The sequence below is a fragment of the Leiobunum rupestre genome, chromosome 9, assembly GCF_980474605.1.
Source record: "Leiobunum rupestre chromosome 9, qqLeiRupe1.1.hap1, whole genome shotgun sequence".
NCBI lineage: Eukaryota > Metazoa > Arthropoda > Arachnida > Opiliones > Sclerosomatidae > Leiobunum > Leiobunum rupestre.
This window is the reverse complement of record NC_143392.1, coordinates 48,447,702-48,519,790: the sequence shown is the minus strand read 5'-3', so window position 1 is coordinate 48,519,790 and position 72,089 is coordinate 48,447,702. Positions and strand designations below refer to the sequence as shown.

The window sequence follows — 72,089 nt, the reverse complement described above, 5'->3', positions numbered from 1 at the left end:
CTTTGATTTTCTAATCGTGTGTTAAACGATGTAGTGAGTACCTTTCGAGTGTCTAGAACGAACTAAACTTTGATTATCTAATCGTGTGTCAAACGACGTGGTTAGTACCTTACGAGGGTCTTGAACTAACTAAAAATATGAGGTCCTTAAGTTTGATTCCAAATAGTGTGTAATATTGGATTTTAATCGACGTTGTGAGTACCTTTCCAGTGTCTAGAAATAACTATACATATGAGGTCCTAAACTTTGATTTTCGTATAGTGTGTGATATTAGTCTTTAATCGACGTTGTGAGTACCTTTCGAGTGTTTAGAATGAACTATACATATGAGGTCCTAAACTTTGATTTTCTAATCGTGTGTCAAACGACGTTGTGAGTACCTTACGAGGGTCTTCAACTAACTACACATATAAGGTCCTTAACTTTTAGTTTCGTATAGTGTGTTTTATTAGACATTAATCGGCATTGTGAGTACCTTTCGACTGTCTTGAATGAAATATACGTATGAGGTCCTACACTTAAATTTACCTATATTGTGTAATATTGGTCTTTAATCGACGTTGTGAGTACCTTTCGAGTGTCTAGAACGAATAATACATATGAGGTCCTAAACTTTGATTTTGTAATCTTGTGTCAAACAACGTTGTGAGTACCTTACGAGGGTCTTGAACTTACTACACATATGAGTTAATTAAGTTTGATTTCATATAGTGTGTGAAATTGGTCTATAATCGACGTTAGTAGGATGTGCCCCCATCTTTGGCACTTTTCAATGTACAGCTAGAAAGGGGGTCGGCAACGGAAATCCCCGCTTCCTTCCCCCATGTGGCAGGTGGCGCGGGGGGGTCGGCATTGACCTCCGCCAGGTGACGCGGCATACTTAGCGCTGATTGGCGTGCGCGCTTACTACGTGACGCGTGTACTGCGCGCTAATTGGTTGGGGCGAAATTGTTCAAAATGGCGCTAATTAGTTGGTGGCGAAAAGGGGTCAGTGCTCCTTTAAAGGAATTCCCAGGCTCGCTATACTTGGGCTTTTACCCGTTTTCCTTTGTTAAAGTGGTGACAGGTTTGATTGATTGAGCAGGTAAAGAAATAACTTAGCGACGCAAATACCTTTAGTGACAATACCGAGAGAATCTCATACACATATTAAATATGTCATATTTCTCGAATTATTACGTCGAAAATTCACGGGATTTGGCCGCCATCTTTAATGTTGCATATTCAAACGGGTTCTGTAGGGTGGTCGTCTTTGTTATTTTTAGGAAATTTACCATATTTACGTCAATTTTTTAAACAAGTTGTTCCTAACGGAATTTTTATATCGTTACGTACCTAGATGACTTGGACTTGGTTATTATTATGACATATGCATCATATATTAACGTCACTTAACCTTTTAAAACGACGCGCGGGAAAGTTTGTGAAGAAATTAGGGAGTGGATATTTCAAGTTTTTTAAATATAGTCAATACGTTATAAACGGGGAAAAGATTGTATTACCTGTCATCCGTTGGGGTCATCTCGCGTAAACATTTGTTAAAAAGGGGAATTACATATCAAGACATTACAAGAACTCGCGTTTCGGCGTGTGTAACAAGGCCGGTTCGCGCTCATGATATTTAAATAAACGTTAAAAATGCAGTAAAAAGCTAGGCCTAACAAATTTAAGAAATACTTTGTCGTCAAAACTACTGTTGAAAACATTTGCTGTTATAATCTCCCGAGTATTGACTTACTAATAATGGTATTTTATAGCGTCATATGAAATAACGGGCGGAAATAACTTAGTTACGAGTTTAAGGTGAATCCTACGAAGCAAGAATTACATTTGTAAAATAACCAACAAAACATTTACTAATAAAAAAAATATATATATAAACTGAAAATGTTTTTGAAATATATTACGTCATTTAAACAATGATCAATCAAATCCCTTACGTCAAATAGACAATGTAATAGTATTATGTAAATTTATAACGCTACCAAGTAAAAACGGGTTTAAATGTGCGGTAGATGGCCAAGTCAAACAGCGATTTATAGTCCTCCTGTATTCATCCATATTATAAATATAACTCTTAAAATATAACTTAACATTCTTAAATACAAAAGTAAATTAATAAAAATTTAAATTATGCAGCCGATACATTTAGGCGATCATACAAAATAGTAAGAAATCAATTTCATTACACGAAACATTTGTTTGATTTATAAAACATTTTTAACTGTCTGCTACGTTTTACATTCTGCGATGTTAATATGTTAATTTTTGGGTTTTAGTTCTTTAAGAAAAAATTTAGTTTACATCTAAAAAAACCCACTTATTTCGTCAATGTGATTCTTATTTGAATAAAATTGATATTAAAACTTTTTTACAAAACTCAAAAATGAATAATACAATGTTTTAAAATATTTTCAACTCTGAACCTGAAATTAAATATGTTTGTCAAATTGTTATCACTTTTTTTAAATTATCTTACATCCTTCTATGTTAAAAATAAAAAGCTCTGATTTAAAATTTAAAACTTTATTAATATTTTACAACATTTGTTGTTGACACAAAGGAACTATCGTTAATAACATTTAACACGCTATCAATAAAAACTACTAACTCGACTATCACCTTTAAGAATCCTGTTTTTGGGGCTCGTTCCAAAAGCATTTCGTGAGAATTATGCTCTTTTTGAAAATATCTCATTCTTTGTGCAATCAAATCCATTTCAAGTTGACGATTCATTTTTTTCAATTCTTTATTTATGTTTAATCAGTTCATAGTCCATGTTTTCTTTATAAGTCATTATTCCACAACAAAAACAAAGCGAAACTAGTTTGTATAAAACGCGATGTGGTTGGTTTTTCTCTTACAGGTCGGACACAAAGGAATCTGATTACCGCGAACTATCTCTCTCCACGCCGTTAGCGCTCCTCTGATTACCGCGAACTATCTCTCTCTCTCTCCACGTTTATCTCCATTGTTAACAGGTTTTGAATTATTAAGAGCAGGTGTTGAGCGGAGAATCCTCCGTTGCTATGGTGACTTCGGCGCGACGTTTCTTTTAGTATCAACAAACTTAGCAAATACCTTTAGATTGTTTCAATGTTAAATTCGTTAACCTGGCAGTTTGAAACAAGTTGTCCCTATATTAAGAATCAGCTTGGTATACAATTTGCAGCTTTGGCCTTATAAATGTTTCACTGTATACAATGTCTTTACCCACATAGTGTACATTTTCTTCAAAAATATTAGTTTACGTATAACCGTAACCTTTAAGTTATACCAATCGACCATGGTTAGGTAAATATAATGCATTTATTAGTTCGCGTATTGAACACATAATAGTAATAAAAACTTTCTAAGTAATTTGAATACATTGCCACTATACGAAATATTTACATACATTAAACAAGGTTGGTTCGCGCTCATGAAATTTATATAATAGTAAACTTTGCAGGGTAAATTACTTGACTTTGTAATATTTCAATAACCGTTCATCATTTTAATAGATCAATGACGGTTTGAATTAATACTGCGGTACCTTCCATAAAAACTTGTTGAGGTTAACGGTAATAGTTAGTGTTGGGAGCAGTTGGCTCGATCTCGTGGCATGCAGGGCTTGCCACCACCCTCCTACGCATTGTAACCCGGCCACCTGAATTAAAGGCTTCAAAAGTTGCTTGACGACTTAGGCCTAAGGTGGTGCCTTGGGTATTAGCCAAGCTGATTATTAATTAGCAACGTCTGAATTTTCGTCGCTAAAAGATATGTCCATAAAGATTGATTATAAAAAGTTTAAAACGCTGGCATCTATGGATTCGGATTACCTAAACAAGTCACCCCTATATGAACTTTTAAACGGTTATTCGTGTTTAACGTGTACATTGCTTAACATTTACTATAACTTTTTCAAAAAGCAGCAGTCGAACATGTCTGCATTTTCTCCGTTGCGTAATATTTAAATTTTATTCTATATTATCTTATATTTAAATAAATATTTATAAATTAAATTAATCTTATATTTAAATGTTTCAATTTTTAAAAAGTGTCTTTTTTTACCCGAGAAGTAATGGAAATGGTTGAAAGGAAATATTTAAGTTGCGGAACGTCGATAAGTATGATACTCTAATTACCATCAAATACAGAGCTAGAAGTTACTTGGTTAACCATATTTAGGTTATTTTTATGGTTAGTTATTGAGCGTTTCACTCCTATACGGTTCAATGGGAATTATTATTGATCGCTATCGTCAGTTATAATAAGAATGAAAATAGAGTTTTAATCTATTCCGGCCATATGTACTTTTAAATTTTAATAGATTTGACATACATTATAAAGTCTAGCACCTCATATCCTATGAACAATATTCTTGGAAAAAGTACAGCTAGATAAATGGCCAATTTTTTTTTACATAACCGAAATACTACATTATTATAGATAATAAATTACACTATAAATAATAGAACTCAGTTAATCAAGTTAATTTTTAACGAAACATGCAAAAAATTACCAACCTATCAATTTGATATTTTAATTATTGTTGTTGGCAATTAAACTTTAGGGACAGTTCACCGAAAATCATGTTTTGTTATCACAACAACTTGAACAAAAGTTTTTTAACTAATGTTTGATACCTATTTAATGTAAAAGTAGCTTCATGATTTGTGGCGCTTTGGGTTTAATTTAATAGACTAGTTTATTAATCTTTCAGGACTTTTTTGTTAGTAGATAGTTATTTGTCAAAAATATCTCGGTAAAGAATATGTTTCTCAGTATAAAAAGCGAATAAGAAAAAAATCGTTGTGTTTTACGACTACCTATCTATCATAATATTTTAATCTATGTGTCTGTAATCAAATTATTACAACGAAATTTAATAGCACATTGAATATTTTTAATGGCAATGGAAAGTGATCGAAATGTCGGACTAAACTGAAAAAGCTGTTATAACAACTGCATCTGCTGGATAATTAAAAGTAGAGTCACCGAGCGTGCTATGATATTAATTTCTGAATTTTGGTCTGATAACCGGACGATTAGGTCTAATAAAATACAAAGCGTATTAAAATCAAGGAGTTCGCACTTTACCTGCAATAAATAAATTTCATCTCCAATAATTGCCCATTCCATGTCCAAATTGTTCTTCTATCTACGGATAAACGTTCATAAATAATTCTGCGATCTTTTTAAACATGTTATATTGATTAGCTAATAGGAAATGTTATATGGTTTCCAAAAATAACATTTTTTAAACTTAAAATGCAAAAACTGTGCAAAATGTTACGTTTTATTTCTTTACCGTGGTATTTAACAAATTTCCAATACCTTGATATCATTTCGCCTTGTAATGAAAATGTAAATAATAATAATAACTTATCACACAAAAAACATTTAAAACAATAGAAAAAGCGGACTAAAGGAGTGGAATCTACAAAGTATAGCAACCTTGTAAATTAATCCTATAATTCTTCTCTCCTACTTCAGTCTTCTGAATTGAAACGTCTTTCTCCTGTTTCTCCAACAGATAGTTATCGGGATCGGCCAGACCAGACACGACCGACTTCGAAGAACGATAAAGAAAACCATTTGTAAATAATGTAAAAAACTTGAAATATTCCCTAGGCTGGTTTATTTTTCCAAGACACAAAGGGCTCTAAATAGAGTTTATATGAAACTTAAGGAAAATTTATTAACACTCAACATAAATAAAACTAATTACATTTGTTTCTCCTCGAGAAAAATTCACGAAAATAATAATTGTAGAAACTGCACTGCAAAATGTTTAAAATTAGAAAGAGTTAATAAACTAAAATATCTGGGGGTAATAATAGACAGTAATCTAAAGTGGAATGAACATGTGACCTATATCACTAATAAAATTCGACTATGTATGTATAAATTCCGTGAAAATAAAAACTTTCTAGAAATGCCGTTGTTAAAAACGGTATATTACGCCCTAATTCAATCAATTATATCATACGGAATAATCGGCTGGGGTGGTACTTATGAAACTACAATCGTACCATTAGAAATATTACAAAGAAAAATTCTACGCATATGTCTGAAACGAAATAATTATTACCCAAATCAACTACTATATGATGAATGTAAAGCTTTTTTCTGTTAAACATTTATATGTTAAAGAAATTTTATTATACACTTTCAAACACAAACAACTTATCGACTTGACTAAAACTTACGACAACAGATATGTAGAAGTAGGAAATTTATTTACGCCAAGATCCTATAAAACGATCGGTCAAAAACCTGCTCGCTATCTAGGCCCTAAAATATATAACTTATTAGATCAAGATATAACAAATTCTTACATGGCTAAAGAAAACTGATCTTTTAAAATTAAATAATATGTTATATACTTTGTGAAATTAAAACTAATTTTTTGTAACGCGAAGTTCGGTTTTGCTAATTGGTTTTGTTAATTAAGTTAAAGAGAATACTATGAATGTTTCTGTATAATTTTAAAATAGTCCCAGCCACGCACGAGTATTATACTTATATGGAAAAGGGACGATGCAATACATGTTGTACACAAATGTAAAAAATAAAATAGCATCAATAAATTAATAATAATAATAATAATAATAATAATAAAAAGCCGGGTGGGAAGCTAAACTATTCTTCCATTTTTGGGTAACCCTTACTGTGCTGTTGAAAGCACTTTACTGGTTTAAAAGTAAGCCTTTCATATACTGGCAGAAAACCTTTACTATAAAGTTGAAAACACCATAATGGTTTATAAAAAGGTTAGTTTCCGACTCAAAATTAGTACACTTAGACTTGAAATTTGTTTCGACAATGACATTTTTTTAAAGAGAACGACCAGGGCATTCATTCGTTTTTTATCGCTAAAGATTTTTCGTGCAACCAACACCTTAACATTTTAACAAACTGCAACCATTTAACATCTTATTTTCTTAAACAAAACCAGAGAAGGTAACCATGAAAATTGAAAAATGTTGAAATAGCAATCAATTGAATACAGCCCGTTTATTCAATAGTCAAATTTATCATCTTTTGTTCAAAACGTTTTGCCTTATATATTTTTGGGCCAAGATAGCGAGCATGTTTTGACCGATCGTTTTATAGGATCTTGGCGTAAATAAATTTCCTACTTCTACATATCTGTTGTCGTAAGTTTTAGTCAAGTCGATAAGTTGTTTGTGTTTGAAAGTGTATAATAAAATTTCTTTAACATATAAATGGTTAACAGACAAAACTTTAAATTCATCTTATAGTAATTAATTTGGGTAATAATAATTTCAGACATATGCGTAGAATTTTCTTTGTAATGGTACGATTGTAGTTTAATAAGTACCACCCCAGCCGATTATTCCTTTTGATATAATTGATTGAATTAGGGCGTAATATACTGTTTTCAACCACGGTATTTCAAGAAAGTTTTTAATTTCACGGAATTTATACATACATAGTCGAATTTTATTTTTGATATAGGTCACATGTTCATTCCACTTTAGATTACTGTCTATTATTACCCCAGATATTTAGTTTATTTACTCTTTCAAACTTTAAGCATTTTGCAGTGCAGTTTCTACAATTATTATTTTCGTTAATATTTTATTCATGTAACAAATCTATAGTCGTTCTCGAAGAAAAACAAATGTAATTAGTTTTATTTTTGATGAGTGTTAATAAATTTTCCTTATGTTTCATATAAACTCTATTTAGAACCCTTAATTTTGTGTCTTGGAAAAATAAACCAGCCTAGGGAATATTTCAAGTTTTTTACATTATTTACAGATGGTTTTCTTTATCGTTCTTCGAAGTCGGTCGTGTCTGGTCTAGCCGATCCCGATAACTATCTGTTGGAGAAACAGGACAACGACGTTTAATTCAGAAGACTGAAGTAGGAGAGAAGAATTATAGGATTAATTTACAAGGCTGCTATACTTTGTAGATTCCACTCCTTTAGTTCGCGATAGGTAGTCGTAAAACACAACGATTTTTTTTCTTATTCGCTTTAAATACTGATAAACGTATTCTTTACCGCGATATTAGGACAAATAACTACAGAAATCTACTAAAAAAATTCCTGAAAGATTAAGAAACTAGTCTATTAAATTACACCCAAAGATCCACAAATCATGAAGCTACTTTTACATTAAATAGGTATCAAACATTAGTTAAAAAAACTTGTGTTCAAGTTGTTGTGATAACAAAACATGATTTTCGGTGAAATGACCCCAAAGTTTAATTGCCAACAACAATAATTAAAATATCAAATTGATAGGCTGGTAATTGTTTGCATGTTTCGTTAAATATTAACTTGATTAACTGAGTTCTAAATTTATAGTATTATTTATTACCTATAATGTAAAAATGTTTTTGGCCATTTATCTAGCTGTACTTTTTCCAATATATAAGGTGCTAGACTTTATAAAGTATGTCAAATCTGTTAAAATTTAAAAGAACATATGGCCGGAATAAATTGCAACTCTATTTTCATTCTTATTATAACTGACAATAGCGATCAATAATAATTCCCATTGAACCGTATAGGAATGAAACGCTCAATAACTAACCATAAAAATAACCTAAAAATGGTTAACCAAGTAACTTCTAGCTCTGTATTTGACGGTAATTAGAAGGTAATACTTATCGACTGCAGATTTTTGAAAAAGTTATAGTAGCAATATACACGTTTAACACGAATAACCGTTTAAAAGTTCATATAGGGGTGCCTTGTTTAGGTAATCCGAATCCATAGATACCTGCGTATTAAACTTTTTATAACCAATCTTTATGGACATATCTTTTAGCGACGAAAATTCAGACGTTGTTAATTATAACGTCATTGATCTATTAAAATGATGAACGGTTATTGAAATATTCATTACATAGTCAAATCATTTACCCTACAAAGTTTACTATTATATAAATTTCATGAGAGCGAACCGACCTTGTTTAATTTATGTAAATATAGCGTATAGTGGCAATGTATTCAATTTAATTAGATAGTTCTTAATACTATTATGGGTTCAATACACGAACTTATAAAGGCATTATATTTACCTAAACGGGTATATGTAAACTAAAATTTTTGAAGAAAATGTACACTATGTGGGTAAAGACATTGTATACAGTGAAACATTTATAAGGCCAAAGCTGCAAATTGTATACCAAGCTGATTCTTAATATAGGGACAACTTGTTTCAAACTGCCAGGTTAACGAATTTAACATTGAAACAATCTAAAGGTATTTGCTAAGTTTGTTGATACTAAAAGAAACGTCGCGCCGAAGTCACCATAGCAACGGAGGATTCTCCGCTCAACACCTGCTCTTAATAATTCAAAACCTGTTAACAATGGAGATAAACGTGGAGAGAGAGAGAGATAGTTCGCGGTAATCAGAGGAGCGCTAACGGCGTGGAGAGAGATAGTTCGCGGTAATCAGATTCCTTTGTGTCCGACCTGTAAGAGAAAAACCAACCACATCGCGTTTTATACAAACTAGTTTTGCTTTGTTTTTGTTGTGGAATAATGACTTATAAAGAAAACAAGGACTATGAACTGATTAAACATATAAATAAAGAATTGCAAAAAATGAATCTTCAACTTGAAATGGATTTGATTGCACAAAGAATGAGATATTTTCAAAAAGAGCATAATTCTCACGAAATGCTTTTGGAACGAGCCCCAAAAACTGGATTCTTAAAGGTGATAGACGAGTTAGTGGTTTTTATTAATAGCGTGTTAAATGTTATTAACGATAGTTCCTTTGTGTCAACAACAAATGTTGTAAAATATTAATAAAGTTTTAAATTTTAAATCAGACCTTTTTATTTTAAACATAGAAGGATGTAAGATAATTTAAAAAAGTGATAACAATTTGACAAACATATTTAATTTCAGGTTCAGAGTTGAAAATATTTTAAAACATTGTATTATTCATTTTTGAGTTTTGTAAAAAAGTTTTAATATCAATTTTATTCAAATAAGAATCACATTGACGAAATAAGTGGGTTTTTTTAGATGTAAACTAGATTTTTTCTTAAAGAACTAAAACCCAAAAATTAACATATTAACATCGCAGAATGTAAAACGTAGCAGACAGTTAAAAATGTTTTATAAATCAAACAAATGTTTCGTGTAATGAAATTGATTTCTTACTATTTTGTATGATCGCCTAAATGTATCGGCTGCATTTTTTAAATTTTAATTAATTTACTTTTGTATTTAAAAATGTTAAGTTATATTTTAAGAGTTATATTTATAATATGGATGAATACAGGAGGACTATAAATCGCTGTTTGACTTGGCCATCTACCGCACATTTAAAACCGTTTTTACTTGGTAGCGTTATAAATTTACATAATACTATTACATTGTCTATTTGACGTAAGGGATTTGATTGATCATTGTTTAAATGACGTAATATATTTCAAAAACTTTTCAGTTTATAAATATTTTTTTTATTAGTAAATGTTTTGTTGGTTATTTTACAAATGTAATTCTTGCTTCGTAGGATTCACCTTAAACCGTAAGTAAGTTATTTCCGCCCGTTATTTCATATGACGCTATAAAATACCATTATTAGTAAGTCAATACGCGGGAGATTATAACAGCAAATGTTTTCAACAGTAGTTTTGACGACAACGTATTTCTTAAATTTGTTAGGCTAAGCTTTTTACTGCATTATTAACGTTTATTTAAATTTCATGAGCGCGAACCGGCCTTGTTACACACGCCGAAACGCGAGTTCTTGTAATGTCTTGATATGTAATTCCCCTTTTTAACAAATGTTTACGCGAGATGACCCCAACGGATGACAGGTAATACAATCTTTTCCCCGTTTATAACGTATTGACTATATTTAAAAAACTTGAAATATCCACTCCCTTATTTCTTCACAAACTTTCCCGCGCGTCGTTTTAAGAGGTTAAGTGACGTTATGCATATGTCATAATAATAACCAAGTCCAAGTCATCTAGGTACGTAACGATATAAAAATTCCGTTAGGAACAACTTGTTTAAAAAATTGACGTAAATATGATAAATTTCCTAAAAATAACAAAGACGGCCACCCCACAGAACCCGTTTGAATATGCAACATTAAAGATGGCGGCCAAATCACGTGAATTTTCGACGTAATAATTCGAGAAATATGACATAATTAATATGTGTATGAGATTCTCTCGGTATTGCCGCTAAGTTATTTCTTCACCTGCTCGTAATCAATCAAAACCTGTCACCGCATTAACAATGGAAAACGGGCACGAGTATAGCGAGCCTGGGAATTCCTTTAAAGGAGCACGACCCATTTTCGCACCAAAACACCAACCAATCAGCGCCATTTAGAATAATTTTGAGTCAGCCAATTAGCGCGCAGTACACGCGTCGCGTATTAAGCGCGTGCGCCAATCAGCGCGAAGTACGCGCGCCACTCTGCGGAGGTCAATGAACCCGAGGGGGAGGAAAATGTCGACCCCCGTGACCACCTGCCGGAAGGGGGAAGGAAGCGGGGACTTCCGGTGCCGACCCCCCCGTGTACCTCTACATGGAAAACTGGCAAAGATTGTGGACTCACCTACTCTCTTTCTTTTAGTAGCTTCGATTACCATTAAATAGTATAACTTTGTTTTTAATTTTTTTGCAGAACCTCTCGTACCTTTGAAGCAACAGCATATCAGCCCAGAAGGAACTTAAACAATGTCAACGCGCGGAAATCAGCGTTTTTGCTTTGATGGATTTCTGGTTTCTTCTCCCGGTTTTCAAAATCTGGATAATTGGAATTGCTCTATCGGTCTTTATTTCCTTCTTTGAGATTTGTTTCCATTGTTTTTTATATTAGAAAAATATCACAGCAGAAATTTAGATATAAAATCTGTAATACATTGTTTAGTTCGCGACGTCAACCGTTTTATAAACTAATTTTACATTGCACTTATCTTCTTCAATTTTCATAGTGGATGCCGAGAGAGAAAAAATATCACTTGACCCCGTACACCAAACTGAAATTGCAAACACAATCTAACAGGTAGAAGTTTAAGTTTGAAAAGCTAAACAAAAAACAGCGCAGAAAAGATCAAATTCACGATGATGATAAAACGTTAATATTTACTATCTAGTTTCTTAATTTTATTTCAAACAAACAAATACATATATATAGTTAGTGAAGATAAAAATTAACTGATTTACCACTTTTTAACAAATAATTTTAACTTTATTGGTTTAGATTTAATGGAAAACCTGTTACTTCATTGTTTAAATATTTTACAAATTTCGGATCATTCAGTGTGTTTCACTTCAAAAGTAAATGTAAATTATATCAACTTTAATTTCATTTTAAATAGTTAGTTTAGGGAGCTGTTGGCTCGCATAGCATGCAGGGCTTACCACCACCCTCCTACACATTGTAACCCGGCCACCTAAGATAATGGCTACAAAAGTCGCTGGATGGCTTAGGCCTAAGGTGGTGCCCTGGCGATTGGCCTAGCTGTTTATTATTATTATAATTATAATTACTATTAAAAGAACCCAACCCTTAAACTCCAATTAGGCCCCCGTCTATGTTTTTAAACCTAATTATATCCTAACCAACACCAACATAACCAAACCTGAAATAAAGTAAAAAGACATCCTAACCTAATCTTACCTTATCTAACGCAATGGAACCTAAGCTTTCCTTACCTAACATTAGCTCTGTGTTTTTCCCTCAAAACGATGGTCTTTTAAGTCGCTAGTTCACTTGGGCCTAAGGTGGTGCCTTAGTCTTAGAAAAACAACATTGATTTTGAACTGATATAATACCACTTTTACTTTAGAAATTTCAAATGAAAATTAAATAATAACAATATATTTTATAATATATTAAAACAAACTTTCGTCTCGGGCAGGACATAAACCTCTGTCTGCATGGTTTGTTTCCACGATGCACCGATGTTAGCTCAAATGGAAATCGCAAGAAAGGGATTCGGTCTAATAGAATTTGTAAGAATGAGATTTGGTAAAATGGGAACGATACCAATAATTTAAGAGCAAAAGACTTTTGAAATATTTCCAACCAGATTTGTTGTAATTTGTTTTAAAATTTAATCAGTTCATGACCGATCCGATTTTTTATCTAATTGATTAAATTCAAATTCAAATTGATCAGAACGACTCTGTTCTTAAACTCAATACTGACTTAATATTTTAGGAAGATATGTTTACTCTCTTTGTGGGAAACATTTGAAAACGTAAACGGAAAATCTTTAAATTAAAAAAATATATTCCGAAATAGCAATTACACGAGTATCTATGGTCGATATTTGGTAATTCCGGTGTATTACACGTGTTTGCTCAGTAAATCAAAACACTAAATTCACTTTGTGTCATAGTACATGTTGTACTCACGTGTCTCTATTTTACACGAAGATACTAAGCTTAATCGCTGTAAACTCGTAGGTAGGATCAACGTGTTACGTTTGTATTCAAGAATTGTCAGAACGCTTGGATAATAAGACACTATGCGTAATTTCTAAATATGAACATAGGGTATTTTAAAAGGTTATGTAAATTTTTTACGAAGTTGTAGCGGTTGCGTTGAGAAGTATGCCGGTTTAATCCCAATTTTCCTACGATAAGTTAAAAGTGCGTCCGAGAGCTCCAAAGTATGGCCTACTAGCTCCTGTAAGTAGGTTGCCACAAGCACAAACAAGCAGTAAAGACTTTTTATAGTGTTTAAGTTTATTTCATCATGCTGGTTACCTCGGTTTGTTTACAAAGTTTTTTCACACAACACACGAACCCAAACCTTAATGTTCGCAGTTCCCTGTTGCTTGGTTTTTTAAATATATGTAACTGTATATGTAAAGGTATATATAAATGTAAATTTAAATGTATTAAACCATTTATTTAAATAAATGTATTTAATGTTTATTTAATATTTATATAAATGTACACTATATACTTATATATATGTACATATAAATGTATATATAAAAGTTAAAATACAGTTATACAGGGTGTAAGCTGAAAAACGATACAAAGACAGTAACACCAAATGTATTTTAGCTAGGAATTTCAAACTTTCAGGACACATAGAACGTGCAGGGGGTCACTTGACAACGGAAATTACCATGACCTTGAACCATGTCAGTAGTTTACCCTCGTATTCCTAGATACGCGGGGGTGTCCCCGTGCTTCCCCCAACATATCTACAGCTGCGTGACGGGGGGGGGGAATGAAGTCACGTGTTTTGAATAATTTATGAGATTAATAGGTGTTAATTAATTAGTTGACCTGTTAATCAAGTTAACTAGAGTTCACGTGTTCAAGGTCAATTTAAAAAGGGTGAATATTAATGAGCGTGCCGAGGTATTTAGCGGGAAATCTCATATGTTTTGAAGACGCCATATTTGGGAAAAGTTTGTATTGTTCTACTAGGCGGATTACCGTAAGGGGTCATTAACCTCTTTGAGTGGATGTTAAATTGTTGAACACTTAGCATTTTTAGCGGGAAAATTCTTTAACATGTGTTTTAGGAAAGCGTCGCGTGCATAAAACATAAACTCTTTGAAAAGGTTTATTTATGTACAATTATGTTTGACATGAATATTAATTTTTGGCGGTAAAATGTAAGCGTCGCGTGGCTCAAGTAACATGTGGTGTCTTGGTTGAACTCTTAAGAAGGAAATATTAATGAGTTTAATAAGCTGTGTTTTGGCCGCCATGTTTAATGATTCATATTACAGAACATAACGGGTTCAAGTTTGTAGGGCGTATTGAAATGGGTGGCCATCTTTGTTATTTTTAGGCAATTTGTTCGTTTTGGAAGCTCCATATTTACGTTAGATCATGTTCAAGCTAGTTTTTGACACTTTTAAAAAAGTTGTTGCTAACGGATTTTTACCTCTCCGAGGGGACTTTTTACCCTAGGAGGGGTTATACAACCACCGTGTCTGTCTGTCTGTCTGTGGGTCTGTCTGTCAGGCCTGCGAACGCGTTCGCATTTTCGGGGCAAAGGGTAATAACTGCGTACGCAGTCGAACAACCGTTTTAGCAGTTTAAAGGTTGGCAAAACCATCGTGAGACGGTAAGCGTTAACGGATTGATATGCGGTTGGGTTTGGTTTGGATGGTCTTTTTCGTCAACGCTCACCGTCGCGACAGTTTAAATTCAGTTTAATTGGATATTTCGTTTTTGTAATGTTTATGTGTAGGTTGTGAATGTTGAGTTCGTGTTGTGAATGTTGCGGGTGTGGAATTTGTTGTGAATGTTGGATTCTTGTTGTGAATGTTGTAGGTGTGGAGTTGGATGTGTTTGTGTTATGATGGTTGTGGATGTTGAGTCTGTTGAGTTTGTATGGGCGTTTTCTCTCCAACTTCTTCTTAATGACTTTGGGACGGACCGAGTGCTGAGTGTAATGCTACCTCTCAACGTCCAATGGCAGGGTTTCCACCAGTTGTACACGGTATTCGTCTTATTATCAATTTGGGATTTTTTGGCTCCGGCCGGGAATCGAACCCGGGTCTGCCTCGTGCAAGAGATGTACTCTAACCACTCAGCGGTGTTTTTCTCAAAAACAGGTTTGGCGAATGTCCTTTACAAAGTTATAACGTTAGGTACTATAATTTATTCTACATCATTTTAAATATTTATAAATAAAATTAATCTTATATTTAATTAAATATTTATAAATTACATTAATCTTATATTTAATTAAATATTTATAAATTACATTAATCTTATATTTAATTAAATATTTATAAATTACATTAATCTTATATTTAATTAAATATTTATAGATTATATTAATCTTATATTTAATTAAATATTTTAGTATTTTAATGTAAAATTTGATCGCGATCAGGAATTGAACTCGGGTCGCATTGTTACAATGCGGATAGTTCACCGCCGAGCCATTGACTTCCTTAGGGAAAATATTCAAGTAAAGGAACAATTATGATTATGAACTAAATGGATTAAAACAATATCTGTATATATGGTTTATTGAATGATAATTATTCAAAACTCCAGCGGAAACTAAATCAAAGTAATAATATAGCGGCACCATGAGGAGAACTATCAATCAGACCGGGTAAAAAAAATAACCTCTTCAATTTTTCGAAATTTCGTCTAATCTTGACGGGTCTAAAAAATGCTAAATACACGTATATAAAGCCGTTGCCGTCAATAAAGAAGATTAAAGCTGGTTTCACACTCGACGGAAAATAAGCAGCGTAAAGTTGAACGTTAGCGGTATATCGAATGGGAATCAATTTTCAGCTCGGCGTTTATTATCGTCTTTCCGGCATATTTTCCGTCGAGTGTGAAACCAGCTTTAGTCTTTCTTAGTTCTTGTCTGTCAGACGAACTACTACAGGACGGGGTCCTGGTGTCGGTCAAAAGTTATGAGGTAACTCTGCGGTTTTAATTAGTATGTTCGGTCTTCGGTCAAGAAAAGAGTTAAATTGTGTTTCGCGTTTGGAACGTGAGTGAATGGACTTAAGTGTATGAACAGTACGTGTTTAAGACTGAAAAAGTTAAATTAATTGTGAACTAACTCAAGTCAGCTGTAAGATAAAATTGATTGTTTTTATTTTTTGAATTGGAATAACCTAATTATACCCTTGAAATTATCAACTCAACCTGTGAGGCTAATTAAATAGATTGGAAGTAATTAGTAGCGAACAGCTCTCAGCTGTTAATTAAGACAAGAGTTTATAGTAAGGTAGTTTGAATTTAGTTAAAATAACTCAGTATAATTTATGATATTTACTTAAGTGTAAGTATGTTTTGGTTTATTTTTCAATCACGATGAACTAAGACAAATCTAGTCTTAGACACTTGAGTACCAGTTCGGTACAATTACGTAGGAGGGATATATATTGTTGGGTTATTGATGAAAGTTCAATCTAGAACGTTCCATAGACTGTTCTGAATAAAAATAAACATTTATAATTTTGCATAATTCTGGTTGCCATTTTATTTTCTAATCACTCGCCCACAACATTACAGTTCTGGCAATCCCGAATCAACTAAATTTTCGATAAAACGGCCACGGGAAATTATTATCGTAAATTTATCGCGCGGCCTGAGGGAATATTCTTTTAACAAAATTTCGATAAACTATAGTTTAATTAAAATCGACCCAATTCCGTTAAAATTATAAACCAAAAAGCGAACGGTCGTTATAACACCCTCTGTAGATATTTCTTTCATTAAAATTTGCTTTGTATTATATTCAACTGACAAACTTGTACTGTAAAAAGGGTTTAATTCAATTGTGCATTGTTATAGTACGTCTAACTCACTGTTGTAACTACTTAACTTATGATATTCTGAATAAATAAAAATTAATTTAATTATAATTAAACTTTTATACCGGGCGGGATAGAACTGGGATAACATTTTTAACAAATAACTCTAAATTGCGGAGATCAATCTGTAAGGGTTATCTCGGGAAATTAATATCATTAAGGACAATTCTTCCGAGGAGAGGTATATTTTGGCTTGCCAACTTGTTATATTAACACGTACCTAAAACGTCGCTAGATGACTTGGGCCTTTGGTATTAACCTAGCTGATTATTATTGACGGCTTTAAAATTCATTTTGCGCGTGAAAATAACTCTACATATTATAGTCAAAAAAGCACGCAAAGAAGGCTGTGTGCCCAAGACATGTAGTGTCGCGCGCTAAAACGTCATTTCAAATTTCATCAATTGTGACATTGCAAATGCATCATGTATTAATTTTATATTACCGTTACTTAACCTTGCCTCTTTAATAAGGACGTGCGGGAAACATTGTTTACACATAACGGGGAAAAGTTTGTATAAAATGTCAAGCGTGGCCATCCTGAATAATATATTTAATAAACCCTAGGAAACTAAAATTTATGAATTGTAAATGGATTAATGAACTGTGTATTCAAGGTTATTATTGGGGTAAAGTTTGTGAAGAAATTAAATAGATAGTTTAGTTTTTTAGTGGCCATCTTTATAATGGATATTTCAAGTTTTGGAAATATTGTTTAGCATAATCAATACGTAAATGACTTCTTACATAACGGGGTAAAGATAGTATATCCTGTCGTCCGTTAGGTAGCGTCATTGTGGTCATCTAACTAGAGTTCGTGCTTACGTTTACATGATCATCTGATTAACGGTAATCGTTTCTGTCTTCCCTAAGGATTACTGGTGATTATTAAAGGGTTAACATTATCAATCATGCAATGCATTTTTTAGGTAAAAACGTCGGTATCTATGGATATTTTCATTCGGATACATGAAAACTGTACAAGTTCCAATATTTGGTTAAGTTGCCCCAAACAATGGAAACATTCGTGTATATGTAAAGATCAATCGTTTACGTATACAATGTTTTATATTTTCGTACCGTACCTTTGGGCTGGTCTGATATATAAACAAGACGTACGAAGGCCAGAATACACACAATCCTTTTAATGTGTTAAGTTTGTTTGAGCTATTCACAGTAACCTACAACGCCGCTTTCACAACCAAAATATATCCACGGTCACACATATATACAAATTTACATTTATTTGTTACTTCTAGTTATACTTTGAAAGCATCGAAGATTCCTTCGATCAGTGTCAATCTTATTTTTTACTTCTGATAACACTTATTTGTTACTACTAGTCAGCCTTTGAGTGTCACACTTATTACTTCTTGTCATACGCCGAAGACTAGATAAATCCATGTCATACCTAATTGTTACTTCTGGTCATACGTTGAAAGCGCGGCCCACTCTGAACGGCCTTAAAAACGCCAGAGATAAATTCGCGTATAGTCTCTATAACCACGCGTAATTCTAATGTTGGAAGTGGAGGTGGGTACGTATACGCTATCCAAAAAAACTTACTAAGAATTAAAGTTAAGCAACGTTATTGCAATTCTAGGTTATTTGGAAACCTCAGCTATTCAAAAATATAACTTTCATGAAAATCGGACCCAAATTAAGGAACGATATGTCGACTTTCAGGCGGAAATATAAAACCACGAAAATTGGGGTCCCGTAAATCACCCTGAAAACTGTACTTAAATTTAATATTTACTGATATAACTTAAGTTGTGGTTCAACTGAATCCTAACCTATCCAATAATATTTTTTTACGTTATCGGACTTAATTTTAAATAAAATATCTACCATATAAAGCGAAACCACCGAAATTAGTAATATGGGCAAATGTCCAACTTCTAGGGCTGCGATTTGAAAACTTTTTGAAAGGCTATCAATGGCGATGTATGTACACTCGAACGAAATATCATTCACTTTTCTAGCCCTAACCGTTAAAGAGATATGCGCGACACGGTGGAATCGGCATCGGCATCGGCATCGGCTACACTGTACGTGAGACTAATACACACAAATCCTTAGGATTGTGTGTAAAAAGGAATAATATAAATTAAGTAGTTACAACAGCGAGTTAGACGTACTAAAACAATGCACAATTGAATTTAACCCTATTTACAGAACAAGTTTATCAGTTAAATATAATACGAAGCCAATTTTAATGAAAGAAATATCTAAAGAGGGTATTTGTATTTTTCTTGCTTACGAAATACTTGCCGCATCTTTACCGCTCATTTTATCTCAAAACTCGCCCTTGATGAAGATACCGTAGAATAGCTATATTCGATATCTGGTAGTGGATGACTCGTAGACTTCCTGTTGACGTTGTGACACATACCGCATGAAAAAGACCAATACCGACTAATTTCCAATATCATATAATGACTCGCACACCCAGGAAATCAATTAGGAATCGTAGATGTCCAAATATCCACACCAATAAAAAATTTATTAACAAGAAGCGAAAAACTTACCATCACAAAGCACAGAAAGCCACTTGACTAAACTACAGCTCGTAAATCAATAAATGACCGTAGAAGGAATAGTTAGTGCGACACCTTACCGTTATAATAATGAAACCGGAAGAGTAAAACATTACGACGTTCACACTATAAAGTCTCCTCCAAAACTGGACGTTTTCGTGGACAAAAAAATAAGCTCGAAATTCAAAATATAAAAATATAAGATCAAAGAATAGAAAAAAAAACAAGATTATCTCGATAATTAAAAATATCATACGACCTTTCCTTTGCCTAAAACCCAGATACATTTTATATTAAAAAAAATATCCAAAAAAACTAAACCTACTGTCAATTAAAGAGTTTAATATCGTGGGTTCGCGCCCGGCTCCCGACCGAACAGTTTTTAGTGTAGAGTTTTATTAATTCAAATTTTATAAAACAAATTTAACATTGTTAAACATAATATACTTTAGAGAATTATAATTATGAATTATTTAGAAGAGTTAAATTTAAGTTTTGTAAAATTTAATTTTAAAAACTCTATAGTAAAAACCGTTCCGTCCGGAGCCGGGCGCAAACTCACGATCTTCTGATTGCCAGAAGCACGTGCTCAGTAAAGAATGCCTGTGTGGAAGGCGGCCATAATTCCTCAGTAGATGGCGATGTCGAAAGTCCAAATACGAAACTCCGCCCATAAAATAAAAACAACTAGTACTTGACGCCTAGAAAATATGGCTCCTTGTTCGTTCTTATACATAAATTAGTTCTTGGTTCTACTAATTGGTTTCTACCAGCAGCTACCAAAGGACTCAACTCTTCCTCGTAACAACGGTGAAAGGCCATTGGTGACTATTGCTTCAAGCTTGGTGAGAGACTAGTGAAACTATTAATTGGATGGTATGTCTTCAAGGGTAGCGATAATACAGGATGCTTTGCGACTAGAGGTCCTGAATCAAATTTCAAAGCTTTCATAACGAGTGACGACAATGTTTAAAAGGCTTTTACGTTGGTGGGGTCGCAAGACTGTATAGCTGTTTATATTTTCACCCAAATGGAAAGATAGGTCTGTAGACTCTATAGATCGCTAGACAGCGAATTAGAAATTGTGAGATAACTTCGTTGGGACATATTTGCTAAATCAGAAAAAGAAGGACGCCAATTGCCTCCAACCGTTGGAACACTTATTCCGCACACTAAGAGGGTTCATTATCAAGCTATAGTATTAAAATCGTCCGACATTCCACTGCAAATGCGACCGTTGGATAAACACAGAAAAAGGTCTCCAACACAATATTGCACCTTGCCACCAGCACCGGAAGCACTACTTGCACTCCGCAAATGTGGTTGTTCAAACGATTGCAAATGGAGAGCTTGTGGCTGTAAGACAATAACCTTCCATACCTAGACCTATGTTCCTTAGGCGAGAAATGATGCAATATAACTGATAAGACCGTAGGATCTTATGACCTTTTTATTGACGTAAATATATTGTGATAGTTAAATTAATTTTGCAAATGTATATGAACTAACGGCCAATAAACCTTTTATTTCATTCTTATTCGGTCCTACTTTTCATAGATTACACGATTTGGCGCGTGTTACACCTTAAAACTACATATTTTAGCTTAACATTCCAAAAAACAATGTTTTTAAAAAAAGTAGTCCAACTGTTGTGGAAATACGTGATTTTCGAACACGTTTTGAACAGTCTACGTTGCACATAGATTGAGCAACACAATTCTGATAATTAACCATAATTAAATGACTTAAAACAAATAGTTAAACTGATATGCAAGTTTAACAACAGGTATTAAAATTAAGTCTATCATGTACTTAAGCTATTCCAATCAAAAAATTAAACTTGGCACAATTTCCAAAGTAAAATACATCTGCCGCCTTTCTAAAATACGAAGTTGTTTTCAATTAGAAAAGTGTTCCCCGTCACATATTAGGTGTAAATAACTTTGAAACTACCTAATTTGAAACATAACAAGTCTATTGAGTTTAGACAAAAACATTGAGGTCGTGATGAAAATAATGTACCAGAGACCAAGTTAAAGGGCTATTAACTCGAAAAGTACTCATGTTAGAGTATGAAATTTTGCTAGACAGACTCATCTGATACGGCGTCTTTAGAAATTGCCAACTCGGATGACCTTTAACTCATGGTACAAGGTCATTCAAAGTTTATATCGAGAGGCAATGGATTAAGAGAAATGGTTTCAATTTGAAAGGTTTTCACCATGTTGTTTTGCATCGGATTAAAAGACACTTAGTTTTAAATTTAAATTAACACACTTCGCAATAAGGGGTCTCAGTTGCTTCATCTTCAGAATCGTTTTCCGATTTGAGGGTCAAGGCTTGAGTGTCATTCAAATTTAATCTATTTCCTCCAGACGTATTTATTTCTACGTTGTCGTCTTTTATTAATTTACAGAAACTGCATTTAAAAATTGACTCACTTTCCCGGTCATCTTTGGAACATCCCAAAGGAAATTTAGATCGCTTTGACCGAAAACACAGTAATAAAACGGAGTGGTATCCATTGTGGGCACATTCAAAATAGGTTTAAATTCACCAACCTTATCTGTTAGAGTGGCTGACGCTTTCTGTGCACGGTACCTGGTGAGCACGCGTCATTTGCACCTATTTGGCAACCAAAGCGTGTAGAAATTAAAATTTTTACTATTAAAATTAATTGTTGACAAATTGTAGTAACGGTCTTGCAGAAAACATTTTTGAATGAGGAAAACCAGGTTGCAATAACAGTGATAACTGGGAGTGCTCGCCAGGTAAAGCCGCTCCGCAGGGTCATGGACATGACCAGTGTGAAAACGAACCCACTCTTAACAGATTCGCGATGACTAATGAGATAGCTGGGCAATGAATATAGACGTAGTGAAATGTTTCAAACGTGGGGCAAAAGGGACAATGTGGTGTCACGATCTCTTCTCAAGAATGCATAAGACGCCTCTCGAGGGACTTGGTAGTGCGCCATGGAGCGCCCTCCACTGAACATAATTTTCAAGATTTCATAAGTTTTGAAATTTACCAGAACACGTGAGCTTCTTGGTGTGTCATCAACTAAGCTGATGGCACTGACGCGTTTGTCCAGAAGTGTGGAGGAAGGCAACCAGTGAATGCCGTCTCATATGAAGTCTACTAGTAGCTTTCGAGCGGCCGTTACCCAATCGGCGGGTGGTTGCAAAACTTTCAATCGATGCCATAAAACGCTGGACCCCAGCAAATTGGCGATTAATGTCCATCCTCCAAGGGAGGATAAGTGACGGTACTTTTCAAAACGATGCGGAGGCGAGTGAGAATATCGGGCCAATTCTGGTCTTTGTAAGTCATGGAGTTGCCAATGATAGTGCCAAGGAAGAGGCCACCATCAGATCGGGAAGGAATGCCGAGTGTATCGTCAACTCGTCTTTTCCATGAGCCACACCAAAGGGTAAATGATTTCGCGTTATTAACCACCGCGCCAGAGGCGTCGCAGTATAGGTCGAGACGGGTTTTGAGAGTGTCAAAATGCTTTGCAATAAAAGAGTTCGAGTCGTCTGCGAAAGTTCTATTCACGATGACGGAGGAGTGTCATGAGAGGTTCCTGTGCCAGGGAGAAAAGCAACCCCGATAATGCACCTTTGGTGAATTCCACGACTGAATGAAATTAACTCAGTAACGGTATTTTAGAAACGCACGCGAAAGACCGAGTTGGTGTATATCACTTTCAACGAGTTGATTAAAGACTCCGGAAATTCAAAGCGAACTAGTAAGCGAAAAAGATTCCGGTGACTGACCCGATCGAAGGCTTTTTCAAATTCAATGTTAACGATGGCGAGCTTTTCATCGAGGCTGTGAGACAAGCCCGGAATCGCGTACGGCTGAGATTCGTGGATGTGCGATAAAGCCATTATTTTTAAACAAACAACCAGAAGCTAACCGTAGATCTTTTCTTATCCGAGTTGGAGACCGAGATGGGACGCCAAATCGACAGGGAATTTAAATCGCCTTTCTTCGGAATAAGAGTGACGACCGATTCAGAGAATTTCTGGCCGAAGTGCGGATTAACTTGCAGATCCCGATAAACCCGTAAAAGTAACGGCACGAGAAGACACTGTTACAACACCACATATGATAAAAATCGTGTTTCTTCTGCCGTTGCCGTTATTTTCTACGCGCGAAGTGAAGGATGGAGCCTCGAGGGGAAAATTCCATACCTCTTTAACCCATCTAGAAGCCGACTGCCGAAGAACTCCCTGAATATCTAGCGCTTTAGCTGACCCCTATGAAACGGTAATGTACGGATATTTCCGAAACGTGGCGCCACTTACACGCGCCTACCGGCTACCAAAGCCTTATGGGTAATGTTTTGGCTTACACATCGCCCCGCCAAATTTCCCCACCTCCGTGCTTGGATCTTTACCCGGACTATTTTATTTGAGCAACGGTAAGGACCAATTTTACATTCATCATATATAACTTCATAGAAGCCGTTTAAGAAGTAAAACATTTATTTAGATAATTATACCAATAAAATAAACGGTATATTATTAGTTATTTCAACAATAACATTAAAATATACACTTGCAATGCAACGTTAGAACTTTGGAGGCTTCTAGTGCCGGCTTTAGTTTTCGTTAGGCCACAAATGCAAGTTACCTTGAGACGTAGAAACTAGAAAGTTTTATTTTTTGTGTGATAAAATACAGTGTATTTTATCACACCAAAAATAAAGCATTATATATAATGTTTTTTAAATTTACGTTGTACTTGTTTTTACTCAATATAACTTGTAAAAAATAGCTTTCCAAACCGCCCCTTCAAAGTCACATGTAGAATTTTTGGTGTAATGTTTTTAACCATGAAATTAATTATTCATTTGAAATGTCTAAAAGCGTATAACCTCCCTTTGTCTGTTTCTATAGACATTTTAAGCTATGAATAATTGTACCGTTTTTACACGATCCGATTAGTTGGGCGAATGAAAAATATAAAAATTTCACCCCAAATGTCGCACCAAAAATTTCGCACCTACTTATTTTCAATTTTTTTTCGTATAATTTCACTGGTCGTGAGTTTGAAACTTTCATACAAATCTGGTCTAGAGGGAATCGAAACTCCAGTTCTATTAAATCTAATTTTTGAGAGGGAACCTCTTATAAAAAATTTCCGTAATTTTTACTTGGCATGAGGTCGTCAGAGAACGTAGCGATTACTTTTTCTTAATGAAAAAGATCACAGTCATGATGGTCCTGCATGGGCAAACCTATGGATTGGAGTCAACGTGGCCATCCTCTTTGAGCACTTAGAACACCAATTGAAACTCCTGATGGTGCCTTTCCTTTTAACAATGTTGAACGTCGATTACATATTATAGGTTAATTTAAAGCCCAGTTCACATTATAAAATTAATTGGGACACTTTCGAATAGGCCAAGCTTAAAGGGCTCCACCGGCGTTTGAATTTCGTCAGTTTCCCGCGAATTACGGACATAGGGAAGCTTCGACACGTCGTCTGCCACCTGATTTTCTGGGTGAATTTTTCAAACACCGGTGGGTGCCTGCACCAGTGTGAGAAATAAGGCACTATCACAGGCCAATCGCCCTGGTGACCACTTAATTAATTCAAAGTTTTTCCCTTTTTTAGTTCATTAAAAAATGCTATATTAATCCCTAAAATTGTTTGGTCTTTGCTTCTATGCTATGTGCTTGGCCTTGTGTCAATTGTGTGTATGGGTGGGTGACTAGGGGAGTCTGTCTCCTCTACATTATAGAAAAAGCGAATTTAGCAGTTAGAAAAAAGAAATATAAACAGTCTATCTCTCAGTAGGCTTGTTCGGGTCGGGTCTGAAGCACATATTGTCAAGAATAGGTAATTTGACCATAAATTATGAAAGCCTGATTTTGCAAGGTTAAAAGTGGTAAGTGGCCAGTTTTTTAATTAAACTACCTAGGGTAACTGGCAACAGGTCCGGTTTTAAAAAAATTGATATTTCTCACCGTGGCCTGCACGATTTTACTACGCATACGCCCTCTTTTAGCTACAGTAAGAGGTAGCATATAAGCAGACGTTACTAACAATCAAAGTTTTAAAACTTTCGCGGAAATATATGAAAATATATTTTGTCCGTTGAAATTACTTACTTTATTATTACAATACAATAAAGAAAAGCATTGACTACCCGATATACGCATTTTCCATTCTAGCAGACGCTATACACCCAAGATGTGATATGAAACCTTCAGCGCCGCAGGGCCACCTAGAACCGTTTCGGTTGCGAGCTACGCGATATACCTAGTGTACGATAATTTTTCATTATGTACGATATTTTTACAAAGTTCGTACGATAATTCATTTTAAAATTGTCTATAGTGTCCGTTTGAAAGGCGTAGGCCTCAGACGCATGGTACCTGGCAAGCACCCGGATTTTAACTCGATTCAACAACCAACGTGCCAAAAAATTATAGTTTTTGGAAGAAAAGTTTATATTGGTTGTATATAGTAGATTAGCAGGGGTGCTTACCAGGTAAAGCGCTTCAACGCGATCGCATGAAGAAAAGATATTGAAGTTGATGAGTGACGATCTTGGAGATGGTTAGTCAATGATGAAAGTGGTTTTATGTTTTTTTTTATGATGGAAGAGGGAACTGGAAGAAGCCCACAAAGTTGATGTAAAATGAAGATCTCGATTTAGAAGGTAAGTGAAGATAGTGTAAAAGTTTTCTTTGAAGAGAAGAGGATAACTGGAAGAAGCCGATGAAGGTGACGCAAAGTGAAGATTTGATGATGGGTGACGATCTAGAAGTCAATGGAAGATAGATTTTTTTAGTGCGATGGGGATGAGCTCCACGTGATGAAGACTGGCAGGTATGTGATAAGCGTAAGTCTTTTAGGATATTTTTTTAACGAGAAGAAGTCTTTGAAGATGACGAAGTGAAGATCTCGAAGTTGTTGGGTGACGATCTGGAGGTGAAGTGGGTTTTTTTTCTTAATAGATGAGGATAACTAGAAGAAGCCGATGAAGGTGACGTAAAGCGAAGATTCGAAGATGGGTGACCAGGGGCGCCTCAAGGGCCGGGCAACACGGGCAACTGTCCAGGGCGCCGGTTCGAGAGGGGCGCCGAAATTGAGTTGTGCGCCTTTTTGGTTTACCAAGAATTGGATTTGTTTATAAAAATTTTAATGAAAGCATAACATAATTTGAAAAGCTTTAGCTAATTAGACATACAAATCGTTTTCCCAACCAAAATGTCCCACATCGTCAATGAACGTTTTTTTTGCGACTATTTATTTTACAATAGTAAATTAACCATAAAATTAAGGTGCATATAGTTCTGACAGATGAAGCATTATCCTGGTATTTTCATTATAAACCAGGGTATATAATATTAAGAAGAAAACGTAGTTGGGCGATACTACAAGAATAGAAGTGTGCCAGAATTTTTAGCCCGGTGTACCTAGCAACAGGGGCCATACCACCGGGGACCTATCATCATAGTGCCCTACGCCAGCGTCCCCAAGCCCGGACAGGTGACAAATCCAGCAATTCTCACTTCGCACACAGTGCTGGGATTAAGAATGGATGCTATAGCAACTCCAGCCGACACCCTACCTACGTAGGTAAAGAGTCATACCCTTTGGAGAGAGCTCCTAAAGTGGAACGATGGGAACACAGCGGTCCACATAACCCAGCATAGCTAGCACCGTAGATCCCGGTGTGCTCCAAAAAGCCGGGAACCAGGACTCCCGTGCCCTCATACGGAGGCCCGCCACCCCACAGCAGGCTACCCAATCCGCCGAGGTGGCCCATTGCACGGATCCTCTCCGTTAGCCTGAGCCGAAGCTCAGTTTCCAGCCCAAACCTGACCGAAGTCGGAGGTGGAGGTAGCACCATTTGATCAGAGCTAACATCTCCCAGTGCGCCACCACCCTCATGGGTTACAAGAGCCGGACCCCTACTCCCCGGTAAAGTCACCAGTTATTGCACACCCATTTAGAGCCACAAGAGTAGAAGGAAGCCCAAAGTAATACAGTACTTGCTTGCTATTTCGTTGTCGTATATCCAGCTTTATGATAAATAAACTAGCCATCTTCAAGAATTCTATTTGTTTCTCAGGCTATTATGAACTTGCATTTAATATTCTAAAATGCATTAAAATCGTTTTCGATGGCTAGTTCCAAAGCAGTCTATCGGTACGATTTAATCTGTCGTGTGTCCGTTTTTACAGATAGTCTCTTCTATTTTACGCGCACGCGCAGAAAGCCATTTATTAGTTTCAGTTAAATAGATATTAAATAAAGTCACGTTGTATTGAATTAAGATATCCGAGAAAAAGAAGCATTCTGGTTCTTTATATAAAAAAAGGAAATGAAGAGAAGTCATTGAAGCAGAAAAGCAAGCGACAGCTTTAAAAATGTTCATAAGTGTTGGCATATGTAACATAATTACTCATAAGTATGCCTCTGTATAACATTTCCATTGAAAAAATTCAATGAGACCTGGTTTCACGCGGAACATACATAAAGCGAACCCTAAAATGCAAAAATGCTTATAATCCTTGCGCTATTGAAAAGGTTACCATGGAAATGAAATCATGTGATCGCGAGGCACGAACTAAACTTGACATGGGCAAGGCCAGAAACGTGCGGGGAATTCTCACTAACTTCCGTTTCCAATCAGTAAAGTTGATAACGCTTATTTCATCACGGAAATGCAAGTGACGTAATTAGTCATATCCCGTGAACAAGGTTTCATTAACGAAAATGCTTTTGGGGCATACTTATTAGTTATTTTGTTACATATGGTTTAGGCCTTAAAAAATCAGGCAAAAAGTGTTTTAATTAAGTTGTTAAAGCAATTAATGTAAGGAATAAAAGAATTAAGTTTACTAACAAGGAGAGTACCCAAGATGTTTATTGCCAATTTTGTTCAAAGTCGGGCGTAATGTAAACCTATAAGAGATATGAAATTTCCCAAAAGGAGACGTTGCACTACCCATTCGATTTGCAAAGGCAACCGAAATTGTTTTTGACCACTTGAAACAAAAAATCTCCATTTAAAAAAGCTTCGGATTTTCTCGGCTTCACAGGGTACTTCCTACGAAAAATTTAAAAACTTGAAAATCACGAAATGGGTAATATGGACCACTTTTAGGTAAATTTTCATCAAGGTTGGGTAAATTTGAACATTTGTGTGGTAAATTTGTAACACTTTTTGGGTAAAATAAAGAAAAAAATCTTATTTTTGGTATAAGCGGTCAAAACATTTTCGGTTGCCGTAGCAAATCGAATAAGTAGTGCAACGTCTCCTTTTGGGAAATTTCATATCTCATATAGGTCTACATAACGCCCGACTTTGAACAAAATCAGCAATAAACACCTCGGGTACTCTCCTTGTAAGAACAACCCGTGAGTTAAAAATAAAAATATCCATTATTTTTATCTTTAACTCACGGGTTCTTCGTAAACTTAATTCTTTTATTTCACATATATTAACCGTGATACTATTTAGTATGGACATTATTATTAATGAACTTAAGGTATACTAGTCTTGCTACCTTACCTAGTGTTTCAAGCTCCATGTAAAATGACCATGTACCAGAAAGAAGGTATTAAATATGTTTACACAAAGTATTTAGAAAGTGATTATAGGGTTTATTTATTGTTATGAAAACGGTACATTTAGAACATGGACATGGTAATGTTTTTACCGGGGGGGGGGGTAGTTTTATTTAGTCTCAAAATAAGCGGGCGCCAAAAATCCCCCTTGCCCGGGTGAGAAAAATGTCTTGAGCCGGCCCCGTGGGTGACGATCTAGAAGTCAAGGGAAGATAGATTGTTTTTTTTAGTGTGATGGGGATGAAGACTGGCAGGTATGTGATAAACGGAAGTGAAGGTCTTTGAGGTTTTTTTTTAACGATAAGAAGTTTATGAAGATGACAAAGTGAAGATCTCGAAGTTGTTGGGTGACAATCTGGAGGTCAAGTTGTTTTTTTTTACTTCGATGAAGATTAGGCGCTAAGAGGTGTGTGAAGCGAAGTTCTTGGAGATTTTTTTAATTAAAACTAACACCAGTGTATATGAGGTGTTTATATGAAGTGGAAGTACGTAAATTTTTTGAAGACAGGTGTACATTTTTTTTATCCCCACAAAAGTTCAAAATGTTCCATGATGAATTTCATCGTATTGGCCAGAGAAGATAAGTTGGAATCGAATGTAAGTAGGGTGTCCTTACAATCAATATATTTAGGGCGATCAATAAATCCCTCCGTGAGCGGACACCACCATAAATAATGATTAGCATCCGCCGTTGGAGCCCCACAGGCACAAAAGGGGGAATCTAAATGTTGCAGATTAAAAAGATAATTTGGAAATTTCCCATATCGAGATAGAATTTGAGATAAATAATAATTAGTACCCGGTTGATTAAGGGATACTTTGGGGAGAAAAGAGTAGGTATGACGACCACTGGAATTGTTATCCCAGTATCCCACAAGGTCTGCCATTCCAAAAGAGAAGCGGCGTTAAGCTCGTTCTTTAAACAAGTACGCGTTTTCAATAGTGGGATAGTTAAAGCTGTTTGAGATATGGAGGAAGATTTGGCAAGCTCATCCGCGCGTTCGTTTCCAGGTGTGCCACAGTGCGCTTTATTCCAAAAGATAGCCACATTGGGCATTGCGAATAATTTTTTTTAATACAGGTGCGAAAGAAATTTCAATTAGCCGGATTGCGCAAGGCAGAGAAAGAAGAAAGGCTATCGGTAAAGATTGAGACAGGATCGTCAATCCGCCCTTCCCTCAACCAATACAAGGAATGCAAAATGACCAACATCTCGGCACTCAAAATGTCAGCTGTTTTAGGTAGAGTAAACTGGCGATTGAAAAATTCACCGCCATTAAAGAAAACAACAAAAGAGAATCCAACATGGGTGGACGTTTCAGAGCCATCCGTGAAAATTTCCAGACCTAAGTCCAGTGGATAGTGTTGGAAAGATGGAATGCATGGTTGCTGACCAGGGTGAAGTATAACGTGGATAGACCCATTACACCTTAAAGCATGGGAATAAGTTGGATAAGAGTATATATAAAACGTGAGTAGATACATCTAATGGTTTGACTGCGAGCTTCCACATCTAGTGTAAAAGTCATAAAACAGGGGACGAAATGAAAATGCTCTTTTCACTAGAGCTATGACTACTAATAACTTCGGTTCATTAAGTCATTTACTTCTGTGAAAAGTATCTCTACTTTATCTCTGCTGACTTAGGTCTCCCAGCTGCGTTCCACAATGACGTACATTTCAGCAAAACTTGATTGTGCAGATCTAGTAGGGGTACCGTTGCTTTGATACATTTGGTGAGGTCCGTGGTGGCGCAGAGACTGAGTGTATGGGCGCAGCACCTCAAATGGTGCGGTAAACGTAAATCATTTGATTATTAAATGTCATTATTGGTAGATGTGGTCAGGTGTTCTATAGAGTCGTTTTCGCTTTCTTCACTGCTCAATTCGGAATCCTCGTTCACGTCCCGTCGGGAAAGCTGAACGCCAAACAATTTGAACGCTTTCACGAAGTTACTGCCGTTATTGGTAACGGTGGCGATAATCTATATGAAAAATACTGCCATATATATTCGTGGTAAAACATTTAACTTGTTTTAATTTCTTTTCAAAGTAGCAAGCGTGTTACAATTTGGTGAAACTTCCCCCCTCCCCCTGTAACACATACGTGCCCCCTCTAACAATCATATCACAACAGAAGAGAGATCGGTAATCAAGGTACAGTACCGTAGCAATAGGGGTCTACAGTGGTCCCTAAGACCAAAAGCCAGACTCAGCCAATCGACGTTGGTTTTTAAGTTTCACATATTCTTGATTCAATGATTGAAAGTAATTTAATTGAAGACATTAATGTTTTGCCATTAAACTTAATATTCATTACATCAAGAACCGATATTTTAAGCTAGGGCAATGACGAACAAAATAAAAACCATTAAAACATAAAATATACAGGATGTTAACAAAATGCTGGTAGGACCGAACGTCTGCGGGTTGCTACATACCATTTTAAGACGAAAATGTTCTTTGGAATTTTTTCGATTTGGGCCGCCTTTTCGAGGTTACGAAACAATTTATGGACATTTTCGTCTTAAATAAGTCTGTAGAGAGCGGTGCTGATCCTGGGGGGAGCAAGGGAGCTGGGGCCCCCTATGAAATAAAAGTGAGGGCTGAGCACGTTAGTCCTAAAGTTTAGAATAATTTTAAAATAAGTTTAAAAATGTTTATTAAGAGGCTGATGGACAAAGCTTTTGTTGCATATTTAATCTATTTAATCAATTTTACATAATTAAATAAATAAATAAAGCCATATATATATATATATATATATATATATATTGAATGCCATGAAGTAAAGTAGAAATTCTGTCGTAGCTGTGGGTCCCTTTAAATCGACGGCACGCTAGACTCGCTGATTTTCGTTCCAAGGATTCGCTATCTATCCAGTGAGCTGTTACGACAAAAAACTTCTTCGTTTCGCAGACCAGATGTGGGCCGTTGCGCAAACGTAGGACACGTTATTAAAGGTATTTTCCAGGTTTTTTTAACATTATCTATTCGTCTACCGAGGGTGCGTCGTTTCATAGCTTGCAGGTGTTTCTGCATCCCGAGGTTTTCGAATAGTTTAATTAAGTAGGGATCATCCACTATGCTGAGTGGCGACAAAGAATGGAGGACGAAATTAATTAAGTCCCTATAAAAACCTTCTTGAGAAACTACAGATCTACCGCGACCAGAGGAAAATAACTTTGGAGTTGATGGAAACTCGTTTTTCTTACGTTTCTCGTCGATATACTTATCATACTCTTCACTGCGGTAGAATCGTGCTTTCTCCGCAAGTGAGATTTATAGTTCGATGTAGCTTTCCAGGTTCCCTTTATTTCGCGTCACTCTGTTCAGTAAGTACACGAAAAAATGTCCCGTCTAATACTGCCGACCCTATAATTTTCGTAATATCGTCTAAACCTTGTTCCTGGAGGTGCGTGTCGTTGGCATTAGCGCAAGACGTTGCCATAGCAAGGAATCAAATATCCGGCAACCGTTCACTCGATTAACCAAAGCCAAAACAACTCGGTCTGCTTATTCGTTATAAATTTTTTATGACTGAAAATATTTTGTAAAAAACAATTTACCAAATAAATGTTCATGAAATATTCGTAAAAAAAATTATTACAAGATAGTAGTCGAAATTATAATTTTTTAAATCATTTACCAAATAAGGCCACTACCAAATATTTGTTTAATCACCAAATAACTAAATTTAAAATATTTTGTCCTGTATATCGACAAATAAATCTGCTCGGAAATTTTGTTATTTAGTAATTTATTCGTTATTAGCTAAATGATTTTTGCCCATCTCTGCTTGTATGCTTTATTCGGAATAAATAGAAGACTACGTTTTTAGTTCCACATCGAGATATGTATATAACGAAGTGGGACTATTGCTATGGACGGATTGTAGTTAAGTGTTGTGTGTTTGTTTGTTTGTTTGTTTGGTGTGGAAAGCAACGACACAACAGATGGCGCTGCGAAAATAATTTGCAGTTTTGGCTAAACCGGGATTCGAACTCGCAGTCAATAACTCCGATTAATGACGCCTTTACGCTCTCGGCCACTGGAAGCTTCCCAAAGTTTTATCGGAACTTTTACTGTATTCTTGTCAGTTTTAACGGCGCGGGGGGAGTTGGCTAGTTAAGTTGTCGAAATTCTCGTCCGTTTTTACGGCTTATTTTACGTATATTTTCGGAATTTAAGGTCAAGTGAACATCAAACTTGGCGTCGGGTGGTGGGTGGTGGGCACACTCGCTTAAGATGCCTCGCTCGAAAGTGAGTACTCGAATAAACGAGCTCGAAAATTTTAAATGTTCGGGTGGTGAGCAGTGGTAGGTGGGCATACTCGCTTAAGATGCCTCATTCGAAAGTGAGTACTCGAATAAACGAGCTCGAAAATTTTAAATGCCCTCTTCCCCATATGTACTTAAAAATGCTCTAAAAGCCCCACAATGAGATACTTATTTTCTTATTTAAATAAATCAACAAGAGACATTAAAAAACTTCATCACTCGTTACACCAAACAAAAGGTTCAAGACAAACTACGAGTTCAATCAACACTGACGAACTTCCTTTTGGGTAATAAAAGCAATAAAACCATAGAGAAACAATTATAAATTGAAGTCACTATCGGGAGAAGGTATTATATTATTAAGAACACGCGTACGCCATTATTAATTATTGGACTCCCATACTCATCCAAAAACTAGGGGCATTCGGGCATATGTAGTTTTATATCTATGAAGGTAAATTTTTATTACGATAATCTTTGCCGTACACCAATCGCAAAACTTAGGTATATTAACTTACAAGTTCACGTAAAGACTATATATATATATATATACATATATATATATATATATATATATATATATATATATATATATATATATATATATATATATATATATATCGACTTGGGACTATTGCTATATGGACGGAATGTCGTTAAGTGTTGTGTGTTGTTTGTTTGGCGTGGAAAGCAACGACACGGTAGATGGAGCTGCGAAAAATAAGTTAATTTATATTATTGGCCTTACCGAGACTCGAACACAGTTAGCTACGGGTCGCATGATCTCCAAAAACTGACGCCTCTACTGACCAAGCCACGCCGTTTTCATGAATTTATCGCTTAAACTTTTACCATTGAACCGTTAACCTCAACGAGTTTTTATGGAAGGGGAAACCGAAGATCTCGGAAGGACTTTCACCCAGAGCCACAAGCTGGCATCGAACTCGGCTCTTGCTGCGAGGCGTAAGTGCTAACCACTCTGCCACCCCAACTACTGCTGTGGATCATGTCCACCTAAATCACGTGTGTACGCATTTATTATCCCCGTGAATTACACAAGTAAAAACACCTATTCAACACCTTTCAAATACTGACTTTACACTATATTAACACCTTTTAACAACCAATTTTACACTTGTTAACACTAGAATAACACCATTTTAACACCAACCTTACACTTAAATGACACCACACAAACACTTATTATACACTTCCTCAATACCCTTCTTACACTTCAACACCCTATTTACACATCCTAAACACCATACTACACGAGTAAAAATACCTATTCAACACCTTTCAAATACTGATTTTACACTATCTTCACACCTTTTAACCACCAATGTTACACTTGTTAACACTAGAATAACACCATTCGAACACCAACCTTAAACTTAAATAACACCACCCAAACAGTTATTATTTACTTCCTCAACACCCTACTTTTACTTCCTCAACACCCTACTTACACTTCCTCAACACCCTACTTACACTTCATCAATACCCTTCTTACACTTCCTCAACACCCTTCTTACACTTCCTCAACACCCTTCTTACACTTCCTCAACACCCTTCTTACACTTCCTCAACACCCTTCTTACACTTCCTCAACACCCTTCTTACACTTCCTCAACACCCTACTTACACTCCCTCAACACCTTTCTTACACTTCCTCAAAACCCTTCTTACACTTCCTCGACACCCTACTTACACTTCCTCAATTCCCTACTCACACTTTCTCAACACCCTACTTACACTTCCTCGACACCCTACTTACACTTCCTCGACACCCTACTTACACTTTCTCGACACCAATCAAACACTTATATAATAGTTGCTGACAAATATTTTGCGGTTATAATTTGACATAAGAAATAAACGATAAAATTAAGCCTTATTAATATTTTTCTGCTGTTTAAGAAACAAGTCAAACAACCAAATTCATAACGAAAAATCGTAAAATAAATAATTTATTGTAGTGGGATAGTGTTACAATTATTGACGAAGCGGTTTTCCTTTGATTAAAAATTAGCCAAATAAACTTTACGGGCGATTTTGTCAAATGAAATTCAAAATTTTAACAAGATGATTAGTTTTCGCAATCCTCATATTGTTAATGTTGTTTTCTACTTGTTCAGCGTTATAAGGTTTTGTTTTGTTTTTTACCTTTGCCCTTGATCGAGCTTTTAATTCTATTGGTCGCTTTTTTTCAACCATTCTTTAATGATCTCTCAATATCCGTTTCCAGAGCTTTTATATAGCAATTGTTTACTCGTACACCATCTGAAAATTCTAAAACATTTTGGTCAATATAAAAACAAATTAAATAAGTATTCTTACTAATTACTAAATCTTTGGTCAATAAAATCTTAAAAGACATCACGCTAGAGATTTTCCCATTAAAAGTATTAAATACTGACATTAACTCTTAATTTCAATTCCTAATCAACAAAAATATAACTGCTCTCTAGACTACACCACCATAACAGACTTTGCTACCATCAACAACAATTTTTTAGGTTTTCATGCAAGAGATTTTCCCATTAAAAAATATAACCACTCTCTGGACTACACCACCATAACTGACTTTGCTACCATCAAAAAACCTTTTCAAGGTTTTCACGCAAGATATTTTCCCATTAAAGTATTAGATACATCAATTAACTCTTACTTTCAATTTAAAATCTTCAAATATATAACCGCTCTTTGGACTACACCACGATAATTGACATTCTGGCCTAGATCACGTGTAAATTTAATTAATTAATGGGATTTCGTGTTGTAACCCAAATCAACACGTGTAGCTCAAATGTCAATTTACACTAATTTCATTTCGTGTATGGTAACCCAAATCAACACGCGTAGATCAAGGGTAAATTTACACTAATTTAATTTCGTGTGCGGTAACCCAAATCAACACGCGTAGAGCACGTGTAAATTTACACTAATTTCATTTCGTGTGCGGCAACCCAAAGGAACACGTGTAGAACTCATGCGAATATTGTGAACACGTGTATTCCATTACATTTACCAAATTTACACGTGGCTTTGCTACCTGGGTAACGGCCTAAAAAAAACAGATACTTAACTTTGACATAAATATAACTAAATCTTCAATAACTCTTATTTAACAGAGTGAATGAAAAACAAAACCTTGTAAAATGATAATTAGGTTAAAAAATTAAATTTCATAATTTACCATGTACATAGATAATTAAGTGCCTTATTAATTATATTTTGTGCGGTACACTAAGCAAACACACCCTCCTGTAGACCATGTAGCAAACGTGAAATACCATATGGCATTGGTGTTTTATTTTAAACCAGAAAAACCCGTGCAGACCACTTGTATTTGAATATCTTTACGTGTACGGTAACCGAAACCAACACGTGTAGGCCACGAGTATTTGTGCACGAATATCGTTACGTGTACGGTAACCGAAACCAACAAGTGTAGGACACGAGTAATTGTGCATGAACTTCATTTGGTGTACAAAAAACCACAGAAACACGGGTGGACCACGTGTAATATTACTCCACACGTCTGTTCCACCAAATCTACACGTGCTTTTGCTACCTTGGTACTATACTTGCTATGTATGCTGTAATATACTCTTAATGACATTAAGAAGATGATGGTAGAAACCAGGTATTTCGTAGTTGTTACTCTTATAGGGTTAAATTAAACAAAAACAGCGTTACTTGCGAGAGTTGATGTTGATTCTTCCGACGAAAAATGATTACTCAGCTCTATATAGCGCGGGTCCTTTTTTGCTGTACACGCTTTATATTATTTATGACAAGGAAGAGTTGTTCACAGCGCTTTTCTACCAGCTGCTATGACGCTGAATGTTTATTTGTTATTAAGTACGTGTAGAGCTTTATCATAGCATTCCATTGCCAAGTTTGAAGCGGTTCTCTTCAAAAAAGGTCGAGCAGTATTTACCTTTTGTGATAAAAACAATAATCGGAAAAATATACAAACGATTCAGCTTAATTGGACACAACGGGAGCCGACTTTTTTGACCCAATAAAGCGGCTAGCCCAATTAATCGATATTATAAAGTAAAAGTGTAAAAATTATTTAAAAAATTATTCATTGACTTTTGCGTATTTTAGTTTCTTTTTCAAATTAACAAAGTCATCAGATATGTTTCAGGCGAAAGTTAGGCTTTCGTCGTTGCCAAACTGCATAATATAACGCTGTAGTCCGAATCTAAATTGATTTGCCTCCATAGTAAAAAAAAGGCATCTTAAGAGTGAATACTCAAATAAGTCCACATGAAAAAGGAAAAACGCTTAACCTTAAATAAATTTCAATAATTTAAATACATACAGCTCGTAGAAATAGATCTTCTAGCAAACATAAAGACGCGTATCGCGGACCAAATAGATCTTCGAGTGAAAAACTAAATAAAATAGAAAATCCGGAAATTACAAGGGTAAACCGGTATCTTCTTATTTGAGACTCATGACTAGAGTTAAGGAAATCTGGCTTTCGACTATTACACCAAAAAAAGAAACTAAGCCTTAACATAAACGTTTTCAAAACGCGTTGCATAGTAACGGAAAGCCGAATAGTAGGAGAGTGATGCAGATTAATATATATAGGTAGTTCCTTTTAAATTAAACTCTAGGCATCTTAGTATGTGAGCAGTATTGCCGCATTTGCTCAACGAAATAACCAGAAGTAAATGAACCGAAGTTATCAGACTGCTATAGTCCCCAAGTTGGAGGCGTTTTCCTTATGAATTTGCATTTTTACCTCGAATTAGAAATTTTGCGCGCTCCTAAGCCGAAAAAAAACCTTTTTTATGGAACCATCTTTTGTACATAGAACAGGAGAGGTAAAAAGCAAGTTGAAATTATCGCGTCAAAAGACCGAGATGGAAATTAGCTTTCATTTGACACTACTTTATCATCATTTTAAAAGGGAAAACGCCCTCCGATTCTGAGCGCTATTTCGATAACTTTGGTTCATTTACTTCTGGTATAACTTATTAGATAAAATACTCTTTTAAAAACTCTTTTACAACACTGCTTTTGTTACAAAAGAGTTTATTTAGAAAGCTTAACCATTGCGATAAAGGATAATAACAAATTTCCTTGTTACTACTCTTTACTTTTTTATTAGCTTAAAAATAACATCAGTATTGAAATATTGGTGAAATTGGTTCCGATATGCAATATCATACACTAGTAACAACTTAAAATGAGGAATTTTTTTTCTCTAATAGTAATGTATTAAGGTTAAGGCCGGTGTTTAAATACGAATGGCCCAATCTGCTATGAAGTGGGGTGGCGGAGCGGTTAGCGCTTTCGCCTCCCAGCAAGAGGAGCCGGGTTCGTTCCCAACTTGTGGCACTGGTTGAAAATTCTGGAACCACTCCTTCTGCGTAGAGTTTGCAAGTTCTCTCCCCACTGGTTTAAGGGGTTTCTCCCCGAGATCTTCGGTTTTCCCCTTCGCACAAAAAACTTGCAGAGGTTTTAATGCAATAGTTAGTGTAGGGATGCTAGTAATTAGCTGTGGCAGGGTTAGCCACCATCCTCCCACATAGTTAAAATTTTCCTGTATCGCTTTTAAAAGGGCCTCAGATCTGTTGCGATGCAGGTTATAAGAAGAAGATTATTATTAAAGAGGTAATGAAGAAAAGAAGCGAATTGATTTTTGAACAAATATATTTAACATACATTTTATCAGTAAATTATTATGTCACAATTACAATTTTTGGAAATTTATGATTTTCTGTATAATTGTAAATTAATTATTTATTGATATAATAATTTAATATTTTACGGATTTTGAAATTCATGAGAATTAAAAAAAATATCATTTTTCACCCATTTCTTATTATAAATTTTAATACACACTAACGACGAAAGTATCACACGTTTGATGAGCATAATTTGACGTTCATTTTCAAGATTCCAGGAAAACCTTTTCACGAAGTCGTAATAATATTGTTAATGATTTCAATAAATAAATAGCAATATTATTTTTTATTCAATTTCGTGCGTAAGCGGACACATTGATTTACACATGCTTTATTTGCTCGTTGAAAATGGAAAGTTATTTAACGCTACTCAAAAAAAACTATCAATTAATATCATACGCTTCCAAGAATTGGGCTTCCTAAAATGTATTAAGAAATGAAATCCCCTCAATGTTAACAGTGCCGTCCTTCTCTGTGAAACAGACCCAACTCTCCTTATAATTAATTCGTGAACGGCCTCTAAGCTGGGTGCAAAGTCAACTGTTTGTTAAATTCTTGCTAAAACATCATAAAATCAATCGACTTAAAGTTTGTCCGAATTTCAGAGTTACACATCGACGGCATCGACTTCATCGGTCATTACTTTTAGTCCGCCGTAAGCAAATACTTCAGAAAGGCTTTTACTTGGTTGCGTAAAGTAGTTTAAAGTGACAACTTGAGTTTTACATTTCGACCTTCTGCCTTTGGCTTGTGATTTGACCTTTGTTTGCGAGAAAAACGTAATTAAGTAACTATGAAACACGTCATACAAACAAATACCAAAACACGAAACGCAAACAAACAACAGAAAATTTATCGAAAGGAGAGAATGCGCTGCTAGAAATATTTGAAGCAACGTTGTCAGACTGCGTCGTTACGAGTCGTGCTGTAAAGCATTGTTAATCTCTTTGTCGGGACATTGAGCAGTTGCATTTATAATATGTATTTCTAGTAAAATGTTGATAAATAATGTCTAATTACGTCTTATTTTCGCTGTTCGTACAAGTTTTCACTATCTGTAACATTGCATGTGGAGTGGAAATTAAATTGGGTAAGTTCTTTACCAATGTATGAAAAGAGTTTACAATATCGATTTAAGATATGCGATTATTTCTTATAAAATCCAAATAAATCCAACTTTAAGTTGCGGCCGTCTAAAATGTATCGGTATTTATTTGTGCTTCCTTTGGCAAATTTATAAGTTTATTTAATTCGTGATTTTCAGATCTTTGTAGATAATAAGTTGATAAGAAGCTCTATTAACGTGCCCCCCTTTTTCCCGGGAAATTTATCCTTTAATCTTATGAACCCACAATGCGACAAATGCGAAAACGAAAAAAGAGATGTGATTTAACCATTAACTAGATATAATTAAAACTAAAGGGGGGCTAAGTTAACGACAGTCCACATAATTTCGTTTAACAACAAGGACATATTATCCTAGCCCCTACACATCAATGCGAAGAGATGCGACCAATTAAATTTTGAATGCGAAAAAATAGTTTCCGAGAAATAAAGTGGAGAAAGGAAGGGGGGTTAACTTAACGGTAGCCCCCACATGATGTCACATTTGGAAGAATAATCGTCGCATGGTTAACTGACGTTATTTAATATAATTTGCTCCCTTGTCTTTTATCTATTATCTTAAACACATATGTCGCATTCATTAAAAAGAGTGTCGCATTAAATCGCATTGACGTCTCATTAAAGTAAGGGTGATTTAAATTATTAATTATTATTATGGTTTATTCAATGCATAAATTTATACAGTTTTTTTTATATATATCTTTCTTTTTTAAATGCATTGGATATCCCCACCACATAGGCTTGTCGCGTGTGCGTGGTGGAGTGTTACAAATTGAATACATTTAATACATTAGTATTGAGGATTACATCGATAAGTATATATATATACACTTTATTTTTTCTTTTTTTACAAAACTACATAAAGAAAAAAAAACAAAATAAAAAATAATGAAAAACCAAGAAAAAAACCCAATTAATTTACCCAATCATAGTTAACAATATTCATTCTTATAATAGCCAATTTATAGTTAAATAGTATTTAGATTTTAATAACCGACATAATTACTTGTTAAGTCATCATTTTCTAAAGTCCATTTACTTACATTTATCTTAAAGAGATCACGGTTTAGCTCTTGTTTTAAATTTAACGGTAGTAAATTAAACAATTTATATCCCAAGTACATAGCTTGAACTTGCGTTTTAGTTTTATTCATTTTTGGGAGTTTAAAGTTCATTGTGTATGGTAATCTTGTATTTTTACAACTTTCTAGTAAAATGTTATCCCTTTCTTTATAGTTTGAAATATTTATAATTAAATTTTTTACAAATAACTGTTTAAGCGTCATAACTTCAAAAAATTAATATGCTATCTTGTTGAGAAATCTATATGGCTTTTTAATACATGTTTTAACCAGTCTATTTTGTAACTTTATCAATGGATCTAATACGTTTTTAGTTGCACAGCCCCATGTTATTATACCGTAGTTAAACAAGGATTGTACCAAAGCTAGATAAACAGTACGTAATAATTTCAAGGTAAGTATAACCCGTAGGATTCGAAATTTATACAAAAAGTGTCTAATATTTTTGACTAAAACATTTATGTTGATGTCCCATTTTAAGTTTTTATCGATATATACGCCAAGATATTTTATACTTGATACATTTTCTATTTTTTGACAATGATTACATAATGTGTTATTTTTTATACACTGCTTTTTGGAATGCAAAATTAAATTTTCAGACAAATCGTCTTTTTTCCAATGACCAAAAGCCATGTATTTAGTTTTTTGACTGTTTAGGCTAAGTAAATTTTCATTTAGCCAAAAATATGTTCGGGCTAGTCTAGCTGTAGCTTTCGTAAAGACTTCTTCCCATGTCGGAGCCGCGTAAGTTAGGACGGTATCGTCAGCAAACGAATTTAAAGAGTCAGATATAGTTCTACAGCATAATTCATTAATATAAATTAAAAATAAGACTAGGCCCAAAACTGTTCCCTGGGGAACTCCACAAGTAATAGTTAATGGTTTACTTAAGCTATTGTTTATTCTTACTCGTGATATGCGGTTTTCTAAGTAACTCATAAACAAGTTTAATGGCAGTCCTCTAATTTCAATATGGTTAAGTTTTTTTAATAAAATTTCATGACTAATCGTGTCAATGGAGCCTTGATGAGACCACACTAATCACTTAAAAATATAATCTCAAATTGAGTGTTGCACATTATCTAAAGTAATCGATCTTTACTGATACGTTTATTTAAAATCTTTTCGAAAGCAAACTAAAATTAAAAGTATTGGTGATTTTCTGTCAATAAATCTAATTAAAATTTCAAAGAATTTAACTAAGGGATAAGTTAATTCAATATCTGTGCGACTGCCTTTAACGGATCTTTTTCTGGTTTTAGTTGGACCAGGAAATCAAAGGTCTGATAGTATGTTAGAATAAAAGCAGATGCAATGAGATCTGATATATCGTTATTATTTGCGAATGTCAGTTAATGAAACTATACTCTGATAATCGGTTGAAAGCACAAGATGGTTTACGCTAAATTGCTTTTACTTACGACCAGTAAAAGGCTGGAATTTTTAATCAACTATGCACACCATAAATGCATGCAGTGAACAAGATTCAAACTCGTTTGGGTGTTTTATTGAAATAAAGTTTAAATGTTCTTCATAGCTAAATGTCCTTCTAATATCACTTCCCAGTTAATTAAAAAGGGGTTCGCTCTTTAAGATATCTAAGGTTTTAAACGCAAACGTTAATGGTAAGCTAGGCACAATCAATCCAGTCAATGGCGTCGGAGCATGTGGAGCGATTGGGCTTAGCCCCTTTGGTCGCACAATCAAAAGTTTTTTATTTCTAAACTTTTTAAAGTTATGTTTAAGAAATCCCTAATCAGATGAAATGAAATTTATTCAATAATGAATTGTCTATATAAAATTGATTAATACAATCTTTATTTAAGTTTCATTTGTTTTCAACTTAAAGCAACACAGAATAAAAAAGATTCATTATAGTTTTGAAAAGACCCACACGAAACACTACATTATTTGTTTTTTATAGAGTTGCATATTTTGAATAAATAATTATTTTTAATTAATTATTTTCACTTTATCACATCAGTGTTTGAGACCCTTTCTTTTAGCATAAATGACCATTACGGCTCAATATTTAATGCTATTAATGAAATGTACGTTTTTTTCGTAACATAAGAGTTTCATTTTAGTTCTTGTTGTTGACCACCAAAATAATATTCCAAAAGTGGCCACTAGAAGTGCGGCTAGCTCCTTCAAAGATGTCGCCTTGGCCTTCATCGACGTTGAACCAGCCATGACAGAGGAAAAGAGTAAGTTAAGAAGAAATCTAATTTTACACAAAAACGTATTTATCACAAAAAGCTACAAGCCCAAATTGTTTTCTAGTAAACCAAATGTGCCAATTTTCTAGAATAAATAATTGTTAACGTAAAGCTCCTTCCTTCGCAGTCAAAGTGTAATCACTGGATATAACAATTTCGGTTGGTCCGTTACCACAATTGATTGTAACCGGCCACCTGAATTATTGGTTTTAAAAGTCACTTGATGACTAAGGCCTAAGGTGGTTCCTTGGCTATTAGTCTAGCTGATTATTATTATTAATAATATCGGCTAGCCAAAGAAACCAGTTACAACCCATACTTAAGAAGAGTCAAGTTTGATAATAACAAGAAAGAAGGAATAGTTTTCCCAAAACTAGATTTTATGTTTTTAAAGGAAGAAATGTTAAGTGAAGAAACAAAAAATTGTCATATCATTTTTGCCTCTTTGAAAATCAGCACATATTTATGGCACCGCTTTAAGCCCAAGTAATTACTTTACTAAGAAGAACTTGCTCATCCAAACAAGGTTTTCATACCACTTAGCGAATTGCTGATAGGATTTAATTAAGAAAGCATTTTTTTAAGTTGTAAGTTTTCAACCTGACAGTTTGCAACGCCTTGCTCGGAATGGCCCCAAATCTGGTCATCGACGGAACCAGAGAAGCAGATGCGGCCGCTATATACGTGTCAAAACTTGTTAAGAATGTGGTTCGTAAAATGGGAATACCTACAATCAGCATATCACCCACCTTCGGCCCTTGGCCAGGGGCTGCACTGGACGCCGCCGAAACAGAGTATCTGGTCAAAGTGCTCCCACCAGATATAACTATTGCGGGAGTGGCTAAAAGCATTTCAAGCGTTTTCGATAACTGCAAAACCATGATGTTGGTTCACGACAGAAGCTTTGGTAAGGTCGGCTGATGTAGAATATCGGTAATCTTATAATCGTCTACACCCCCTTGGCAACAGCGCTGCAAAATAAGGTTGGTCTGATTTTCGACAACATTGGTTGCACTGTGGCCATCGAGAACCTTGAAGACAAGAACAGGACAGATAAGCTTATAGAGAGAATCAAGGCTTCCGACGTTGGAAACATTTTTATCTTCGCTGAAGTTAAGACTATTCAAACACTTTTGGAAAAGGTAATTAAGTCATATTTTATTACTATATTTAAGATTATTAATTAGGGCTTCTTAATCTCATTTTTAAAATACCGATCACATATTACCTTTTCCGTCCATTGTGACAAAATCTTCCCATTAATAAAAATATTTTAATGTATAGAAAATTAACTCCCATGCACTTGCGGAAAAATACTTCTATTTATTAAGAAATACTTCAACCTATTCCCCAATTCCTCTTACTAATGAGAAATCCTGCCATAGATCTTAGATCTTAAAGGTTGTATATTATTCGTTAGTGGTGAGTTTTGGTCTCGGTAAGTAATGCTTAACGTTGTTCTAGTTAATTTTGCCCTTTGACCGTTTTGAGTTGCTAATTGTTGTTATTTTATTCCAAGGCTTCAATTATGTCTCTTTTCAAACCTCATTACAGCTGGTTTGCCATCACGAAAGTAATAAAGTGAAATAAGAACAAGTGTTACAATATCTTATAATATAATTTCATTCAGGAGAATGTCAAACCGGACAACGTTAGAGTGTTGTGTCCTACCTGCAAGGAAGGAACCGTGGTGTACGCCACACCATTGGTGCAGAGCGAAGCCGACCACCGAATATTCTCCGGAGCTGGCTTAACGTACGATGACGTAGTAAGTAAAGTTCTCATAAGCATTCGAAATTTTTTAATAAAGTTCGGGCAAATATATTAAAATGAATGCTCTTCTTTATTTTAAATAATTGATTTTGGCCCCCCTTTTACTCTTTTGATGCAATAATATCGTCTAATTTTAAGAGCCGTTAAGATAAACAGGGTGTTTCAGATAAGTCTGGCATTAATTAACAGGCGTGTTTTTTTGTAACAAGGAGTGAAAAAGGTCCGAATAAATGTTTACTAAATGAAATCGGCCTCCATAAAGTAGAAAACGTGCAAATGTGCAGTAAGTGACTACACCTATTAAAAAGAAAGGAATCGCTGAAATTCGTTTTTTTATTTTATTATGCCAAAAGTGAGTATAAATTTAATACCTTGTGAGGCATTTTGGAACAAATCTACTCATCTTTTTGTCTTGAATTCTAGCCTTATTTAATTTTAAATTAAATATTAATAATAATATTAAAAATTAATATTTTTAAATACTTACCCACACCAAAATGTTTTTAGTTTAGAGGTTGAGTCCACAACAGTTTTTTTTGGCGAGTACGAGGATCGAATTTGCATCAATAATTAAATTCACACTTCTTATCTTAAACCTGCTATGCTATGGTGTTCTTCAAGAATTCAAAATATGCCGATATGCATCTTATGTAGTCAATAAAGGTTTATCTTTAAAATATGTGTTGGTCGCGAAAAAGTCTTTTTACGAAAAAAACAAAGGGGAAATACTAATGGCAATTTTAAACCACTTCCTTAAAAAAATTGAAAATCGTGCCTTATTTTTAAAGCGAGTTTCATAAAAATATAATTTTTAAAACGTTTAAAAATTAAAATTATTGGTTAAAAATATTTCTTAAATTAATTATATTTTAGTTAGTAACCATATTGAATGAAAAATAATTTGATAAATTATTCAGTCAATTTAGACAATATTTTGGTCACTGCCAACTTAAACTCCACGTATTCGGACACTCAAAAACGTTGAGTTGGTTGCAGATACGGGTTTTTACAAAAGCAGAAGAAAACTTACGCCGTTTTCTTAAAGGGGCAAGTAATAGTATCGTGGTCAGTATACTTACTCCGCTACCGTGTATTTTATTTAAATCGTTTAAAGTCATGTTGTTCGTTTCCAAGAATCTTAAGTAAGTTATTTTAATAATAAGCTTTTAAAATATAACATGAAATTGGCATACATAAAATTATTATACGTAAGAATCTATGTTGAAAATAAGCTTAGGCTTAGCAACTATTTTGAAATTCATTAATATACAAAACTAATAAAGGTTAAATATAAACTTTTTTTAGTTTTATATTATTATTATAGTATTCAATTTGAAAAGTGAGATTTGGCCTTTTTTTCAAGATATTAAAATCTACATTTTCCTCAAGTGCCTTAAGCAATAAATGTAAAATTAGTTTTGCAGTTATTTACCAAGTTTTTTCTATGATTTTTAATTTTAAAAGTTGGGTTTGGCCACATTTTCAATTGAAGATTGAATCAATGTAGCTTTAAAGTCTACATTTTCCTATTTTCCTCCAGAGCCTTTAGCAATAAATGTAAAATTATTTTTGTAGTTGAGCTGTAATATCTGACCCATTGACACTATCTTTTAATATATACTAGGTTTTTTCTATGATTTTTAATTTGAAAAGTTGGGTTTGGCCTCATTTTCTGCTGGTAAGGCATAGTTTTTACTAAGAATAATTATACAGTAGGGTGATAATTCAGTCCATAGTTCTGTGTGTCGCACACATTTTTCAGGACACGATTCAGATACCCGTAATGTTTCTTACTTGGATTATTAGAGAAGCGTGCTAGTGTAGTGATGGAAAACAACAGGTCAGGTCTTGTGCGGTGCGCTATATAGAGCAGACTCCAGATCATCTTTCTGTACGGGGAGGGCTCTCCGGTGTCTTCCTGGTTATGTGGTGGAATGCTGGCACCGCGTGATAAGACAGTTCCATTCGGTAATGGGACTTTCTCGGGTTTGACTCCATCTGGGATTTAATATTGCCTTTTTAATTTGCTGATATATTTCCTTGATGTACTTTCAAGCCCATCTTAGATAACTCAAATTCCACGCCCAGGAAATATCTCACGCCACCTAGGTCAACACCGCGAAACTCCTTTTGGTTGAGGGTCAAAATATCCATCATAACAGTTTGCGCTCGTGTCAATAATATGATATCATCCACATACACCAGGACAAAGGCTGCCGTGCCATATCGATAAATGCAATTTCAACCCTGTAGCCGTTGCAATCCAATCCGGACTAGAGTTTTGTCCAATTCTGTGAACCAGCTTTTCCCACTCTGTTTAATAACGTACAGTGCCTTCTTCAGCTTCCAGACCAGGTGTTCCTGTCCCTTGATGCAATAGCCTTTTGGCTGGACGAGATAGACTTCGGCATCGAAGGTAACAAAGATATGCGCATTTGATGTCGAGGTGTTTATGGTGCCATCCCAAGCAGACAACGAATAATAAAAGGAATATACGGATAAGGGTGAAATTGATGACAGGTGAAATTGATGACAGGTGAAATTGATGACAGATGAAAACGTTTGGTCATAGTCCTGCTTGTATTTCTGGGCGAAACCTTGTGCAACAAGTCGCGCTTTAAAGCGGGTAATCTCTCCTGTCTCATTCTGCTTGACATCGTATATCCACTTGCTTCCTATTATTTTCTTGTTTTCCGGTTTGGGTACCCTGTACGTTTCTGGGGTATTCTTTGAAGACACCAGTATCACTCATTCCTTAACAATAGGTTCGATCTTTAAATGAGACCGTTTATCCTATACGAGTCGAATTTTGTCAGTGGTTTCAGGAGCAGACTAACGACGTCAATTGGATAAGAACTCTCATAGTTTCTGACGAGGCTAATTTTTCCCGTGACGGAATCTTCAATCTAAATAATCATCATGAGTGCTAGTAAGAAAATCCACACGTGGCTACCGTTAGGTCATATCAAGTGCAGTTTAGTCTCTACGTCTGGTGCGGAATTTTTGGCGACCATTTAATTGGATCTTATTTTCGACAAAAATAATAACTGGTGAGTCGTACATAAAATTTTACAAGACACTATACCCAGAGCTACTTGAAGACATACTGCTAGAAGTAAGCCAATGAATTTGGTTTATGCACCACGGAGCACCCCCTCACTTTAGCCTTCGAGTCAGAGCTCATCTTGATGCCGAGTGTCCTCATAGTTGGATAGGTCGATGCAGAAATGTTGCATCCATTTTTAATAACTGCAACCATATCAAGGACTTGGTAAAAAAGACTGAAGTTCACCTACGCCAAAGCATAATTGACGACTGCGACACAATCCATAAAACGCCAGAAATATTTTGTCTTTTTACTGAATCTTTCCAAAGACGAATACAAGTTTGTTTACACGCCAATGGGGGTCATTTCCAACAACTTTTGTAATAACAATGATCAATGTAATGTAGTTAGGCTACATTATATGTAATGTAGCCTCTGAGAAACCATAAAACAACGAAATGCATTTTTTACTGTGTCTCTTGATAATTTAAATTTCTTAACGATAGCATTCTTCTATAGATAAGAACGCTTAGTAAGCTTTTGCAAGTAAAAATTTTAATTCATTTATCTCTTAAGACGTGTGTACTCCTTGTTACTCAAAGAAAATAACTCTTTTTCATACGCAACTTTTAAGTCCGCAACATTGACGACCTACGACAACACACTATTGATCGCTGATAAACTATTCGTGACCGAAACGGGTCTAGGTGACGCAACGGTGCCTAACCATATGTGGGGTCTAATAACGTTAAGCGTCTGCTCAAGTTTCTTACTTGCTAGCTCCCACAGCGCATTAATTGGACCTCTGGGAGGGTAGTTCCGCCCGTAACCGCAAAGGAACGCCACCATAGTATTTGGTCGCGGATTCGTAACAGGCCTCGAATATTTGATCATTCTCAATCCGATTTGTTCCGTAGGTGATCATTTTTACATGTTTGTAATGCAGTTAAATTTGTTCGTATGACATTTGAAGAAAAAAACGAAACTCAATTGACGTGGTAACTATGTAACACCTTGTTATTGTCAATTTCTACACGTAGAATACTTCTTTCTTTTAATAATGAGATTAAATACTGGTGATCGTTTTCTAATATTATTGAAAGGAAACAATTGGGTCCAAGGAATATAAAAACGGCTGATTTTTAACGGCAATTACTCGGATATCGTTCAATTTAGGAAAAGGTTTATAACTACCTTTTTACACTCCTTGTTATCCCAATCACACGGCTGTTAATATGTGCCAGACTTCTCTGAAACACCCTATATATATGGGGTCAGGCGAAACTTATTCGCAACTACGCATGCGCAGGTATAGTATTTTATTTTTCCATAGGCCATGTGTTGCATCCTCGAGTATACGAGCGATTTAAGACTAAAGTTGTACCTAAAGGCTTTTTTATTTAACCGTTATTAGGAAATTTTCCAACCGGTTTTGATGTGTGCAGCGGAGTTAAATTGTCGTCACCTCAATAACCACTTAGCAAGCGCCTCTCCTTAGCTTTACGCATGATTTATTGCATACTCTTTCTACGACGACAAGCCAAAGAGCACATTATGACGAAGTTTGAAGTAAACGAAATATTTAAAGGCATTCTAGAATTTCTTATCACTGAACGTGGGATAAGTTTATTATAAATTTTAACATTAATGAACTAACCGTCGGAAAGTCAAGTGGTATCAACCTTAGATTAGAGATAAATTTTACCTGAAAAAATACTCTTGTTAGTAAAAGGGTAGTTATAATTTCTCAAAGTTAATCTTTCGTTCTCACAAGATTAAAAATAGAAATAAACAAGAGGGGCAACCCCTTATTATACTTTTACACCCATAACCGATATTCAATTGAGAGCTTATTACGAGGTGAGAGAAGGTACTACAAGACGTAAAGCCTGGCGCAGCTAAGCGGGCGTCTTATTATAAATAAAAGCACCATTAAAACCACGCGAAATAGTGTGAACCAAAATATGGATATAAACCCTCAAATTTAAATAACCAAAAAGAAAAACACATTATAAACCACACTACATACGCAACCAAAACCACTATGGAATTATATACAAGAAACCTTTGTACAATGGTAAAAAATTGATTAAATTTGAATAATACGAATAATACTTAATATTTAAAATCTGTTATACAAATTTAGCGTTTCAAACCGTGATGGTTCTTCAGCGACAAAACAGTTACAAGCCATACTAACCGTGCTTAATAATACGCTCTAAATACTCACCTTGTAATTCAAAAGACGGGTTACATTTATATCAGTAACTACAATGACACCGAAAACCTCATCTACTGCAGTTTCCCTTGTATTAAAAACCACAGCTGTTTCATCTTTAATTGTGATGATAATATTTGAGTTAGATAATTTAAAAATTCAATTACTACTCCGCTTACACATTTAAGAGGAAAATAGAGTTATTAATGTAGAATTGTTTGTTTAGCTAACGCAATTCTTACAAACACGATTAGGTGTATAATTGAATGTCTAAATGTTATGGACTAACTTGATGAAATTCCTTCTGCAGGTATACAGCGCTTTTCATTTTGATCTGATTCGAAACGTTCTCAAATTGGTGACGAAAGACACCAACTGGCCGCCTAAGTTAACCTTACCTGAAGACTGCGTGGCTGCGTTAACGGACGAAGCGAAGGTTGAAAGAGCTAATGCAAAACTGAGGACATTGCTCGAAAAGGTAACACAGAAGTGATTCGGACGATGACCTTTAACATAATTAGTTTCACATTGAAATATATTTCGAGTAGGAATGTGGTTAAACCTGAAGTGTAGTAAGGTGTTGTTGCTTTAGATTTTCAATAACTATGGTCACATTTAAATTATAAAAGAACCAAATTTTTATATTTGTATGAATTATTATTAATATAATATGATAAATTATCATTTTATTCCGACATTCTCCGAAGTGAAATTCCCAGAAAAGGTAAATTGAATCCAAAGATCCCAGAGATCAGGAAGCGAGTTACCCTAAGTGCTTTTCCCTGTACTGGAGGTCCAGTTCGGGTCTCATTTGTTTTTGGTATTTTATACCTCTGTGTTCTTATCTTAAAAGCACCACGTTAAGGAATCGAAAAAGACCACAATTGGGCATTATTGTTTTTTGGTGGATAAAGGAGTAATAAGGAGAAGTGGGCAGTTAGGTGCCAGGCAATCAAAAATAAGACATATTAAGCCATTTCCGTGAAAAACTCGTGTCCACCGTAAATTTAAACCAATTTTTACATGAATCAAGATTACGGTTATATTTGGATTGGGTAGTGATAACACCAACCAGGTTCTACGATCTGGTAGCCTACAGGTTACTTGCACGTGACCCCGAAAATCTCAGATTTTCTAGGACGTCAAAACCATGCAACTGACAAGGAGACTACCCGAGGTGTAACTCATCGATTTTGTTTAAATTCATGGATTAAGTAGACCTTCATGTAACATAAAAAACCCCCAAAGGGAAAAAATGCGATGGGCTTTAGTTTTACCATGGCAACCGAAAACGTTTTTGACAACTTAAATATTATATTTATCTATGTAAATTAAGATGGCAAAATCGACGATTCTAAGGGTCCCCCCTTATGAAATTATTTAAATAAATTTAAAACAAAAGTGGTTAAATTTGGGTAAATATCTAATTTTGGGTAAATATCTAATTTTGGGTAAATATCTAATTTTGGGTAAATATCTAATTTTGGGTAAATATCTAATTTTGGGTAAATATCTAATTTTGGGTAAATATCTAATTTTGGGTAAATATCTAATTTAGGGTAAATATTTAATTTAGGGTAAATATTTAATTTTGGGTAAATATCTAATTTTGGGTAAATATCTAATTTTGGGTAAATATCTAATTTTGGGTAAATATCTAATTTTGGGTAAATATCTAATTTTGGGTAAATATCTAATTTTGGGTAAATATCTAATTTTGGGTAAATATCTAATTTTGGGTAAATATCTAATTTTGGGTAAATATCTAATTTTGGGTAAATATCGAATTTTGGGTAAATATCGAATTTTGGGTAAATATCGAATTTTGGGTAAATATCGAATTTTGGGTAAATATCGAATTTTGGGTAAATATCGAATTTTGGGTAAATATCGAATTTTGGGTAAATATCGAATTTTGGGTAAATATCGAATTTTGGGTAAATATCGAATTTTGGGTAAATATCGAATTTTGGGTAAATATCGAATTTTGGGTAAATATCGAATTTTGGGTAAATATCGAATTTTGGGTAAATATCGAATTTTGGGTAAATATCGAATTTTGGGTAAATATCGAATTTTGGGTAAATATCGAATTTTGGGTAAATATCTAATAAAATTAATGTTTATTTATGAGACAAAAAGTATCATGGATAAAGTTGTAGAGGGAAATCGAAAAAGGGAAAATAAACAGGGTTCTGTACGAAAATTGCATTTATCATCAAAATGCGTGCTCATGATAAACAAAATTTGGTATTGTGGGGCAATATGGTTTTTGTAGGTCATAAATATGAGAACTAAAAAAACTATATAACCTTTTCAACCATACGAAAATCTTTTATTAATCAAAACAAAATCGAAATATAATGGTAAGGCTCAATGATTCCACCGTTTTCTGCAATACAAGTATCAGTACGATAAATCATTTCTCGAAATGATCGCTGCATCATACCTGGAGTGAATAATCAAGAGATGATTGAGAAAATCCGCGTTTTCGTCGCACATAATGCGAAAGCCATTAAAATAATTCATATTTTCGTTCCCAATCGCCATCATGAAGTCCTTGGTGTAGGGTCCCTTGAAACGGATGAAAACGTTAGCGGTCAAAATTTCTCCAGACAAAGTCTTTTGACAATCCTATGTCGTCGCTTGCGCGTCTTGTGCTGGATCGAAAATGGGACACGAAATAGGCTAAGACCGTGAATTCCATATTAACGTTTTAACTGTTTTCTCCACGGAACCTTGGATTGGAATTTCCTGTGTTGTTGAAGTCACGAACCGCTTCCATAACGGTAAAATAACGTAGATTTCTGTTAAGACATCTAACAATAAACCACTGAACAACCCTAGTAGCATTACATATAGCTTCACTGAAAAATTATTATAATAAATAATTCTGCTCGTAAGTAGTTAGAGCATGATACAGGATGACCAAATTTATTTTTTCAATAATGCTTTTATAACAACAATGAATAGCGAAATTTATCATAACCCGTTAAACCATCTCGGGCTTTGATGGGCGGGGCTCTACCGCTTTTGGCGTTGTATCTTATACCAATCCGAAGACAGGCCTTTGTCGCTGACTCGGTCTATGAAACGTTTACCTAATTGTGGCTCTTAACAAACAAAATTAAAATTCATCGTAATTTTTAGGAAATACCTCTACTACTATTAAAAAATCCGTTCATAATCATAAGTAAAGTAATTTGCTTTATGGGTTTTTGTTATTTTCGATCGAATGAAAAGATGAACCTTAAAAGTTTTAAATAAAATTTACCATTCAATGATAACTAGAAAATTTCAAAATGATGGCCATCAAAACAATTTATTTGTGAGCAACGTCACAATATCGTAGACAATTCCCGTCTAGAGATTTTCGAAATTTACCTTTTACCTTCGATATCCATGTTGATAGTGAATTCATTCGTAGTATTTGGAGTCTACGGGGCAAAAAGAAAATTTTGGTTTTTAATTAAACAAATGGAAACATTTAATTATTCTAAATAAAAAACAAATTAAGTGTTTAAATCCGTATCAAACAAATCGAAAGTAAGTTTTTACTATGTTACCTAGGTGGGGTTTTACAATAACCGTGTCCGTTCGATTGGGTTTTAGTCTTATTATCAATTTGCGAAAGCGTCGGGTGGGTTTTAAACCCGGGTCCTCCTTTTTGGCAGGCGAGTGATCTTTCACAGAAACCCGACCCATAATTCGAAATTAGAATTTTAGCTTTAGCGGACGCGTGTATTAATATTTTAAATATCTTTACATTTTGGTTCTTATTTAAATATAACGGGATTTCTTGTTCGATTTGAATTATTTCGTAGAGGATTGAAAATGTTGCCACATCTCTCTTCAATGAAAAAAGGGCGATTTCAACTCAGAGCCTTCTGCTTATAAAGCAAATGCTACAGCACTAAACCACCTGTTTAGGATTTGTCAACTTAAAACCGGACGAGCATTGACACAAACGTTGTCGGTAATGCCTAACCTGTTCTTAGCGCTAGCGTGAAAGTAATCAATTCCACTCGAAAAATGTGAAACTAAAAATAGGTCTCGACATTCGCGTTTGTAACATTGAGTTAAATCATTACGTAAATTAATGCTGACTTATGAAGGAAATTTAAAAATTATCTCAAGATTCGGTTTCGAGTTACTGTTCTGGTTTTAAGGTTTTCAACTTCACCATAGGTCCTAGATATCAATTTATGTATAACAACACCGTGCGTAAAAACCAAAGATATACAAATAAATAGTCGGATAAAAGTTGTTTAGTTTGAAAATAAGTTTCGTCACATCCGAAAAAGAACTTTGCGACTCAGGGCTTTTTTAGACGTCATCTTTCTTGTATTTGTGGCCATCTAAAATGCTAATTTTCGTCGGTAGTCCATTTATTTTTGAAATTTACCTCACTTGAATGATTTTATCAGTAATTATTTTAACAAGCCGACGCACTTATTAAACTTATGTATAGACCTATAATGAGAACAGAAATAAAAAAAATTGTTATTGCAGACTCCACTGAAAAGCGTTTATGGCGATATCGTTTTCAAAACAGACCACACCAAACGAATGACAGCCTACCAGAAAATCAAGATGCAAATATCTAAAGGAACATTGAAATCTCCCGATTTTAGAAGTGAAGTACGTAAAGCCAAGAACTTATTTTCAATTTGATATGAACTAGCTACCGGCAATATTAAATTGAAGTGAGGTACGAGTTTTCGAAGTTGTTTCGTGATCTGCAGAAGGAGAACACTCCCCTTTACATTTTTAGACTAGAAAAGTAGAACGTTTAAACTCAATATAAACAGAACAATTGAAATTAGAAAGGAAGATCTTTTACACTAGGCCGTTCTGATTATTTTTCGTGAAAAGAGTACACTGCAAATTGAAGGCGTATTTAGGTTACTTAAAACGCCTTGAGTTCACTTTAATCGTAATTGAATAAGATCACGAATAACACATGTTCACGAAACGTGCCAAAGGTGATGCTCACTTAGTTTTCCCAATGCAAAAAATAAATCATTTTTGTAACCAGATAAGATCACATTCCCAACAGGTACATATTAAGTAGGTGTTCTTAAAATGAGCTGATAATACGTGTTCTAGAAACGTGCCAAAGGGGATCCTAACCAAGTGTACTTGATGCACACAAATAAATCAGTTTCGAAAACAGATAAGATCACATTTATAAGATGAACACATTAGGTACGTGTTGTTAAAATGAGCTTGGTATACGTGTTCTGATCCTAGCCTGGTGTTCCTCAAGCACCCAAATTTATCATTTTCGTAACAATATAAGATAACATTCTCAAGATCACCACATTAAGTTCCTGTTTTTGAATAAGCTTAGTTTACTTTTTCTAGTTACGTGTCAAAGGTGATCCTAACTAAGTGCACAATTAGATCAATTTCTCAACCTAATTAAGATTACATGCCGATGGAGATCGCTTTCCGAAGCACTTCAAGAACACGTTTATTTTCCAAGTTATCTCTATTTGAATAATATTATATATATCATATATATATCTCTTACATATATTATTTCTTTTGAACTTTGTGATTCCAAAAATACATTGGAATTTATTATATATTCTTTAAGTCACATGGCCTTTAACGAAAAGTGGTACACTTGTCAAAGAACCTAGTAAGGCTCGAAACGTTGTGTCCAACTTTTATTGTTTTAAGTTGTAAATAAAGTAATGTATCGTTATATTGATTTTATTAAGTACTTATTAAATACAGTTATTTATCTCATGAGTATTCCGTAAGAAAATTAATAACCACTATTACTAGGATTACAAAAGTTAGCGCTTCCAAAAGTGGTACATATTTTCTATTTTGGATGTGTCTTCAATATAAGATTGTGTCAAAAAGAAATTATTTTTTAACTCAACGGTTTAGAGAAAGCAGTACAACACCACTTAGAGGTACACATAAATTAATGTGTTTGAAATTAAAGACAATCTCTAAACATTATCATGCAACATTATCCGAGATATGTTCTAAAATGAGAATGTGTTCCAACGTAAAGGCGTTAATTTTCATAATACCATGGGTTTAAGTTTTAAACATATTTTGTTATCGAAAATATTCAGCCTATTCAAAATATCTGGTGCAGAGCCATTTTCTTGGAAAGATATTCCTCCGCTTCTTTGATATTACTCACATGGGTCCTCAAGATACAAATACCACAAAGGACTAACAAATGAAATAAAATTATTCCTCTGATATCCCTTGGCTTTAAATAATATTTGCAAAGCATGATCAATAAGCAGAAATGTTATACAATTGTGTTCTTAAAAAGGTCCTAAGAAACGTTTTCCTAAATTGACCTTACCAGTCATAAATCGGCGTCCAAAGCGTCGAAGAACGCGCATATGTGCAGTTTCTATTATTCCTTGGACCCAATTGTTTCCTTTGACAAAGTATTTGGTTTTTATCGCAAAAGATAAGATAACAATCACTAGTATCTGAAGTTCGTTGTTTATTGAAAGACGTATTCAACGTGTGGAAATAATCAATAACAAATTGTTTCATAGTGACCACGTCATTTAAAAGAAAATTACTATGGTTGCGCTCCCTAACGACGGCAGGCGGAACTATTCGTCCGAGGTCAAATTAATTGCACTGCAAGCTAGCAAAATAGAAAATTTAGCAGACGCTTGACGTAATAACCCCTTATACGGTTTATAATACACAAACCAACTACATGCAGTGTAGAAGCATTAGGGGAAAAACACTGAGATGAGCTATATTCGTTTCAAAACGCCTCACAAGCTGTAAAATTTGTATTTTCTTATGGCATTATAAGAATTACATAATTCCCTTTTTTACTAGGCGTAGTCACTAACAAACTCCTTGTTTTTCCTATAAGGTATTTCTACACTTAGCTTACTTCTTACATTTAAATAACGCACTTTTGATACTTGTTTAGATTCTTAAGAAACCAATGCTTAGTGAAAGGAATCAGTTGCGTCCGAGGAATAACAGAAAATGCACATTTTCGCCTTTTTCGACGTTTTGGAGCCCAATTTTTGAAGTCCAATTACTCGGATACGGTTCGATTTAGGAACACGTTTCTAAGGGCCTTTTCTACTCCTTGTTACCCAACGAACATGCCTATTACTTTGTATCAGACTTCCCTGAAACCCCCTGTATGTTTTAACGTTATTATTAACTGGGTTTAGCTTAAACATTTTTTTTAAATATTATACAAAAACGTTCTTAAGAAACTAAACATTCCTTCGGTCATTTTCGTCGTGGTATAAGCCAGTTCAATCATTTAATAAAAATTATAATAATTTCATAATAATTTGTTAGTTAGCGAAACCTTGCTGACACATCTTCTCTCTTATACATTAATTTTTTTTACTTTGAAATAACTTCTTTTTTAGGGTACATGTAAAGCATATTTTTGAAAGTTCTTTAAGGTCAAAAAAGATTTTCGTTATTAGAATTAAACTTACATTGTACATCAAGCGCTTCGCCATCCTGGTGTATTTTATAAAAATGCTTTACTCGTAATTGAACTTAACCCTTAAGAAATATGTTCATGAAAATAACGTATTAAAATTCATTGAAGAATAAAAACTTTTTAGGAGCTAATGCCAAGAAGATAAACGATATTTTCATAACTGAAAAGGTTTTACTCTCCGTAACACATTTTCCCCTCAAATTCTAATCAAGTTTAAATTTTGAACACCAATATGTGTTTCTATGGGTGGCTTTTTTACAGAAAATAATGAAATAATAATTGAAATCTATATTTTAAGAAAAACCCTTGCTTTAAAGACTTCTGAAAGCTGCACGTAGAGTTGATTTTCCTCTTCTGTATTTCCTGTTTCTTCCAATCTTTAATCCGAGGTTGGTAATTGCAATATACGTTATGATAATAAATATTTCCCAATTAACCCAGTAAAAAACTTAGTAAGAGTAATATATGAATAACTAAACAGTATATAAATGGGTTAGGATTATTTATTACAAACATTATTTAATATTTGGGATATCATATTTTCGGTTTTCACCTGGTGTCAGTAAGCGAAATCGAATTAAATTAAATAATTATAGTTATACAATATCGCCTTCTTCACTTACAATTGTGTAAGACTATATAGCATTTTTTGGATGTTTCAAAACACTGCTAACATCTGACCGAAGTAAGATTCCTGAATTTTTATTGTCTTGAAACACTATCCATGGGCTTATGTCATAAGAAAAGTTAATGTAACTTTAGCGTACCCAATAATAATCTGTAAATGCCCCAGGTATATTCACATGTCTTCCACATGTGTATCCTAGTAAAAATCATGAACTGATTCACTACGAGCTTGCCTTAAAAATAACTAGATCTTATCAGGTTAACGTAAAGATTGCGTAAAATCTCATTGGATCACTCTAAGCTCGCAGTTGGATTATATTGACTATACAAATTGTGTTCTATATTGGTTATCAAATGATCACAATGCACCCTTTCATTTTGCAGTGTACTTATCGCAGATATACTCTAAAAGCACCATCGGTTTTCTGACTTCAAAAACATTTTATCTTTAAATAATTGGTTAATTTTTGTTAATTATTTATAATATTAAATGATAATTTTTGCAACTGATTGTGACTCTTAGCTTCTTAGCGTTGGGTAAGCCAGAGAGAGATAAAGGTAAAAATAATAACTCTTATCGCTTGTAAAGCTTCGGTATGGCCGAGACAACAACAATGTTCATTCCACTAAATGTCATATTCTTTTTCAAAAGATCGCAATATCCATTGTTTAATTTTAGATATGGCCAAAAGATAATAGTTTAATTTTTCGCAGCACTTAATATCTTGGCAGGCGAATTTAGGGGGTAATCCGAAAACCGAGTTCATTGGTGACGTAGAGGTCATATCAAAGCTAGACGCCACATCCATGCTGCGTATTACCACTGTTCACGTAAGAGACCGAGAAAATGAAAGGAATACGTTTGAAATAGAACCAATCTTCATTTGATTGTTTTCGCTTACCAGGATCCTCCTTTCGTTTACGCCACGGAAAAGGGGAACGGAGAGGTGGAATTCGAGGGATTGTGCATCGATTTGTTGAATGAAATCAAAAGGGTGGCCAACTGGGATTTCAACTATCGACTATTCCTTAATAAAGAAAAGAAACACGGAGACATGTTGGAAAACGGAAACGGACAGATTTCTTGGAATGGAATGATTGGTGATATTATTAACGGGGTCTGTTACATAAGTTAACGAAAATTCAAATTTCCCTTTGAAATTTTCTTGATTTCAGTCTTTTTAATTTGCATTTGTTGGAAAACATTTTAACTAAGATATGACTGTCGTACCAATCATTTAGACCTATATAACTTCCTTTATCTATTTCCGTAGGTTTTGACATTAAATTAAAATCTAGGTTCTGGAGCTCTTTCTCGGTTAATCTTCCAACTTAGAATGATTTAATATTTTTTTTAAATTAGTCACCTGACTCGTTTCATGTTGTGCGTAATATAAATTACACAATTTAAACTATGAGTTACTAGCGCTACTAATAATCGTTTTTCTTGTGAATGTAATTTTTACCAACAAGAAATATTCTAGACTAACCCTTTTATTAGCTCGAGCTAATGTAACTTTCACTAGCGTGCCGATCTTGCATTGGGACAATTGTCTGTGATGGCGGAAAGAGAAATAGCTGTGGACTTCACGGTTCCATTCTACGATCTTGTTGGAATATCTATTCTCATGAAGAAGAGTGACCGCAAAACAGACCATTTCAAGTTCTTGACCGTACTCGAAGCCAACGTTTGGGCTTGTATCATTGGTGCTTATTTCTTTACCAGGTCAGAACACCCAAGTTCTCTAACACTTCACGACTATTTTAACTTCGACTTAGTTCAGCCAAAATAGTTGGCTAGCGTAAGCCTTCTTTTAAACCTTATTTACATTGGTTGAGGCCATTGGTCAGAGATTTGGCAATAACCAAACTTGGAACGGACCGTTAAACTTTCGAGATAGAAATCATGACGATTAATCTACTATAAAACTACTAAGCGGAGAGAGTAAGGTACAGAAAAGGATCGAACTTCTTAGTCGTGAATAATTGAAATGAAAGAGACGAGATTGCCTAAATCATTCGAAGATATGGCACTTTTAAAAGTGTTGATCGCGACTCGATAGTTTAAGAAACACGACGATAGATAAATGATAACTTGCTACACAAAAACATCCAAATCAGATATCGATAAAAAACTACCTAGGCTCCTTAAAATGTGCCTTTTGGGCTAAAATTAACTTGTTATCTGTTGACACGTCTCAAGATACCTTTCCTTCTCACCAGATCTGGAACGTCTAGGCGTTAGCATACTCATCCTTTTAATTACTCGTCTACTGGATTAATTGCTTTAAAAAATAATAATTTCCAGCTTCCTGATGTTCTTGTTCGACCGACTGAGTCCGTACAGTTACCACAATAAAAAGGATAAATTCAAAGACGAGGAGGAGACAAGGGATTTTAGTCTCAAGGAATCCCTCTGGTTTTGCATCACCTCGCTCACTCCTCAAGGTAAACACTTAAAAGAACAGACCTTTCAATCGAAACAAAATCTATTAAAACAATCGAAGCATATTTTCTTAAAGCAATGATGAATTGGGCCATCATTGAATTGTTTATTTATCCACCGTTCGAAGATTCAGATGAGTAACTATTCTCCGGCTTGCAGGTGGAGGGGAGGCTCCCAGAAACTTGTCCGGTAGATTGGTGGCGGCCACTTGGTGGTTATTCGGGTTCATCATCATTGCGTCGTATACGGCCAACTTAGCAGCTTTCTTGACCGTCTCCCGCCTGGACACCACCATCGAGTCCCTTGATGATCTATCCAAGCAGTACAAGATCAAATACGCCCCGATCGAAGGAACCACCTCTAAAACCTACTTCGAAAGAATGGCAGCCATCGAAGAGCGTTTCTACGAGTGAGTCGAGGAAACTTTTACACCATGAAACGTACAAGCGTTATCCTTGGCAGCACTTAAGTTATTTCATAACCGGTTACAGATTTGAAAAAAGCAAAGCCACTTTAAAATTGTACAACTGTATCTCGTCTAAAGAATTTTACGAATTTGATAAAGCGGAACCAGAATGATATAAGCCACGTTCACTCTGTATTGATATCGATTTTAAGTAAATCAACACATTCGAAGGAGTTTGAACAAGGCTCAATCGTTTCAAAGCTATTAAAACAATTTTTTACCGCTTGCGTGTGAACGTAGCTATAGTTCACACTGAGACTTAAAACTGACAATAAAGTTTAAAAATTATTTAGGGACCCAAAATCATTTCAACCAAGCCCAAACAGTTTTATTGTTAATTATAAAAGGTATTACGTAGCCTTAAAAATATAAAAAATCAAGGTGTCAGTATTTTTCTAAGCGTTTTCATAAGGTTTAAATTTGAATGTATAAAATAACGATAAAAAATTGCTCAAATGAGCGGGAAAAAATTTGCATAAAAATTAATATTGTAGAACGTTTACATAGAGGCTTAAGTATATGAAATAGTGGAGATTTAATAAAGTTTTATAAGGAATTAAAACTTTTTTAAAATTTAAGTTAAATTAACGGATCTGGTTGGTTTATTTTCTTTATGTTCCCAAAAAAAATGGAAAACAGAATTTGGAAAAACATGTCCTTGGATGATTCTTTGAACGAAACTGAGAGAGCCAAATTGGCTGTCTGGGATTACCCCGTTTCGGACAAGTACACCAAAATATGGTGGACCATGAAGGAAACGACTTTTCCGAAATCATTTGATGCAGGTGTTCAGCTGACCTTGAGTTCTAAGGGACCTCAAGATGGGTTCGCCCTGCTCGGTGAGTACTAGGTAGAAGGTCATTTAAATATTCTAATGATGATATGTCTACATTTGTCCACAGCCGAATCTACGCAAGTGCGTTACGCTACTATGGCCAATTGTGAACTGCGACAGGTTGGCAGTGAATTCAGCAGAAAGCCATTGGCCCTAGCCCTGCCCAAAGGGTCCCAGATTCGAGAGAGACTGAATAGCGCGTAAGAACTCAAGGAGATGAGTTGTTTCACGCATCGAAAATAATTTATTTCTTCATTTCAGAATACTTCTACTGCTGAACAACAGAAATTTGGAAAATCTGAAGGAGAAATGGTGGAACAACAACCCGCACCTGAAGAAATGCCACCACGAGGCAAAGAAAGGCGACGGAATTGGGCTTGACAACATCGGTGCGTACCAGAACATTTATCTCTCAGATTTAAATACTGCTTTTTTAAAACCCAGAAAGTAACGCTAACAACTAAAATTGAAGAAAAACATCGTCATGATTTAAAAGCTAATAGCAAGAATCAATTCGGGCTAACGGATAATGTGTATCAACTCAAGTTTTTTAATGATCATCTGTAATCGTTCTGAAATTTGTTCCTTCATACCACGAAATAGGATAGATATACCTTTAAAAATGGGAATAGTTAGTTTAGGGGGCTGTTAGCTCGCGGGACATAAAGGGTTTGGCACCACCCTCCTACGCATTGTAACCCGGTGACCTGAATAAATCGATTTAAAAGTGGCTAAATGACTTAGAACTAAGGTGGTGTCGTGGGTATTAGCCAAGCTGGTTAATATTATTATGTAATTATTATTGTTGTTTTAATTCATAATTTAATATATTGAATTTGGAACCAAAATTCTGCCGATATAAAAAGTTTCACAAAATAATACGTAGTTAGCAAACGTCCTAAATTCTCGATATAAATGAAAATAAAGTTATTTTAAAACTATTCCTCGAGTGATTCTGGGGACATTATTTTGTTTGAAGACGCGAAAAGATTCAGATACCAGATATAAGCAGACGATTCTTCTAATGACCTGAATTGATCAAACATTTTTTTTCTGTGATCGCGAAGCTGGTATTTTCTTCGTAATGGTCATCGGCGTAGCCACGGCCGTCGCGTCATTGATCATCGAGTACATCTACTTCAAGAGCAAACGGAGCGCCACTAAAATCATCAAGATCAAAGACTTTGCTGAGAGCAAAGACCCCCGATCAGACGTTAACTGAAACCGGAAAAAACCTTTCAACTTGGTTCAAGATTTCACACCACTCTAACTTAGTAGTTTTTGGATTATTTTAGAATTTGAAAGCACAATATTAAAGCTAGAATACGCATGAATGATTTTAATTTGATTAACTTACCGTAAAAATAACAATAATCATATTTAATATTTAAGTACCGGTTATAGGAAACTGGAAACTCGCAACCAATGGGTCATTTATAAGAAAGCAACAACTAGCTGAATGCGCAGATTGTAGTGCCATTTCAAACAGCCGGTTTGATAGATTTTTCGTAAGGCCTTTCTTATAGCGCAGTCATTTTAGCTAAAATTTCTGGTTTACGTAGATTAAATAAATGGATAATTTTTATCTTCGATTTTTTTCATCTTGACTGGCCAAAACTACATAACTGGTATTCGCATCTGTTATATTGTTCTTATAGCTTCCGGGAGAGTTTTAAATGATTGCTTAGCTAAATCTGCATTTCTAAGACCACCATTTAAAAACCATCTACGAGTATCGAGTATATTCCGTTCTTATGAAAGAGGCACCCTAGGGGGGGGGAATTAATATTGAAAAAATCCTCTTGTAAAATCATTTTTAAAAAGTTAAAATAGCGAAAACTTGAAAGGAGGTGATTAAGTGAGGTGTTTTGTGTGTATTAAAAAAATACCAGATTATTTACGAACAATTATCACATACTTAAAAACTACTTTTTTTAAATGTCATAGTAATCCGAACCATCGTCTTGAATATTTTCGGTACTGTTATTCAAGCAAAACTAACACATACTACTTTTACACAATGACGAACAGAATTGGCCTGTTTTGGCATTTGCAAGAACGGTCGCACGTATCTTTGCATTAACATGCAATAAAGTTTAGCAGCTCTTCAGGTGTGAATTACTTTGTGGTTACAATAGGCTTCAGTTCTTGACCATAAACATTCCACCCCTCACTAGTGGAATCCAGTTTATTGCCTCACCAAGGTTGCATTTGAGGGTAGAACCAAAGTTTATGTTGCTTTGCAGAGTCGCTAGTTGGTGGAAGACTTGCCAGCTCGAAAGTAGACGAGATTGATTATTTGACTGTAGCTTTAGTGTAAGCTAAGCACCTCTCCTCATCCAAAATGTTGCTCCTAGAAGCTCCATATAGGGCCAGTAAAAATGCTTCACTTACTTGTTCTACTTCATTCTTTGCCAAATTTATATCGTTAAATATTAAGACCTTTTTTTTAAAAGCCTCATTCTATTTTTACATATTAAAGGCCTTCGTTTTACCTCTTCTGTACAACGTTAAAATCGTGTCTGCGTAAAGAAACAGTTTTTTTGTATTTCTTTTATATCAAACATTTTACTATCTTTGTTACCGTGGACGGGCTTAGCAAAAAAAGGGAACAGTCGCTATCAGTAGCATTCCATAAATCTATTAGTAAACCCCCAATGGTCAGTATCTTCTCCAACAACCGCGATGTTTTCTATTCTACGAATCTTCGCTAATCGCTAGTTCGATGGCTGTTTTTACAATCAGTTTGTCGGCACCGCCTTCCACTTGCTCCATAGTGCAACATGCACCCCTTATAGTTTTTGATTTAGTTTTATTATATTATTATCTCAATTTAAGGGACTTCGGAGGAAGCTCTCTCGACTAGTAAGGAACACAAAATTATTATAAATAGTTGTCTCAGCTGCCATTGCATAAGAGGATTTTCTGCTTAGCTCCTCTCCCTTTGTTGATAGTATTTCCTTATACCCATCTTAAAACAACCACCACATTGGCTGTGTAATGGGTTTTCTCATAGTCACAGTAGAGTTCAAAGATGGAATTAAAGGTTACGGAACGGGGCAACACTACTCGCTGGGGCAAATATCATCCGTCTACCACCACTTGGTTAAAAACTGGATCCGGAGCACGCTGTATTTTGCGTAACCTTTTGAAAACGTGGGCGATAACTGCTTTGTTTATTTTTCTAAATAATATCTCATCGAACAAAACCGTAGCTGTAGGGACAAGTTCATATGCCAAATTACTCAAGTTGGCACCTCGTTGCAAGGTGCAAGCTATTCTATTGAACAGTTGCTGATTATTATCGAGAAATTATTCGTTTCGTACTGAAATTAGGCTCTTCATGACAGCAATGGGATTGACTTGGTCATTTCGTTTCAGTTTTAGTTCATTAAAGTTTTTGCCCGACAATATCTTTAACTACAGTCGCAGAAGCAGAAGAAATCAAGTATTAAACATTGCTTCTAAATGGAGAAAGATCTCTCAACCATCCGAAAAACTTCAGTCCGTCAGTGCTGTCACGCGCTTTTCGTGATGCAGGAATTTTAATATTTCGTTCCGATGATTTCGCTGATTCATGGCGATATTCTTCTATCGAGTCGCGTATTTAACAGAACACGGGTAACGTCAGAACCAAACGAGCTTAGAAGTTTTCTAACAATCAACGAACTCTTGTGAGACCACATGAAACTTTTATATTTCGCATAAGAATTTGTTCTATTGTCGTAAGTAGTTATGTGCCCTATTCCTAGCCAAAAGGGGGCGTGGCTACCGCGTCCCCAGCTGCGTGACGGGGGGGAATGAAGCGGGGAATCGCGATTCCGCCCCCCCTCGGGCGCGTGTCACGCGTGCACTCGTGCGTAACGAGCACAGGTGTTAATTAATTAGCCTAGTTAGTCGACCTGTTCAAGGTCAAAAGGGTGAATATTAATGAGCGTGGTATTGTTTTACCGTTATGGGTCATTGACCTGTTAGATAGTAACATGTGTTTAGGATCATCAAGTAGTTATATTATATGTTTGAATATTAATTTTTGGCGGGAAAGTGTAAGCGTCGCGTGTATAAAAATCAACAAGTGGTTAAACTCTTTAGGTTTATTAATGTACACTTATGTTTGACATGAATATTAATATATGGCTTAAGTTTGTACCTTTATAATTAACCGTTAGGGTATTTGTCCTGGTAGCTATATGGTTGTTAAAGTTTTGGCGCGAATTTAACATGTGTTCTGAAGACCGTTAGAAATTGTAAGCGTCGATTAACAAGTGTTTAAACTCTTTAGGTTTATTATATGTTTGAATATTAATTTTTACCGGGAAAATGTTAGCGTCGCTTCCATAAATCAGCAAGTGTTTAAACAAAAATAGTTAAAAAGGTGTATTGAATATTTTCGGTTTGACCAACACCGAACCATAAATCTCTAAGTATAAGACTTCTTCAGGTGTCCAGAGTCCAGGATCAGCAGTGTCCAAATATTTAGTTGCTGAAACTCTTTTTGACCTTCATCCTCTAATTCGAAATTTAAGACTTCTTCAGATGTCCAGAGTCCAGGATTATCAGTGTCCAAATATTTAGTTGCTGAAACTCTTTTGACTCCCATAGAACTCGTATTGAATTCATTATACCAGATGGCCATTATTCCTATTATACAAAGCATAAAGTTTACGATAAATAACTTAACATTTTATATTGACATTTCGAATTTACCGCGCCTCCACGAAAATCCCTACTTTCCAAGCGCACTAGCGCCATCTATTGTACTAAATCACTACCATAAAAATATATTTTTGGGCTGTTAAAAATATATAAAATAAATATCAGTCTAATTTGTTTAATATATACCAATATTCATAACACTTTATAATTAATATAATATAACATTTAACCTAACCGATAATTTTAAGCAACTCGCCTCCTGAAAAATTGCCAAAATCTCTCCTTTCCAAGCCCACTAGCGCCATCTATGTATTACGTTGCAAGATTACCATAAAAATATATTTTCGAACAAAAACTTTTTTAAATATATAGCATAAATATCAGGCTAATTTGTTTATTATATATCAATATTAATAACACTTTATAAATTACTAATTTTTTTATATATAATATTTAAGTTAGATGGCGCCACTTTCTTCACCCAGCATCTTCACCCAGCATCTTAAGCAACGCGGTCAAAATCGCCATTCTCCAAAAGAAAGTTAAGCCAGAAGTATTGTTAAGATAATGTTTTAAGTTTTGAACGTTTTAAATAGGATTTCGGGCACTCTAGTTATTGCTAATGGGAACTAAATTGTGCTAAGTATCTAACCGCGTAACTTTTAACATTTTTTTTAGATTTCTAGGAATTATATTGGCCGCATACTTTCCAGGTAAAATTTTAGGCTTATAAATGAACATTTTTTAAAATATTTTAACGTTCTAGGATGTACGCCATTACTAACGGCCATTGGTAAAGCTCAACGAACAGTAACGGACTCATCATTGTCATTTGACAAGGTAAAAACTTTAATTTTGAGCTAGTATTTTGTTTTGGGTCGTATATATAAATATATATATTGTATTATTCAATTTAAATAAGGTGTATGATAGAAAGATTTATGGGAGGTCGGGGGGGTTAAACTGGGTACGAGGCCCCGTCAAAAAGTTTCTCCAGCGCCACCAAGTGAGGCGTTTTAGAACGTATGTCGGGGAAACATTAAGTTGTTTTAAGACTAGCTTAACACACATTTTTTGGTGGAATATTTTACAATAATTTGAATGTTATTATAAGTATATTACCATGTCGAGAGAGATCCCAGCTACTAGTAGATTGTTGATTTTTCATAAGGAACGTAAGACTTTTTATCAGAAACATTAACGAATTGTGAGAAAACATGGAAAAAATCCCGTCCTTTTATATCAGTAAATCCAGGAAAAACTGGAAATCAGAATCAGGTTATCGATAACTAGAGGTGAATAGCCCTATAAATTAGAAAGGAATGTCATAGTATATAACCAGTTGTTAATATCGTATCTAATTAAAGTTTACGTGGTGGTTCAGACTAGTGGCCATATTATTTTTGCAATGGACGATCTATTTTTAACATTACCGAGTAACGCTTCGAGCGATTTATACCCGGAAAATTCAGCGTCTACTTATAAAGTAAATTTAGGACGACCTTTAAATGTACCTTCAAATTTTGAAGTTGGAATTAGCGAAATTATATTACCGCCAACATGGGAAAATATTACAGAAAAAAACCGGTCATTTTTAGCAGTTTCCACAACAACCGTTAAAAACGTGCAACCGTTTACATACTTTAAAATATCAGTGAAAGTGGGTAAAATTGAAGCGGAGAAAGACCAGAATGGAAATATCCTTCGATATAGTGTCGTGCGAAAACTTATTGCAGCGCTTAATGAAAGTTTAAAAGAATTCGGGCTTGATAATGAAATTAAAATTGAACTCCACACAAAACCAAACGGGCTCTGTTGGAATTTGATAACCACCAATAACTACCATATTAGAATTCCAAATGGACCAATTAAAGAGCTTCTCGATTTTGAACCTAACATAAATCCATATCGGAAAGACGGATTTCATATTGGGTCATATTTTTGTACGAAACCTTTTGCTGGTTATATAAAGTCCTTATCGTTAAATAACTTTAATTACATTGAAATTAGAAGTGATAATGTACAAGACGCCGCGTTTAGAGTCGAAACTCGAATTGATTATCAAATACCGACTGGTGCTTACTCGAGTGTCCAAGACATTTTAGACGCAATGATGTTAACCTTGGATGAGGAAATAAGGGATAAATTTAAATTAACCATTAACCATAATGGATCCGTTCACATTGGAGCCGCGGCGGGGTTTGCAATTATATTTCATTCATCTGAGAAAGGTCTCGGTGAAATGCTAGGCTTTACGCGCTTTAGTGAACTCTTGGCCAATACAGATAGTCTCTACGCTGCTGATTTATCAATGGGAGCCAGAACACTATATATATATTCAAATTTAATATACCCTCAATATGTAGGCGATACGTTTGCCCCTTTGATGAAAATAATACCGCTAGCTGGAAATTATAAGCCGTTTGAAAAATCTATTATTTTTGACAAAATTGATTACTATCCTTTGAGAACAAATAATACAGAAATAGTTGACATTGACATGAAAACGGATTTTGGCGAAACAATAGCCTTTATAAACGGAAAAAGTGTCATTAGACTTCATTTGAGACGAAATGGCCGACAGTGAAAGTTATTTCAAATATTACCGCGAACAATATGGTGGCGCACCATTTTTTGCCGGACCTGTTTATCAACGGGGAAGAGGCGTGGGCGGAATTTTTAAAAAGCTGATAAAATATATAACACCCATTATCAAACCCGTGACCAATGAGGCTTTTGGAGTAGGCAAGAGATGGTGGCAAGATTTAAAACAAGGACATGACCCTAAAGAAACGTTAAAGAACAATTTAAGAATCGCCGGTAGCAATTTATTACATAAAGCGGCTGATCGATTAACGAGAAATCAGTCTGGCAGCGGCTGCCGTAAACGACGAACGGGCCCCATTAGGAAACGAAAAAAAGTGTCCAAACGGAGAGTTACAAAAAGAACCAAACTTGACTTTTTAGGATAATAATGGCGGTTTACGAGGGAATGCTAAGTCAGCTGGATATTTTTCAACGCCCATTGGTCAATACTAATGTAATTACCACAACGGAAATAAGATATTTACCAACAAACAATTTATCGGACAATGGCCCTCTGGAATTTTTTATTCCCGCGTCGGAAGATTTATATATGGATTTATCAAAAACTATGTTAAAATTGAAACTGAGACTTTTACATAACGATGGATCGAATGTCCCCGCCGCTGAAACAAAAGTGGCACCAACGAATAATCTAATAGGGTCGCTTTTTAGTCAATGCGATTGTTATCTCGGGGATACTTCTACCCAGTCCGCGAACAACTGCTACGCTTACAGTTCCTAATTTGAAAAATTAGTCAACTATGGAGAAGATGCAAAAAATTCGCAGCTCCAAAACGGAATGTTTTATATGGAGTCTACGACCAAGCCTTCGGAAATGTGGTTAGATACGTTCAAGTCAGAGTCCAACGGGGCCCTGAAGCGAGGCTCAAGATCAAAAGAATCGCAATCCTTTGAAATAATGGGGCCTTTGTCTGTTGATATTTGCAAAATTAATAAGTTTATGTTAAACCAAGTTCCGGTACGATTTCGTTTAGTTAGAAGCCCGCGCCTAACTACCGTCATGTCTATGGAAGCAGGCAAGGATTATAAACTAGTTATAGACCAAGCGTACTTGTACGTGACAAAAGTTAAAGTTAATCCTTCAATCGTATTGGCGCATGCAAAAATGCTAGAATCAGATATTCCAGCTATCTATCCCTTAACGCAAACGATTGTTAAAAATTTTAGCGTAGCGAGAGGCCTAACGAGTATAAACCGCGATAACATCATTTTAGGTAGATTACCGAAACGAGCTATTGTGGTTTTTGTCAAGGAAGATGCGTTTATCGGGTCATTGAATAGTAATAGTTTACAATTTGAACATTTAAACGTGACCGGTTTGTCCCTCTCGGTGGGTCCTGATCGTTATCCTCCCGATGGGTTCCAAATGGACTACGACGAAGGAAATTATTGTTTACCTTATCAGAGTCTATTTTCCGCGATGGGGATCGATGGGGCCGACCGTGGTAATTTCATAAGTTTTAAAAATTTTAAATCCGGGTATAACATGTATCTATTCGATCTAACAAGCGACAACAATGCTAGTGGGGATTATATGTCTCTTAGAAAGGACGGTAGTTTACGACTCGATGTGCAATTTAAAAACGCATTAACACATAATGTGACATGTATAATGTATTTTGAATTCGATAATGAGATTTTGATAACACGCGATCGCAAAGTAATTTATAACGCCGAATAAAACCCATTTAAAGCACTTTACCTTAAGCGGTTTAACAGTTCCTCGCTTGCAATCGTTCAACCATGTCACGCTCTCATTATCTCTCCGATAAACTGGAAATTTTTCTTTCAAATGACATTCCGGGTACCGATCTTAAAATTAAACGCCAAGGGCATAGAAAATACGTTTCATTTAATCTTAACGTTTGGGAAAACTTATGGACATTTTCCGATGAAATTGACACATTCTTTGACTTGACAAAACCCCCAACCCGATTTCATAGTTGGCTAACCGATTACGTAAAACTCGAAGGATTTATATGTCAAAGAGGTAAATTTATTGATTTGCGTTCGCACGTCCGCGGAGCTAATGACAAGTATAATGTCTTGTACTCGACTTCAAACGGTTTTGCAATGTGTAAAACAAGCTGGGAGCGGTTA

General features: G+C 34.9%; 2 protein-coding genes across 2 annotated transcripts; both read left to right on the top strand.

Moving 5' to 3' along the window:
• The first annotated feature begins 31,184 nt into the window (after positions 1-31,184).
• On the top strand, positions 31,185-60,115 carry LOC149928575 (ionotropic receptor 25a-like). The gene is made up of 11 exons (XM_090157928.1): positions 31,185-31,210; positions 31,253-31,383; positions 43,707-43,826; positions 44,446-44,745; positions 44,808-44,980; positions 45,358-45,411; positions 45,469-45,606; positions 51,186-51,353; positions 55,388-55,516; positions 59,712-59,810; positions 59,885-60,115. The coding sequence occupies exons 1-11, from the start codon at positions 31,185-31,187 to the stop codon at positions 60,113-60,115; spliced, it is 1,569 nt and encodes a 522-aa protein (XP_090014054.1).
• Positions 60,116-60,523: 408 nt separating this feature from the next.
• On the top strand, positions 60,524-63,948 carry LOC149928574 (ionotropic receptor 25a-like). Its single transcript, XM_090157927.1, has 7 exons — positions 60,524-60,705; positions 61,288-61,427; positions 61,585-61,834; positions 62,531-62,730; positions 62,794-62,926; positions 62,988-63,115; positions 63,794-63,948. Exons 1-7 carry the CDS (start codon positions 60,539-60,541, stop codon positions 63,946-63,948), a joined length of 1,173 nt encoding a protein of 390 aa, XP_090014053.1. The 5' UTR covers positions 60,524-60,538.
• Positions 63,949-72,089: the final 8,141 nt, after the last annotated feature.

What these genes read in the sequence shown, in the direction of transcription:
- LOC149928575 (XM_090157928.1), top strand. Translation starts at nt 31,185, where the DNA reads ATGGGCGCAGCACCTCAAATGGTGCG. An exon ending in TGAGGACATTGCTCGAAAAG is followed by an intron (nt 51,354 to 55,387) that starts GTAACACAGAAG and finishes TTGTTATTGCAG; the next exon opens with ACTCCACTGAAAAGCGTTTA. An exon ending in CTCCCGATTTTAGAAGTGAA is followed by an intron (nt 55,517 to 59,711) that starts GTACGTAAAGCC and finishes ATATCTTGGCAG; the next exon opens with GCGAATTTAGGGGGTAATCC.
- LOC149928574 (XM_090157927.1), top strand. Translation starts at nt 60,539, where the DNA reads ATGGCGGAAAGAGAAATAGCTGTGGACTTCACGGTTCCATTCTACGAT. An exon ending in CACCTCGCTCACTCCTCAAG is followed by an intron (nt 61,428 to 61,584) that starts GTAAACACTTAA and finishes TCCGGCTTGCAG; the next exon opens with GTGGAGGGGAGGCTCCCAGA. An exon ending in ATCGAAGAGCGTTTCTACGA is followed by an intron (nt 61,835 to 62,530) that starts GTGAGTCGAGGA and finishes AATGGAAAACAG; the next exon opens with AATTTGGAAAAACATGTCCT.